At 40.4% G+C, this 71,544-nt stretch overlaps 4 protein-coding genes across 6 annotated transcripts; 1 reads left to right on the top strand and 3 right to left on the bottom strand.

Annotated features, from left to right (window-relative positions):
* The first annotated feature begins 196 nt into the window (after nt 1-196).
* cetn2 (centrin, EF-hand protein, 2) lies at nt 197-3,444 on the top strand. The gene is made up of 5 exons (XM_034181346.1): nt 197-354; nt 527-691; nt 776-904; nt 2,421-2,558; nt 2,834-3,444. Exons 1-5 carry the CDS (start codon nt 352-354, stop codon nt 2,921-2,923), a joined length of 525 nt encoding a protein of 174 aa, XP_034037237.1. The 5' UTR covers nt 197-351; the 3' UTR covers nt 2,924-3,444.
* Nucleotides 3,445-6,308: 2,864 nt separating this feature from the next.
* Nucleotides 6,309-9,174, bottom strand: LOC117520045 (olfactory receptor 10G4-like). The gene is made up of 3 exons (XM_034181349.1): nt 8,907-9,174; nt 8,391-8,492; nt 6,309-7,312 (listed from the first exon to the last, which is right to left on the bottom strand). The coding sequence occupies exons 1-3, from the start codon at nt 9,120-9,122 to the stop codon at nt 6,713-6,715; spliced, it is 918 nt and encodes a 305-aa protein (XP_034037240.1). The 5' UTR covers nt 9,123-9,174; the 3' UTR covers nt 6,309-6,712.
* Nucleotides 9,175-13,190: 4,016 nt separating this feature from the next.
* On the bottom strand, nt 13,191-21,047 carry gcna (germ cell nuclear acidic peptidase). Its single transcript, XM_034181323.1, has 13 exons — nt 20,873-21,047; nt 20,605-20,705; nt 19,360-19,519; nt 19,201-19,273; nt 19,043-19,086; nt 18,886-18,952; nt 18,720-18,790; nt 16,609-17,025; nt 16,354-16,522; nt 14,786-14,924; nt 14,498-14,633; nt 13,543-13,747; nt 13,191-13,460 (listed from the first exon to the last, which is right to left on the bottom strand). Exons 2-13 carry the CDS (start codon nt 20,692-20,694, stop codon nt 13,229-13,231), a joined length of 1,803 nt encoding a protein of 600 aa, XP_034037214.1. The 5' UTR covers nt 20,695-20,705; nt 20,873-21,047; the 3' UTR covers nt 13,191-13,228.
* An 11,117-nt stretch (nt 21,048-32,164) lies between these two features.
* Nucleotides 32,165-66,401, bottom strand: ogt.1 (O-linked N-acetylglucosamine (GlcNAc) transferase, tandem duplicate 1). Of its 3 annotated transcripts, none has more exons than XM_034181336.1 (22): nt 65,933-66,401; nt 51,524-51,704; nt 50,325-50,568; nt 49,465-49,533; nt 45,983-46,099; nt 45,807-45,886; nt 44,515-44,710; nt 44,023-44,163; nt 43,799-43,899; nt 43,269-43,422; nt 42,259-42,360; nt 41,959-42,156; nt 39,024-39,182; nt 35,876-35,965; nt 35,573-35,698; nt 35,249-35,419; nt 34,996-35,112; nt 34,510-34,677; nt 34,132-34,284; nt 33,539-33,791; nt 33,320-33,443; nt 32,165-33,245 (listed from the first exon to the last, which is right to left on the bottom strand). In XM_034181336.1, the coding sequence occupies exons 1-22, from the start codon at nt 65,967-65,969 to the stop codon at nt 33,065-33,067; spliced, it is 3,162 nt and encodes a 1,053-aa protein (XP_034037227.1). In that variant the 5' UTR covers nt 65,970-66,401; the 3' UTR covers nt 32,165-33,064. The 3 variants fall into 3 exon arrangements, with proteins under 3 accessions (XP_034037227.1, XP_034037229.1, XP_034037228.1); XM_034181338.1 differs by having other exon boundaries at nt 33,065-33,245; nt 51,524-51,674; XM_034181337.1 differs by having other exon boundaries at nt 33,065-33,245; nt 41,977-42,156; nt 65,933-66,400.
* Between the last annotated feature and the right edge of the window lie 5,143 nt (nt 66,402-71,544).

The following is a 71,544-nucleotide window of genomic DNA, read 5'->3' as shown; positions in this document are numbered from 1 at the left end:
TCCATTTTGTACCGGTTTGAAATTTCCGTCGTAAACATAGATTGCAAGGTCGTAAAACGACGCGCCGATCATTTGGCACACAGTGTGAACAAATCAAACGCAATGACTCCATGACAACTAGCTGCGGTGCTAGCGCTAGCAGTTAGCTTCATTGTTTTGTCCTCTTTTTAGCTGACGTACTCGTGAAATTAAAAAGAGGGTATTTAAGGAACGCAGTCAATGATTATACCGCGTGCTTAAACTTTTACAGTGTGCGACGCTTTTCCAGTAAAAACCGTTAAATGGTAGGGAAGCCGTTTTTTGGAGATCTGTAGCCGCCTAACAATAGAGCTTCAGTTAAATCCATAGCCGATGGTAAGTGATCTTGTCTGTGTCACATTATTTTACAGTATGTTGTATTTGAGCCACAGGTGATCCGACCAGAATTGTTCCAGCATTTTACCCAGAAACCTTTCAGTGTCTTGTTGGTTTTTGTCTCACACTGGCCTTTGTGTTGATTGTGTCTTCTGTCCTGTGTCTTCACCAGGCAACCACTGCAAAGAGACCGTCCCTGCAGGGACCAGTGCCTCCTCCTCGCAAGAAGACAAATCCCAAACCAGAGCTGACTGAGGAGCAGAAGCAGGAGATCAGGGAGGCCTTTGAGCTGTTTGACACCGATGGCTCTGGATACATTGATGTCAAGGAGCTGAAGGTTAAACAGCTGCATCTCTGACAGATTTACTCACTTTGTGCCTATGCTGAGATTTCTTTCTGTTTTTATTTTCCACTGTGACAGGTGGCAATGAGAGCTCTGGGGTTTGAACCAAAGAAAGAGGAGATCAAGAAGATGATTGGTGAGGTGGACAAAGATGGAACTGGGAAGCTCTCCTTTGCTGACTTCCTCACCGTCATGACACAAAAAATGGTAGATATCCTTTTTGTAACACCTGTTTGATTAGTGGATTGTATGTCACATGACATTGATATTTGTCCAACTGTATAGAAAAGTAGTCCATTGTATAATTTATGTATATTGTTTGTGCAGTTTGGTTCCATTTCCCATTCATTTTGGTTCCATATGCTTTGGCCCATTAAATGAGGACCTTCCCAGCAAGAAGGACCTAGCATCACTTCCCGCCTGGGCCTTCCTGTGTGGAGTTTGCATGTTCTCCCTGTGTCTGCTTTGGTTTCCTTTGGGCACTCTGATTTTCTCCCACAATAAAAAAAAAAAACGCTTATTTATGGTTTCCTCCTTTCTCTGCCCCTGACCAAGCAACATATACGATATGTTACGATATACAATATATAACTCGTGTGTGTATATATATATATATATATTTCGAGTTGGTCCCTGGTCCATGGCTGCCCACCGCTCCTAGTGGTTGTATTGTGCCTAACTGTAACTAGGATGGGTTAAATGCAGAGCACCAGTTTCATTGTATGAATGTACAATGACAATAAAGGCCATTATCGTTATTATTAAATACTTTTTCACCTTTCTTATGTAAAATGTCAAATGACAAGGATCTATTTAGGTGTGATATAAAATAAATAGAGAATGTTTGTCATTTGTGCAGTGGAAAGGATATTTTCATTCATTGAAAGATGGAATGTTCCATTGTTCAACTAATGAAAATATTCTTACCATTACACTAATAAACTTTCGTTATTTGTCCATTTTGTGCATTCTCCTTGCTTGTAGGTTCATTATTCATAGCAAATCCAAAGTAATTGTGCTTTTTCTCCACTTTTAACAACTGGAACTAAAGCTTTCATTCCTCTGTGTCTGCACTTATTTTAGACACTTGAAGCTTTTTTATGTAATGTTTGGTGCTTTTCCCACTCACCTCTTCATTGGGCAACAGAAAAACAAATATTAAACGGCTAAACACAGTAAATCAACAAAAATCAAATGGTTTTTTGTAATTTATCCATATAAATGAATGAATTATGAAAATCCAAACCTTATTTTCCATCCATCCATTTTCTATAACCCCTTACTGCAATTAAGGGGCATTGGCGGGCTGGAGACTATCCAAGCAGTCATAGGGCATGAGGTGTAACACACCCTGGATAGGATGCCAATCCATTTGCTGTCATCCATTCAGAGAAAGTCTTCTGTTTCAACATCCTGAATATGATTTTTTTCTTTTTATTTCTTTTTTATGTGACTGTGTGTGCGTGCATGTGTTGCTCATTGGTGGGGCTAGTAATGCTGGTGAGGGGAAAGATAAGTCATAGATCTGCCATTCAACTCAACTTGCATCCCTACTCATTGTTTTAATATGTATTGTCAATCATAGCCACAACCAAATTCTAGAACCGTTTGGTTTTTTGTTTCCGATGCATTTTATCTGTCACCTATATCTCTGACTACACACCTCCTGCAGTGCATCAACCCGGGGTGACGCTACTGTCTGTTTGCTTTGTTTTCAATTTAGGCTGAGAAAGATTCAAAAGAGGAGATCCTGAAAGCATTCCGTCTGTTTGACGATGATGAGACGGGCAAGATCTCATTCAAGAATCTAAAAAGAGTGGCCAAAGAGCTCGGGGAAAACTTAACAGATGAAGAGCTGCAGGTAAAAAATTGATGTTGTAAATGCTCACAATCAGTACATACTTTAAAAGAGCTCCTGTCCAATAAAGTCAAATGCAGATCATAGTAAACTGTGTCATCCAAGGCCAGGACTATGATTTTGACATTGAAATACAAGTATGTGTATCTCTGTTGTATTCCTGTCCATGTCATTAGCTATGAGATCGTCTCTCTGCAGATGTCAGCTTCTTTTATCTTTTTTTTCTCTATCACTCTATTCTTCTTTTGATCACTTCTTTTTATGGTCTGTTTCTGAAGGAAATGATTGATGAAGCAGACAGGGATGGAGATGGGGAAGTGAACCAGCAGGAGTTTTTGCGTATTATGAAGAAAACGTGCCTGTACTGAAGAAGGTTCATTGGACATACGCTTCGTAAAGAGGACCAGAGATGAGTTTACATTACACCTTGTTCAGATTCAGACCCCCCCACCCCCAAATTTTCTTACTATAGTGTTGTGTTATTGATGATCATCACACAAAAAAGTTTAAAGATACTATGATTTTTGACGAGTAAATTATGTGGCCACATGAAATACAGTTGTGGTCAGAAGTTTACATACACTCATCATATACGTGAATGTCGTAGCAACGGTGGCCTGTCAATGAATTCTCTGAACGGATCGTTTTCTGTGGCAGAATGATTGTGCAACAGAAATCTTTAATAGAAGGAAAACAGAATTTGGGGAAGAGGTTCATTTATTTATTTTATCAGCACAGGGCCAAAATTATACATACAGGATCAAAAATATAGACTTGCATTATTAATTTGGTGATACTGAAACGTCAAGAATTCAATTTGCCAATGCCTCTTCATTTCTTATTAGTGATCATGATTGTCTGTAGCTGGTAGTGTCTGTGTTCCAACATAGAAAGAGTTTGACTGCACTCATTGGATTGACCAACACATCGTGCAGATCTGAAAAATAGTCTTGTTGATTTTACACGTCAGGGATGTGTCTTGGAACCTTTTCTGAACAACTGCAGATTTAAAGTTCATGTGATCAAGCAATTGTACATAAGTACAAGTTATTGGAAAGTGAGGCCACTTTGCTAAGGTCTGGAAGAAGGTCCAAACTGTCACCCTCTGCTGAGAGGAAGTTGATTCAGATGGTTAGGAACAACCCAGGAACCACCAGGGCACATGGCTACCTTGAACTGCAATCTCTTGTAACAGTAGTGTCACTGTCTAGTCAAGCAAGACTTACATGCCATGCCAACCAAGAAAGAAGCCCTTGCTCCAAACGCTACACCTTTAAGCTCAACCTAAGTCTGTAGGTGACCAGCTACTGTTTAGGAACAGTGACCAGAGGTATGTGTGGAGGAGTAAAGGTTACTTATTTAATACCAAGAACAGTGTAACAGCTATTAAGCATGGTGTTACGAGAATCATGATCTGAAATTGTTTTGCTGCCAGCGGAACTGGTGCGTTGCACCAAGTGAATGGAAGAGTGAAGAAAGACAACTATCTCAGACCCCTTCAGCAAAACCTCAAACCATCAACTTAGGTATCCCAACAGGAAACTGACCCCAGACACACATCAGCATTGATTGAGGAACCCATAAAACAGGCTAGCATTAAGTTTTTGGAATGGCTTTTCTGAGGTCCTTGCCTCAACCCCAAACAAAAATATCCGGACTCTTTGCTTAGAAGTTGGGTTTACCCCTAGAAACTAATAAATGAATTCCGCTCTGCCACTTAGTTTTTCAAATATCCAACCAGAATTCTTCCAGATGGTTGTTGATGACTATCCCAAACATCTGGTTAAGGTGAAACTTGCTAAAGCCGTGGTCACAACCCGCCGTACTTGTACTTGCATGCAGTCTACTTGCAAAAACGTGGGCTAAATTTGGAGATCCGTACATCGTAAGTACTGCCTCAGTAAGAATTTAGGAACACGCAGACACGCCGTAGAGGTTTTAGTGCATGCAGAACTTTCGCTGCGGTCAGGCTGTGGATTCACCAGCAGTACAGATGACGCATGTTGTGAGTACTGCCTCAGTACGGATTCAGAGCAGCACATTTTCATTCAATTACTATTGAATTAACCAAATCCGTACAGAGGCAGTAGGCTACTCACCACATACTATGGAATTAAATTGTAGGTATCAGATCTTGAAGATTGTGATACACATATATAAATTAGAATTAAGTTGAAATTTAAAAAGCTGGTAATCAAATGTGTAGTGAATATATTTCTCTATCAGTGTTTCACACCTTGTGTGACTTTTCGCTTACTCTGATGTGTGGAGGCCGACAGACTTGCATGCACGACGCAGCTTCTCAGTTGAACTTGGACTTTATTTCCAAACTTCAGTAACACAGACACTCCACAGCTTCGTTCTGATAACTAGCTGTAACTTTTCAAGGCACTCGTACAACTGACCGCTGCAGGCTGGACATGCTCATGCATCGCAGACGCCGAAAAACCCTGCCGCTCCAGTCCCGCTCATAACACACACAACAAAAGAAAAAACGACCCCACACACACTGCTTTATTGTCAACTCTCTTTATCGTTACACTCCTAGAGACATGCGTTGAACGTAGTCCCTCCTCTTGCTACTGCCTCCATACGTTTTCACAAAAATGTAGTGGCTGTGGCATCCGCAGAAAACGTACGGCGAAAAAAAAAATGCACGGTGGGTTGTGACCGGTGCTTAAGGGTTATACAGCCAAGTATTAGGCATGATGTTTGCTTTTGACCCTATGTTCATAAAACCCAAAATAATGAAATGATTAAACCCCCAATACTGCCATGATGTGTATGTAAACATCTGACCATAACTGGATTTAATACATTCAGTTATAAACATCACTCAGTGGAAGATACATTTTTTATCTTGTTTGGATTGTTGCGTTCCTTTGACATGTTGATCAGTGATAAAGTTTACTGTCAGGTACAGAATGTCTGAGTACCTAATGCCCTGTTGGAGTGTGTTGTTTTAATAATGGCATGTTTTTGTTTTGTTTTTTTGGCCAGTCCATATTGTGCCCGTATGTTGTTTTGTTTTTTTTCAGGGATGTTTGTACTCTTGCCGCGCTTTGTCATATGAACAGTTGGTGACAGTATATTATTATTTAGATGCCTGTGGTGTAATTTTAACTTTCAGAGAAGAAGCCCAACCTCATTGTTCAGAACATTTAAACCACTGTTTTATCTTTAAATTATTATTATTAGGGTATTTTTCTCTAGAATTGAATGTTGCACCTTCTGTATTTGCACCTCAGTATTCTTGAATGTTTTGTACAGTACATTGTGATTTAAGAAAATATATACATATATAGTACATTAATGTTCAGATATACAGCAATTGGACTTATTGTTGGTGGTCAAGACATTGAATGTCTTGACGACTATCCAGACGTCTCATTTCTGTAAACTTTAAAATACAGTATCTCCTACTTGGATGACAGAGAACTTTAATTAATAGTGATATTTAAAGTATGAATTAAATATATTCACAGCAGTTTATCTTGTTTTATTTATTTTGAAATAGAAGAATGTCATTGGTCCAGCAGTTATGTTTCAGTAACAACAAAAAATTTAATTTAGCTGTTTTTACCTTTATCACTAACTGCAGAGCAGGTCTAGGCTTGACTCCATCTGTCCTTCTGGCCAATTTGTATGTCTTATCCCGGCAAAGACTTCATAATATCAAGTTTTAAAGTTGGTACATATGGTCACTTCGCTAAGATCTTGGCCACCTTCGATCTTGGGCGCGTTTTAATTTCAAGTATGGCCACCAGAAGGGGGGATCTCTGAAACCTTGTGTATGTGATATCTGGGCAAAGATTTAGTGTATCAAGGTGAAACTTGAAGACCGCATACACGTTTGACATTGAGCATGTTTCACTTCTAATTATGCCCACCAGGTGGCGAGTCTCTGAAACTTAGTGGACACAATAATGCCCCAAGGACTTTATGAAACTTGTGACTATAGGTTGTACCTTGCTAAGAGCTTGTACAAGTTGAAGGCTGGGTTCAGCAACATAGGTTAGGGATTTTCAAATCAATTTAAGCTTATTTATACAAGTACTAACATATTTAAAAGTACTGCTCATTTTAGATAAATAAGTATGATGCAGGAAAAGTACACAATGAATCTCTTATTGCAACAGTACAAGTTGAATCATCAGCTACAGTTCGTTTTGATTGTTGGCTGTATTTCTGTGGGCAGCCTGCCGTATCCTTCGCTGCAGCTCCCGTGAGCGGTAACCGTAGGCCAACGGGATGAGAGTGATCCCCAGATCGTAAGTGATGGTGGTTGCTATATCTAAGGCATCACTGTGCAGGTAACCAGGGAGCAGGTAGGTGTCCATGAGCAGAGGAACAGAGAACAGAAGGGTCTGAGCTGCCTGGAGGCTCAGGGTCACACACGCTCTGCTCGCGCAGCTCAGACCTGCGCGCATATCCCAACAAAGGAAGCAGAAACATCCCAGGATGGTCAGGTAGCAGAGTGGGATCACCACAGCTGTCCCCACAGTAAGAACCACAGCCAACGTCCAGGACAGGCAGGGTGTAAAGATGAGCGGTCGACAGCGAAGAATGGAAAAGTCGACCTGGACGGTGCTCAGGTTCATACCCAGAGCCGCAGTGCTGAACACAGCTGGTAACATCCAGATGCCAGCAACAGCTGCTTTTCTTCTCTGAGGACACACTAAGAACTCATAGCGTAAGGGCCACCTGACGGCAACAAAGCGGTCCACAGACAGAGCAGTGCTCAGGAAAAGGTCCACCTGCAGGAAAAAAAGGTGTGTTCTCAGTGTCTGCTGCCGCCAGCGACAGCTAGTTGAAAAACAGCAGTTAAATCTTGTTTCTTTATTCTTAGAATTTGTTCAGAAATGGCAGCCAAAGTTTATTGTGCGACAGACTCCTTGTGGCTGAAATGTTACTATATCAGAAAAATAAAAGTAAGTCCATTTGGCTGCTTTCTTGGTTTTGCACTAGGGGTCACCACAGCAAATCAGAGGTGGATCTGCATGTTGAATTGGCACAGGTTTTACGCCGGATGCCCTTCCTGATACAACTCCACATTACATGGAGAAATGTGGCAGGGGTGGGGTTTGAACCCAGAACCTTCCACACTGAAACCAAGTGTACTAACTACTTGACCACCACCCACGATATATTACAAAAAATCTTAATTTTTTTTTAAAATAACAACCGCACATAGCAGGCTCATCCTTCCAGCTGTCCCTGTCTGAACAAAAAGCTTTGAGTTTAGATTCAAGTTGGTGGAATTATTAAGGTTCATGAAAAATCAGTTAAAAGTTCAGGTCACATTCCAAAGATCAAAGTTTGGCCCAGTGGTTATACATCAGATATTTAGAGGAACTGGAACTATGGTTACTAAAAAACATTAATATGAAGTCATCAGCCAAAGACAAAAAATGGTCAAACAGCAGGATGTAGCAGCTGGAATGTGAATGAATCACTGTCTCTTCTGGAATTTAAGTTTTTTTGTGTGTGTGGTTTGTTTGTTGTGGGTTTTTTGTTGTTGTTGGTTTTCTTTTTTTTTTTTTTGCTAATTTGGGAGGTCCTGTGACTTGAACTCTGGTACCCCTTATATACCAAAAACATGCATTCATTAATAGTAATAATAATTAATGATATAGGGATTTCCCAGGAATTAAAGCACTAAACACCAATTAAAAAAAAAAAAAAATTGAAAAAAAAATGGCAATAATAAGAGCCCATAGTAACAATGCACATAAATCCCAAATTAAAGTGCTGAAAATGCAGAAAAAAGGTGAAACTTATACATGTTTTATTCCTCTTCAAGAGACATTTTTTTGATGAGTGCAACATACTCACCATGGAGCACATCTGGATAGCAGTGAGGAAGATTAGACACTGAGCTGCAGGCATGGACTCATTGGAGTTTAAAAGAATTGCTTTGATCATCCACAGGAGCTGCTGAAATGGTAAAAATGGTCATTAAGTTTAATGGCCAAACAGTAAAGTCATACACTTTAAGCTGAGTGCATATACTTTGTGTCAAACGAGCGGCTATATAGGGAGAGTCTGATGAGGAGTATTACTTGCATCATGCAGGAACATCAGCTACAGCATTCTGACCTGAGATGCCCACGTTTTACCTGACTATGGCAGATAAATGGTTACTTTCGAGAGATTCCCCAGTTTCCATCAAGAACCTTAAGGCGATTCTGCAGTGTGGTGGATGCGGCGATGCGGCATACATGTCGCAAACGTCCAAAACATGTACATCCTACGTTTTGCTTCCAGCAGTGGAGCTTCTACGTGAACTTTGAGGCTGTATAAAACATGAAATATCAACCATATTTGAAAGCTGGATTAAAACCAACCTACCTGAAGGTTGATGCACAAGAGGAGGTTTGTGAGAAGCAGAAAGCGTGTGTGTCTGAGGAGGGATGGGGAGCGGCTGATGACCAGGAGTAAAGGAGCACTGAGTAAAGTGTTCAGGCTGCAGCTCACACATGTGCTGACCAGTTTAATCAGGTGGTAGATGGTGTCGTTCATCTGTGACTGAGCCTCCAGCATACTCAGGTTGCAAGAGCTGTTCATGATGTCAAGCTCTTCCTGAAAGTAGTGTTCCCATGTTAAAGGTATGGTAGGAGATCATTTGAAAAACCAGCAAGACTTTGAAAGTACACAGTCAATAAAGTCCAAGCCCCTTCATTCAGATGTCCCTCAAACGCTCAAGAACGCACATTGCCTAAAGCAAATATACCAACATAATTAACTGATCTGTTCAGCAGAAATAGGGCTGCCCCTGTATCACTAAACAGGTCTTTTTGGTGCATGGTCCCAGGACACGATGACATCAGGGTGATGTCATAGAGCTGGTACCTGGAGACATCTGCCACCTTTGCCCCCAAGACCTTCCCAGCTGACAGCCTCAGCAGCTCGCAGCACACTGCTGCAGAGGAAATATGTCGTTGCCACTGTTTTAAAGTAACACTGATGTTTACTCTGGTTATAGACCTTTTTTTCTGATGGTAGCTTTCTCAAAAACTGTTTTTGTGTGACTACAGAATAGACCCAGCGCATATGTTTCAGCGTTCCACAAGCACCACACAGCTAAGATTAGCAGAAAAATTAACTGTAGACAGTCATTTTGACATCATACTGGCAACATTAATTAACACCTTACAGAGAACTTTCTATGGTAACAAACACACACACACACAAGCGAAAAATATTAATAAAATTTATCCATATGCATGGGTACACTCTAAGAAATAAAATGTAGAATTTAATTGATAAAGTTAAGGTAACTTTTTCCACATAACTTTGTCAATTAAGTGCAAAACACTATTGGGATTTAAGTAATAATGTTTCATTTGATTTAATTAATTTCAACTACAATATTGTTTTGCACTTAATTGACAATGTTATGTGGAAAAAATTACCTTAACTGTTTCAATTAAATTCAAAGTTTTATGCCTATGAGTGTAGCACGGTGGCCTAGTGGTTAGTACTGTTGCCTCACAGCAAGAAGTCGTGGGTTCACATCCCCATCTGGGGTCATTCTGTGTGGAGTTGGTATGTTCTCGTGTTTGCGTGGGTTCCCTCCGGGGGCTCCGGCTTCCTCCCACATCCAAAGACGTGCAGGTTAGGTGGGTTGGAAACTTGAAATTGACCACAGGTGTGAATGTGTTTGCTTGTCGACATGTGGCCCTGCAATAGACTGGTGTCCTGTACATTGTGTACCCCACCTCACACCCTGTGACTGCTGGGATAGGCTCCAGCCCCTCGTGACCCTTAACTGGAGTAAGCAGGTATAGAAAACAAGATGGATGGATCCAGTTTTCAGGCAGGAGCTGTCGGGTGAGGGGATAAATCTGCTATAAACGAGTCAGTAAAAAAAACAAAACAAAAAAAACACACACATGCACACACACACAAGAAAGTCCAAACCTTTATATACTAGCATAGTGCCACCTTAGAATTGGAATATAATATATAAGATATACCTTACAGAATTTTTGTGTAACAAGCTCACTGGATTTTGCAAACATGCAACCTTTTTGTTTCCTTTTTGACAAATTTATTTAACTCCTACAGAATTGTCCACTATGCGCAGCGCAAGAAGAGATTTTGACAAACAGTCCAACAGCCCAATGATTCAATGCAGCCCATACAAGATGAATGAATGAGCCTTGTACAGCCCTGTGGCTTAATTACTTTATTTTGGTGTCAAAGCATTTAATTAATTGGTTAATATTGTAGTGTAAATAAGATTTAAAGCAATATAGCAAAAATGCTTCAGAAATAATATTCTACTATACATTTAATATTAGATAATATTGATAATTTAATAATCCTGTATCTCTTTAACTCTATACATATATCTTGACCTTATCTCCAATAAAACAAGTGGGAAAATAAATCCATTTACACTTACCTGTGATCTATTTTATGTTTGTCCTCTTCTTCCAAAACACGTCTTTGTCAGCACATGCATGACCACAGCGGTTAAACGATGATTGATTTCTATTAAACCTCATTATGATCCACCTTTATGTGCACTACATCTGCGCAGCTTCACCGTGGCAACTAGACCCAGCTCAAGTCTAAAAACCTCATTGGTGTTGACAGCAACGCGTCAGTAGCTCGTGGTTGTTATCAGGATTCTATTTCCTTATTTATACAATAGCCAGGTGCACATTAATATATTTGCCTTGAACTGTACTCCAGCCATCAATAGTTGCCTGAGAGACACACAGTGGTGGAAAACAGAATGCTGCTGTGCCCACACGCATCTTAAAACATTTGAAAATTTTCATAAAGACACATTAAATGCAGTACAAGATAAAAGCTGAGATACCTGTGACAATGTGTTGGTTATGCAGTCTACCTCAAAATATATGAATTAGGTGTTACCATGCATAAAAAAAATACAGGAGATCAAGTGTGGATTTGGTTATTTACAAGTAAATTCAATCAGGATGTTCAGTTATCCAAGATGGCGTCCAAGATGGCTGCCAAAATAGAGTTTTTCACTAAAACACCTCTAAACAGCATATACACAACTTAAATATCATAGAGATTCAATGATAAGGGTCTACTGGCGACCATTTTGAATCTTAAACCCATGAAATGAATTTAGTTTAAGCACAAATGAGTTTGCTGTGACCTGCAATGGTCTTCCCATTGAATCTAACTTCAAAACTTTTAAACAGATTAGCTCCCTCCTACTAAGTGGATGTAGTTTTACCTTATGTGCCAGCTCACGCTCTGCACTCAGAGTGCAGGACTGTTGTACGTGCCAAGAACATGGGTCACATAGGCCATGGAACAAGGTCAGAAAAAGTTGACTCACCAAACAAATTTCTGTCAATTACATCTTAAGGATCACATATATGATGGCATTAAAACTTTGTTTTAGAAAAATGAGGTGCGCCTTTCATTACAACACTATATTACTGTTTTGCTGGAACACTTAAGTTGTAAACATTACCACTGCATGAAACTTGAGATCTTTACCTATGTAAAACATAAACTGACAGTGCAGGTAATAAGTGAGTAAGTGGAAAAACAACAGTGTGAGAAATACATCTACATGGGGTTTCTGTTCAAAAATATCAAATTTTAACATGGGTAATACTTCCAAAGTGCAATAGTCAGTGTAAATCTTTATTTATAGTTTCAAAATTTTGTCCATGAAGGGTTGGTAAAAACTTAAATAATGTTGCTCTGTAAAGTTCATTAGCAAACTGATTGGGGTTTAATTCACATGCAAAAACAAACTCACGTACAGGTGTCTCTAGATCGACATCTAAATGTTGATATTCAGTCCAGCAGTCGACCATGAGATGATGTCCTTCACCAGAGGGACTGCCACAGTGGAGAAGATTCTAAAGTGAAATTTCAGTCAGGGACTGGATCAGAACATGCAACACTCTGAGATAGAGTTCTTTTGATGGCTCACATATGATTATGTTAATAATTATGTAATGTAAAAGGATTTCATATTCACAAAATGTGACATGTAATGCCATGAGTCAACACAGACTTTTCTCTGAGGCGCTGAACACCATGTAACATAATCTAAATGTAGCACCAGTCACACAATGTGAATTTATAAATTTTACCGAGAATTGCTTTAAAAAGGAGACCAAGACTGAAATGGAGTACTACAGTACAACGGTACCTTAACACATAATTTTGGATTTGTGCATTTGATTGGCGCAGTTCACATAGTGTGCAGTACTTTTTTATGTACATATATTAAGTTTGTTACAATGGGTTTTATAATTTTTTACTGTTTAATTTACTCATGTATTGCTTTTAATTATGTTATTGTAAATGTTAAAGCACAGTCAATGGTACAATTTGTTACAACCAAAAAAGCTATATAAATATTACAATGTGACAAAATTACGCTGCATTTTGAGTAATTTATTATGCAACATAAAAATGTTCAAATAGTGGGAAAATCTTCACAGTGACTTTCATTAAAATACTCACAAACATTTAAACTTTATTCACAGCATTCAGAACAAGAATAACGAAATGAGGCAAATAAAAAAAATGGTAATTCATTATAACAAAAAAGGCTCCTGAGGTACAAGTTGAAACTGGTACAGTGGTTCAGTTTGGCGTGTTAGTTTGTCAGACGTGCTCGCCCACTGAGGACCTTCCAAAGTGGAAAAGTGTCCAGCACCTCAGCTCTGACTGACTCTGGTCTTGGTGGCAAAGTCTACGCTAAGCTTACGCATGACTTCCGCATGGCTCTGTCCTGCTAGCTCCTGTCGTACGCTCCCATAATTTTCTTTGACAAAGTTGGCAAAAGGTGTCGGTGTACGCGGCTTAGAAGGTGTGAGTAAGACGAGCTGTCCCTTGCAGCAGGCGCACACAAACCTCTGTGTGTCCAGTGACTTGGAGTGCCGCCCGATCCTGTGGAGAATCGGAAAAATATTAGGAATACTGCTCGGCCGTGAACTAACAATTTTCATGGAACTATGTCACGCAGACATACGTGTTCTGGCAGCGGGTGCACTGGTACTGGTATTTGTATTTGATGTCGTAGCTGTGACAGCGAGTGACCAGGGGCAGCTCGGGATGCATCAACGTGGCCTTCTTAGCATACAGCTTCCAGAGGTTTCCATGTCCGTCCCTCACGCCGTTTATTAGCCAGGTAGCAGCGTGACACATCTCATGAATCAGAGTGTCCCTCAGACGCTCTAAAATCAAAGAACAATCATTTTATTTATGTAGCGCTGCCAAAACAACAGCCACAAACACAGTTGTGCTCAAAAGTTTACCCTGTGGCAGAAATTTAGTTTTTTGACCATTTTCAGAGAATATGAATGACAACACAAAAACTTTGTTTCACTCATGGTTAGTGGTTGGGTGAAGCCATTTATTGTCAAACAACTGTTTACACTCTTTTGAAATCATAATGACAACACAAATGAACCGGATCAAAAGTTTACATACCCCTGTTCTTAATACAGTGCATTGCCCCTTTAACATCAAGGACAGCTTGGAGTCTTTTGTCGTCATTTTGGACGAGGCTCTCTGATGGTAAAGCTGCCACTGAATATGTCTTGGACTTTATTTACATTAATTACAAATAAATACAAACAGTATGACACTTTATGGTAAATCGCATGGAGTAGACAGTTCTCAAAAACTGAGTGACTGTGCAAGAAGGAAAAGAGTGAGGAAAGCCAACAAGACACCCCGACAACCCAGGAGAAGTTATGGGCTTATATGGCTGTGGTTGGAGAAATTGTGTGTGTATATATATATATATGTAGTTTTGAGCCTGATTCAGAAAAACTAGGGCATGCATCAAAACTTCACACATTCTTGAGAAATGGTGGTTTCTCAGAATGCAAAACGTGGAGAATCCCACCCTATTTTTTTCTGGGCCAGGCTCAAAACTTCTCAATCACCCCTCATATATCTCTGGCTTAGCAACGTGTTACCTGCAGAATCACAGACTTTCTCTGACAACTCAATCTTGGCGTAGCGACTTCCTCCTCCTCGCTCCTGCCCAGTGACACAGTAGCCAGCAGTTTTCCGCATCTTTTTATTCCAAGTCAGTGACATGTTGATGGGAAGCTAATAATGTCACACAGACACACAAACACGTACCATTTATGTTAACTATACATTTCAATAATACTAGAATTTTAAGTAATGAATGGATCACATTTCTAAAGATTGAAAAATTAAATATAAAAGGGAGAAAAAGTATAACTCTTGCTGCTGACCTTGTTGTCAAAGACGGTGTTGTTGTACAGCCGGTAGAGTTTGTTAGTAAGCTCTTCTTTGTTCTGCTTAAAGCTGCGGCTGTAGTCTGGGTTTAAGAGGCACTGTAAGAAGCACCCTGGTGTTTTACACTGTGCTATTCTAGGGAGGGGAGAGAGTAGACACACTGAGTCTTACTTTACTTATAAATATTAAGGAATAATGTGTAATACTAACTCACTTCATGTAATAAACAAAAGGTTTCCGACATGATCATGATGCTCAACATGGAGGAAACAAAAAAATTATTTTCATAATATGGTAAGGATTACTTTTAAAAGGATTTAGTCCCAGTTATTTCCCCATTCAGTGACTGGAACAGTCTGGCTTCATACTTACAACACAGACTGCATTTTAGCTCTGCAAGTATTCAAGCACAAATAGCTGCAGTGCTTCTTTGTAGACTATGTTGACATTCAGCCTTTCATTTGGTTTCATTGGTTGGCCAGCTGTTCTTTGGGACATCCTGCAAATTTCAGGAATCCCCAACAAATTTTGGGGGATCATAGTTGGCTTATAGATGGGTACTGTGAGTTCCATGTGAACAGGAGCAGACCTCTGAGTTAGCTCTGGTGCTTGTCAGTGATGTGTTCTGGCTCCTGTTCCATTCAAAGGTTGTGTGGACTGGGTGTTTGGTAGTTTGGAAACCAGTGGCTAAAGTGCTTTTGCCATTGTTGGAAAGGTTTAGTGACCGTGACTTTGCAGATGATGTCTGTGACCTTTGCTGAATCAGTGGATGCCCTGATTGCAGCACTTGAGAAGGGGAGTGAAGATTCAGAGTGTCTGGGTTTGTGATTGCCCTGGATCAAGTCTAAGAGCAAGGCTTTCAAGGACTCTGGAGAAAGTGTTGAAATTGTTGAAACATTCACTTGCACTGACAGTGACAGTCATGTCTCTGGATCATCTGTGTTTGCGATCAGGAGATGCCTGGGAAGAGCTTATGGAGTCATGAGGTGACACAGTAGTCAACTTGCACACGAACCAGTGATCAAAGGCAACAACTGGATGTCTTTGGTACTAGGTCTCTTCGGAGGATCCTTGGGTACCGCTGGAATGACTCTTTGTCAAAGGAGCGGTTACTTAGGGAGACTCAGATGAGGAGTACCACTTGCATGCCTTGGTTTTTAATCTTTTAATTAATTTTATTTTGTTTTCTTAATTGTTTTGTTTGAAGCGCCTTGAGGTGACTCTGTTGTGATTTGGCGCTATATAAAATTAATAAAATGAACTGAATTGAAATTGAGTACCACACTTGCACTGTGAGAGAATGTCAGCTATAAGATTTTGGCCATGTGGCACGTTTCTCTGGGTGATCCAGCATGCAGGTGGGTCAGTATTGACAACTCCAGCTACTGAAAAATGGGCCAGGTTTCACCTGGCTTCAGCAGAGAGATAGTTATTTTTGAGTGTCTGCCTGGGTGGTTGATATCCAGGACTCAAGGCGGTAAATGTGGAGACGCCCAGCACACGTTCCCAGACCTGAAGTGTATCATATTTCTGTTAACATCCTGGCTGTGGTGGACTGATGTACCTGCTGCTGGGGCCGTGTCTCGGCTCCGTCTGACTGACTGTCGGCTTGAATGTGGCACATTTCCCTGGAGATTTAAAATCCAGCGGCATTTCACCTAATGAACTTGAGCCTGGTGCTTTACGTCTCTCAAAAGTTGGCAAATTTTTTAGGGCAGGTTCCACAAATCCTTCTATATTCAAGCACAAGCAAAAACACAGTTTCACAACTCAACAAGAACAAATTACAGGTGATAAAGGGCAACAATTCTCATATTACCTTCTTTTTTCTTAGGCAAGAGCGGAGTGTCAATAAGCTTGTTTTTCTGTTTCAGTCTCTCCAACAGGGATGTGAACTCCTCTTCAGAACTGGTTGATTCTTCCAGGTTAGAAGGTGCAGACACAGTGCGCTTAGATGTGGTAGAACTTGTGGTTGATGCCAGTGATGCTGGAGTTTGGCAGAAAAGGAGAGAAACAGGAGGCAAGTATGGTGACGGAAAATCTCCCGCTTGATCACACAGAGGAGCGTTTTCACTGGTAACCTTTGGCGGGGGATGACATGTTCTCCAACTGCTCTTGATTACAATATTGTCATCATCTTCACCATCACTGTCACTAACAAAGATGGGGGAAACCCACTGAGAGAGCGGTGTCCTGAGGCGATGCTGAGATGCTGGAGGATTACTGTTTTTCACAACTGTGGAACAGGAAGCAGAAACAACACATAAGGATTAAAAAAAAACCTGATGTGTGACTATAAATTCAAATTACTTTTTATTTAAAGCAGTTATATTATATAACACCTTTTGTGCAAGCTGATGCGACATTACCAAGTGTCTCAAAAACATTAGTTACAGTTTGTACAAACTCATTTTCAGGTATCCCATACAGACCAACATGGTGTTGGTGATGCTGATTAAATCCATGCCTTCAGTTAAATTGAAAGTCTGAACATGGATCATGCAACCTGTATTAACAACCAATCTCTCAAACCTGGATTACAACCAGGTCTGTAAAAATCTGGACAGTGATAATTATGTTTCTTAAAAGGGAGACAGACAATTTCAGCACATGCACCAGATGACACATGGGAGACTTGACCCTCGATTTATGTTCCCTGTTGTGTGCACTGAAAGATGCCAAATAAAAGTGTGTGCATATAAAAAGCTGCTTGGGGAAAGAAATTACTTTGGGAGCGCTCCAAAATTTGAACCACCTGATTAAACATCACAGGGTTCTCACCAGGATTTTTTTCACAGCATAGGGGAGACCGTGGCGTGGCATAGCATTAGCTGTGAGGCAAGTGCTGCAGGCATATGCTAATTACAATGCCGGGGCTATGGACACTACCGTGAAAATGTAATACATAAAATTACCAAATCACAGTATTTTGTGTTGAAGTTATGGTTCAAAATGCACTGGATAAGTATTTTGAAGACTTTCATGTGTTTACAATTCATATTACAGCCACGTTTTTAGCACATATGTTTGTTTGGAACAGAAATAGTTACCTGATTTGTACAGTGCTACTGTTCGCTACATGTGCCCTTGGAGTTTCTATGGCAGAACCATGTTTTATATTTTGCAACTGTACTATTACGGACTAGCAGCAGCATGTTTGTGTTTATATATTACTTAAAGTAAGCGAAGCATAAAAATGGCAATAATGAGGGTGTATGATATGTCTGTTATTGAAATTTGCACAATTGTACCATGGGAAAACGGTAGTGTCCGTAGCCCCATTTAGTATGTTGAATCAGAACTGGTGTACTTATACTGTGGGGTGCCAATTTCATATGTATTCAAAGAAGTTACCTGTTTGGATTAAAATACCACGATTAATTGCATTTCACATTTTTGTGAATGTTCCAAAGCCGCGCAGAAATTTTGAAGTTTTAGTTACCTGAATATTGAGCTTATTATACTACAATTAAATGGTGTCAATGAATTTTGTCGTTGCAGTTTATTTTTGATACTTTTGTCACTTTGTCACTGGCGTACTCATCTGTAGTGTCCGTAGGACCCTGGGGGTCAGGTTACAAGCACTGCTGTAAAATTTGCTAACAGCAAGATTAAAAAAAAAATTAAAAAACAAAAAAAAAAAACAGGTGTTTGCTTATGATGATGCACCACATAATAAAGTACATAAATCATTAATTGAAGATAGATTGTTTACCTTTGAGTGCAACACCTAGTTACAGAATAGTGACTTTTAGCCGTTTGTTGTGATTTGGCACCATATAAATAAATTGAATCCAACATAAGCCAACATAACACAGATACAATGTGAAATTCAATGCAAGGCTATCTGCTAAGATAGGCCATAAAATGATACTCTTTCACTATTTGCTGAACACGATAAACGCTAAACAGTTGTACATTAGAGTTTACCTTTAGAAGATGACTTTGGCACAATAAAGTCATCATCAGATGACGAGTCAGCCACTATGAAGTTTTTGAGGCTTTAGGATGAACACAGAAAAAAAAAAAAAAAAAAAAAAAAAACATTAAAAGACATTTTTCAGACAGCAACAATCCACTAGATGGAAAAGCTCACCTGTCTTCACTGATCCTGTTTGATGCTTTCAAAGGCTTGGCTTTAGGGGTTTTCATTTGTGTCAGAACTTTTAGCATGGACAGGAGAGAAAACATCTCATTTTGCAGCTTGACTAAATCATTGCCAGCACTTGTAAACAGACAAAATGCCCACTTACATTTCTCAAAGCTGTCATCACTATCCGAGCTTACCACTTGAACACTGGTGGGAAGTTTAAAACAAACAAACAAACAGGTCCTAATGTTTCACAGCCAATACCAAGAAGTGGGGTTGAAAGGACACACAAAATGCTGACTCTTGCTGGAACTTTCATACCTGTCCTTCTTTGAGTCTCCACGTGGTTTCTGAGAGGTAGTCTTCAATCTGGGTGTAGCCTTGCCAAAAAGGACTGAAGAGCAAGGTGTAAATTAAATAAGACAACAGCCATAATATTGCAGTTACACTGCCAAAGCAGGACTAACCAAGTTAACTTACAGTTGTCAGAGTCATCATCACTAGATACGATCAAAGCCTTGCATGTGAAGCCCTGGTTCTCCTTCTCTGGATCTTCCTCACTTCCAAATGCAGAGGTTGGATCCATGGCTTCACGATCACTGGTGCCAGCATGGCGAGTCTTACCAATTGCATTAATTAACTGGAATCAATGACAACTTGCGTAAATATGCTGAATGTTGAAATAAGTACCCAAACACCTTTGGAAATAACGTTTTTGACAAGTGTATTATGAGATATTTCGATTATTCAATTCACTCTGGAAAATGAAAAATGAACAAACAAGTCAATATTTAATTTTTCTGTTTTCTGTATTGATGAAAAATAAGTCAGATTTACATCCCATCCACTTTCCCATGGAGTCTAGTCATACTTTCCCACATCCAGTGAGCACTGTATGCAGAGGCTCCTAAAAGTCTTCTGGTCCAGTAAAGCAAAAATAACACCCTCAGCCAAGCAATACAGGTGCTTGATTCACATCCACCACAGAACCACCCTGGGTCCTGGACAGTAACCATTCATATCAGACAACTAGTCCATCTCCACCTCTGGAAGGTAGCAATCAATCTGCTTCAGCCAGGAGAAATATGTGTGTCCCCTTGGACGTTCCCTGTTGCTTGATCATGTCTACAAATGTGCTACATAGCCAAAATGTCTTAGCTTGTAACCTCAGGCCACAACTGGAAATGTCAACATCATGCGATACAGCCTTACTGAGGTGAAGTGGACATGGGGGTCCAAGTAAATAAACTTTGAGATCAGTATCCGGGCTTGCTAAACATAATATGAGGAGAAAAGGACACTTCAGATCTTGAAATTGCAGTTTCTCAAAGGGTAAACAAAGTGTATAAAGGATGCATCCATTTCCTTGTTTGCAATATAGACACCAAAAGGGAGTAGTTGGTATAGAACATTTTGGCCTCTATACAATATGCAAAATGTGAACACTTGGGAGAGAGAAATTATAATAAACAAAATGTAAATTAGGCTTATTATTGTGTTTTAGCTTTATTGCTTGTGGGCTGAACAGAAAAAAACAGCAGTTTTGGATGACAAAAACATTTAACATTTTGTTTTTCTTCTTCCAGATGATGCATTAATTGAACGATCAGATAATATATTGCTATTTCATATATATATATATATATATATATATATATATATATATATATATATAATGTGTGTGTGTGTGTATACATAAATACACACATAAATAAACAAACAAACCTTTTCTTCTGCCCTGTCCATTGCTCCTTTTTGCGTCCAACCCATCTTTTTTGCAACTCTGTCCAACAGTTTGTTGGTGTCATCGTTCATTGTTTGTTCCTCTAAACCAAAAACACATTTTAGGACTTAAAACGTCACAAAAATATAGCAGCAGAAAACCACGTTGTCTGGATGTTAAAGTTACATGCAGTTTTACTCCTGTCCTATTTAAATGTCTCACAGCTCCGAGGTTAGCCAAAGTATCGTTAGTGGGGGAAAAACACGTTACCTTAGCAACACTCAAGTCCTTCAGCTTCAGCGTTTCGGGTGATTAAGAGGTAGTTTGTACTTTTTTTGTTACCACGGGAGCTGCAGGATTTAAACTTTTATTTAACCATTTAACTGCTTTATTTATTTACTTATTTATTTAAAGCAAAGCAACAATAGCGGCAGCACGGCTAAAGGAAAATTCAAATTTTGAGACGGCCCTAAAACGGATATTGTACAGGAGATCTAGACCAATCAAGGCTTTCGGGACAGCGTACGTCACTTCCCTGCCGACGGCAAAATATGCTGCGTTCCACAAATGTCGGAAAATTTGTAGTTTCCATACACCTTGGTGAAACTCGGTTTTCTCCAAATGCGCAAAATGCATTTGCAGCGTGATCGACCTGGGGCTGAGAACGATCGTGGGCTGAGTTCCAGTCGATCGCATGAAAAAAAACAAAACTGTCACTGGACTCATCGAGTGCTGCTAAAACGGACTGATGCAGAAGGTGGCAGCAATGTACCAATAATGATTTCGGTATCCCCTGATGACGCGGTTCACGGATTAACACCTCGTTTCTGCTTCAAACTGCACACCAGTCATCATCTATCTCAGCGACAGATATCTGAAGCTTTAGTACAACAATCATTTCCACATAAATTCAGCATTATTTCATCATAAAAGGCGGCGGAAGTGATCAGAGCTAAACGAGCTGCTTTGCTGATGCGTTCACTGCGCGTCGGACATTTCAAAGCGTCACGGAATTTCGCCTCGTTTCTGCTTTAAACTGACTTTAGAATGATTTAAGAGCTTTGACCTTTATCATCTGATGGTTAATAATCCCATTAATCCATTTGATTGCTTTGGGTGAAGAGACTCCATCTCAGATGTGGTGTTGTGGTCAGAAATGACAAATGCGCAGATGCAAAAGGCGACCGAGTTTTAGGGGCGGACCGTTCGGTCTGCCACGGCTGCCATTAAACGCCATAGAATAATAATAATTATAATTATTATTATCATTATCAAATTTTCCCATAATAATAATAATAATAATAGTAATGCTACAATGGCAGGGCTAAAAAATGGAAAACTTCTCATTTTCATCCAAAGTGTGAGGAGGATTATTTTTAATTTATTCGAATGGCCAATCTGTCTTATCTGCAATGTAATGTAGCTTTACAGAAGAGCTCATAGTGAAGTTACCCTACTGCAAACACCCTAGTCCAGGCCACCCCACTCTAATAACACAACAGTTCAATTCTGATATGTTCCTATAATAAATTATTTATACACACCCACCAGTGGCATAATACACTGTTCTTACTCACATTTTATTGTAAGTGAGATGATGTTTTAAGGTAGGGGAAGGTAATTGTCAGGTAAAAAGCCCATTGATGGGAGAAGCAGGGAGCACTGCCCAGTTCTATACATCACACTGGCAGGTCACGAACTGTCAACTAGTCATTCTTAATTATTTAAAAAATAAGCATGGATAGTGCAGTGGGTTGATTTCACCTGGGGCGAGTTCGCAGTGGGGTGACTTCACTCGCTACCTACCGAAAAACGGGAATTTGGAGCGCCATTACAAACCGAGCCACAAAAGCTACGATGTAAGCTTCAAGGCCAAATCACCTCTGCTCGCCAGAAAAGAGCAGTTCAGGTCAGCCAGCAGCACAACAGTCTGTTTTTACCAGGCCCAATACCACAAGTAAGGCTGCAACCATAGCTTCTTATCGGGTCAGTCGTGTTCTCGTAAAAGGAAAGAAATCTTTCAAGGATGGTGAGACTGTGAAATAAGTGTTCATGGAAGCCACACATGTGCACTTTGCTGATGTTAAAAATCGAAGGTAGATTATGTCTGCTGTTCAGAATATGCAGCAATCAAGTAATTCTGTGACACAGCGGTGCAAGGGAATGGCAGATGATGTTGAACTGCAACTGAGGAATGATACTGATACATGTTTTTCTCTCCAGTTCGATGAATCCACTGAAGCTGTGGATGTGGTTTAGCTATGTGTTTTCATTAGAATGGTTTTTGAGGACATGAGTGTAAAAGAAGAGCTGCTGATCATTGACTTTGAAAGGGCACAGATATTTTTCAAGTTTTTATGGAATTTGTTAGTAAGAGCCAGTTGCCCCTCTTCAAACTCATTTCCATTACAACTGATGCGGCTCCAGCAATGGTTGGACATACTGCTGGGTTCACTGGATTGTGCAAACAGTGTGAATCTTTCCTGGATTTCCTGAATTACCATTGTGAAATTCACCAGCAAGGGTTGTGCAGGAAGATTTGAAATATGGAAGATGTGATGGAAGTGGCTAACAAGACTCCACGTTCGGTTCAGGCAAGGAGTCTGCAGATGTGATTATTTCATGCACAGCTGGAGGAGAGGTGCAGACCACACAGATCTACCGCTGCACAGACGTTCGATGGCTCAGCCAAGGTAAATTTCTAGACCAGTTTTCTGAATTGTTGCCCAAAATTAAAGAATTTCTGAAACATTAAAACAATGGTGACTATGCACAGCTAGAAGACAGTCTGTGGGTCTTGGATTTAGCCTTTTTTACTGACGTGACTGACAAGCACAACAACTTGAATCTAGAGCTGCGGGGTAAAGATAAACACATCACCAACATGATCAGCTCCGTGAACACTTTTAAAAGCAAGTTACACCTGTCAGTGTGACCTGTGGAACTTTCCACACATAGATACACTATCAGCTTTAAAAGTAGTTTTGTTCAAAAAATGTTGGGCACCCCTGATTTATTTTGTCAAATTAGTGCCCATAAATTTAAGGATTAAAACTGCCAGATATTTTCATTTTTGTAATTCTGGGGAAGCAGAAGCGGGGGAACATTTTTTTTTTTAGATCAAAGTCAAAGAATGGTGGACTCGGTTAAACGAGTGGGTAAATTTTAAGTGTCTTTCTGATCCTGACATTATTTTCCCTATTAAATTCGTGAAGCACATGTCAAGAGCACTGCCAAATACTGTGATGAATATACAGTACGGTGTGTCTGGAAAGTATTCACAGCACTTCACTTTTTCACATTTTGATATGTTACAGCCTTATTCCACAATGGAGTCATTAAATTTTTTCCCTCAAAATTCTACTCATAATCCCCCCCAAAATATTTTCATTTTCATGCTGTCAGCATGAAATTTTTGTTTTTGGAATTTTTCCAAATTTATTACCTCTGCCAATTAAGGAGGTTATGTTTTCAGTCGTGTCTCTGTACATCTTTCCCTCAATCCTGACTAGTCTCCCAGTTCCTGCCACTGAAAAACACCCCAACGGCATGATGCTGCCACCATGCTTCACTGTAGGGATGGTGCCTAGTTTCCTCCAAACATGAAGCCTGGAAAATGTGGAAAAGTCTCTTTGCCAAAGGTGACCCTATGGCCTTGGCGGACGCTTGCACTCTCCGAGTGCTTCTAGTTAAGTACAAAAAGCTAAGCAATTACACGTATTCACATCCTTTCCTCAATACTTCATTGTTGCACCTTTGGCAGCGATCACAGCATCGACTTCTTGAATATGATGCCACAAGCTTGGTGCACCTCTTTGGGCAGTTTTGTCCATTCATCTTTGCAGCACCTCTCAAGCTCCATCAGGTTGGATGAGGAGCGTTGGTGCACAGCCATTTTCAGATCTCTCCAGACATGTTCAATCGGATTCAGGTCTGGGCTCTGGCTGGGCCACTCAAGGACATTCACAGAGTTGTCCTGAAGCCACTCCTTTGATATCTTGGCTGTGTGCTTAGTCATTGTCCTGCTGAAAGATGAACAGTTACTCCAGTCTGAAGTCGAACGCTCTGAAGCAGGTTTTCATGCAGGATGTGTCTGTACATTGCTGTGTTCATCTTTCCCTCAACCCTGACTAGGGTTGCCAACTCTGAAAAATAAATAAGGGACACCTCACTGGCAGGGCTGACCGGCCCATGGAAATATAGACTGGAATGGACGTGCGCGCCTCTATCTATTAGCGTCACTCAGGATAGGAAGGCACCATTACTAAGGGTGGAAATGTGCAGCTCATCAATAATAAACTGACCGCTTTTTTGCACTAGCGTCACTATTTCTTAATGGATTTTAATAAATGTAGGCTTGTTTCAAAGCCCTTTCCAATGCACCTATGCATGTGTGGGTGAAGAAAAAAAAAAAAACAACTTTTATGTAAAATGCAGAAATTTGGGGAAATTACGACAAACTGTGCTGCTTTTCTCGCTTTATTGTCGCTATTTGTTAACAGATTTTAATAAAAGTAGGCTTGTTTTAAAGCCCTTTAATTGCTCTTTCTAATGGACCCATGCATGTCTAGGTAGAAAAAAATGTTTTATGCAAAGTGTGGAAATTTGTGGAAAATATTCCATTCTGTTCATTTACTGTGATTTTTTTTTCTCCTGTCATCATAATTCTCGATGGATTTTTATAAATGACGCTTGTAAGGTGTATTCATGCTAATTAAAAGGTCTAACGAACCCATACATGTCTGGATAAACAATCCTTATGTATTAAAATATAAATCTGAAGTATGCCTTGCCATTGTGCTCATTTATCTTGCTGCTTTTTCCACTGTAATATTACTGCTAGACTTTTAATGACAACAACATATATATGATTTTTACTAACATTTTATTACAAGTAGATATAAAGCCATTCAGAATTTATGACTTTTGACCCTCAGTCAGGGTAAAAAGTACCTCCTCCATCCCCTCCTTAAATGCCTCCTGTGTCCTGACTAGTCTCCCAGTTCCTGCCACTGAAAAAACCCCCACAGCATGATGCTGCCACCATGCTTCACTGTAGGGATGGTGCCTGGTTTCCTCCAAACATGAAACCTGGCATTCACCAAAGAGTTCAATATTTGTCTTATTAGACCAGAGAATTTTGTTTCTCATGGTCTGAGTCTTTCAGGTGACTTTTGGCAAACTCCAGGTGGGCTGCCATGTGACTTTTACTAAGGAGTGGCTCCTCTCTCAACAGAGGAATCCTGGAGCTCTGAGTGTGACCATCGTGTTCTTGGTCACCTCCCTGACTAAGGCCCTTCTCTCCAATTACTGTTTAGACTGGCGGCCAGCTCTAGGAAGAGTCTTGTTGGATCCAAACTTCTTCCATTTATGGATGATGGAGACCACTGTGCTCATTGGGACCTTCCAAACAGCAATATTGTTTCTGTACCCTTCCCCCGATTTGTGCCTTCAGACAATCTTGTGTCAAAGGTCTCCAGACAATTCTTTTGACTTCATACTTGGTTTGTGCTCTGACATGCACTATCAATTGTGGGACCTTATATGTAGACAGGTGTGTGCCTTTCCAAATCATGGCCAATCAACTGAATTTACCCCAGGTGTTAGAACATCTCAAGGATCATAGTAGAGAAGCTTGAATCTTCAACTGGACTGGGTTGCTTCAATCAATCAATAATCAATCAATTTTATTTATATAGCGCCAAATCACAACAAACAGTTGCCCCAAGGCGCTTTATATTGTAAGGCAAGGCCATACAATAATTACGTAAAAACCCCAATGGTCAAAACGACCCCCTGTGAGCAAGCACTTGGCGACAGTGGAAAGGAAAAACTCCCTTTTAACAGGAAGAAACCTCCAGCAGAACCAGGCTCAGGGAGGGGCAGTCTTCTGCTGGGACTGGTTGGGGCTGAGGGAGAGAACCAGGAAAAAGACATGCTGTGGAGGGGAGCAGAGATCGATCACTAATGATTAAATGCAGAGTGGTGCATACAGAGCAAAAAGAGAAAAAAAACACTCAGTGCATCATGGGAACCCCCCAGCAGTCTAAGTCTATAGCAGCATAACTAAGGGATGGTTCAGGGTCACCTGATCCAGCCCTAACTATAAGCTTTAGCAAAAAGGAAAGTTTTAAGCCTAATCTTAAAAGTAGAGAGGGTGCCTGTCTCCCTGATCCGAATTGGGAGCTGGTTCCACAGGAGAGGAGCCTGAAAGCTGAAGGCTCTGCCTCCCATTCTACTCTTACAAACCCTAGGAACTACAAGTAAGCCTGCAGTCTGAGAGCGAAGCGCTCTATTGGGGTGATATGGTACTATGAGGTCCCTAAGATAAGATGGGACCTGATTATTCAAAACCTTATAAGTAAGAAGAAGAATTTTAAATTCTATTCTAGAATTAACAGGAAGCCAATGAAGAGAGGCCAATATGGGTGAGATATGCTCTCTCCTTCTAGTCCCTGTCAGTACTCTAGCTGCAGCATTTTGAATTAACTGAAGGCTTTTCAGGGAACTTTTAGGACAACCTGATAATAATGAATTACAATAGTCCAGCCTAGAGGAAATAAATGCATGAATTAGTTTTTCAGCATCACTCTGAGACAAGACCTTTCTAATTTTAGAGATATTATGTAAATGCAAAAAAGCAGTCTTACATATTTGTTTAATATGTGCTTTGAATGACATATCCTGATCACAAATGACTCCAAGATTTCTCACAGTATTACTAGAGGTCAGGGTAATGCCATCCAGAGTAAGGATCTGGTTAGACACCATGTTTCTAAGATTTGTGGGGCCAAGTACAATAACTTCAATTTTATCTGAGTTTAAAAGCAGGAAAATAGAGGTCATCCATGTCTTTATGTCTGTAAGACAATCCTGCAGTTTAGCCAATTGGTGTGTGTCCTCTGGCTTCATGGATAGATAAAGCTGGGTATCATCTGCGTAACAATGAAAATTTAAGCAATGCCGTCTAATAATACTGCCTAAGGGAAGCATGTATAAAGTGAATAAAATTGGTCCTAGCACAGAACCTTGTGGAACTCCATAATTAACCTTAGTCTGTGAAGAAGATTCCCCATTTACATGAACAAATTGTAATCTATTAGATAAATATGATTCAAACCACCGCAGCGCAGTGCCTTTAATACCTATGGCATGCTCTAATCTCTGTAATAAAATTTTATGGTCAACAGTATCAAAAGCAGCACTGAGGTCTAACAGAACAAGCACAGAGATGAGTCCAGTCTCAGGCCATAAGAAGATCGTTTGTAACCTTCACTAATGCTGTTTCTGTACTATGATGAATTCTAAAACCTGACTGAAACTCTTCAAATAGACCATTCCTCTGCAGATGATCAGTTAGCTGTTTTACAACTACCCTTTCAAGAATTTTTGAGAGAAAAGGAAGGTTGGAGATTGGCCTATAATTAGCTAAGATAGCTGGGTCAAGTGATGGCTTTTTAAGTAATGGTTTAATTACTGCCACCTTAAAAGCCTGTGGTACATAGCCAACTAATAAAGATAGATTGATCATATTTAAGATCGAAGCATTAAATAATGGTAGGGCTTCCTTGAGCAGCCTGGTAGGAATGGGGTCTAATAGACATGTTGATGGTTTGGATGAAGTAACTAATGAAAATAACTCAGACAGAACAATCTGAGAGAAAGAGTCTAACCAAATACCGGCATCACTGAAAGCAGCCAAAGATAACGATACGTCTTTGGGATGGTTATGAGTAATTTTTTCTCTAATAGTTAAAATTTTATTAGCAAAGAAAGTCATGAAGTCATTACTAGTTAAAGTTAAAGGAATACTCGGCTCAATAGAGCTCTGACTCTTTGTCAGCCTGGCTACAGTGCTGAAAAGAAACCTGGGGTTGTTCTTATTTTCTTCAATTAGTGATGAGTAGTAAGATGTCCTAGCTTTACGGAGGGCTTTTTTATAGAGCAACAGACTCTTTTTCCAGGCTAAGTGAAGATCTTCTAAATTAGTGAGACGCCATTTCCTCTCCAACTTACGGGTTATCTGCTTTAAGATGCGAGTTTGTGAGTTATACCACGGAGTCAGGCACTTCTGATTTAAAGCTCTTTTTCAGAGGAGCTACAGCATCCAAAGTTGTCTTCAATGAGGATGTAAAACTATTGACGAGATACTCTATCTCACTTACAGAGTTTAGGTAGCTACTCTGCACTGTGTTGGTATATGGCATTAGAGAACATAAAGAAGGAATCATATCCTTAAACCTAGTTACAGCGCTTTCTGAAAGACTTCTAGTGTAATGAAACTTATTCCCCACTGCTGGGTAGTCCATCAGAGTAAATGTAAATGTTATTAAGAAATGATCAGACAGAAGGGAGTTTTCAAGGAATACTGTTAAGTCTTCAATTTCCATACCATAAGTCAGAACAAGATCTAAGATATGATTAAAGTGGTGGGTGGACTCATTTACATTTTGAGCAAAGCCAATTGAGTCTAATAATAGATTAAATGCAGTGTTGAGGCTGTCATTCTCAGCATCTGTGTGGATGTTAAAATCGCCCACTATAATTACATTCAACAAAAATATAAACGCAACACTTTTGGTTTTGCTCCCATTTTGTATGAGATGAACTCAAAGATCTAAAACTTTTTCCACATACACAATATCACCATTTCCCTCAAATATTGTTCACAAACCAGTCTAAATCTGTGATAGTGAGCACTTCTCCTTTGCTGAGATAATCCATCCCACCTCACAGGTGTGCCATATCAAGATGCTGATTAGACACCATGATTAGTGCACAGGTGTGCCTTAGACTGTCCACAATAAAAGGCCACTCTGAAAGGTGCAGTTTTGTTTTATTGGGGGGGATACCAGTCAGTATCTGGTGTGACCACCATTTGCCTCATGCAGTGCAACACATCTCCTTCGCATAGAGTTGATCAGGTTGTCAATTGTGGCCTGTGGAATGTTGGTCCACTCCTCTTCAATGGCTGTGTGAAGTTGCTGGATATTGGCAGGAACTGGTACACGCTGTCGTATACGCCGGTCCAGAGCATCCCAGACATGCTCAATGGGTGACATGTCCGGTGAGTATGCCGGCCATGCAAGAACTGGCACATTTTCAGCTTCCAAGAATTGTGTACAGATCCTTGCAACATGGGGCCGTGCATTATAATGCTGCAACATGAGGTGATGTTCTTGGATGTATGGCACACCAATGGGCCTCAGGATCTCGTCATGGTATCTCTGTGCATTCAAAATGCCATCAATAAAATGCACCTGTGTTCTTCGTCCAAAACAGACGCCTGCCCATACCATAACCCCACCGCCACCATGGGCCGCTCGATCCACAACACTGACATCAGAAAACCGCTCACCCACACAACGCCACACGCTGTCTGCCATCTGCCCTGAACAGTGTGAACCAGGATTCATCCATGAAGAGAACACTTCTCCAACGTGCCAAATGCCAGGGAATGTGAGCATTTGCCCACTCGTCGGTTACGACGAAGAACTGAAGTCAGGTCGAGACCCCGATGAGGACGACGAGCATGCAGATGAGCTTCCCTGAGACGGTTTCTGACAGTTATGCAAACCGATTGTTTCAGCAGCTGTCCGAGTGGCTGGTCTCAGATGATCTTGGAGGTGAACATGCTGGATGTGGAGGTCCTGGGCTGGTGTGGTTACACGTGGTCTGCGGTTGTGAGGCTAGTTGGATGTACTGCCAAATTCTCTTAAACGCCTTTGGAGACGGCTTATGGTAGAGAAATGAACATTCAATACACGAGCAACAGCTCTGGTTGACATTCCTGCTGTCAGCATGCCAATTGCACGCTCCCTCAAATCTTGCGACATCTGTGGCATTGTGCTGTGTGATAAAACTGCACCTTTCAGAGTGGCCTTTTATTGTGGGCAGTCTAAGGCACACCTGTGCACTAATCATGGTGTCTAATCAGCATCTTGATATGGCACACCTGTGAGGTGGGATGGATTATCTCAGCAAAGGAGAAGTGCTCACTATCACAGATTTAGCCTGGTTTGTGAACAATATTTGAGGGAAATGGTGATATTGTGTATGTGGAAGTTTTAGATCTTTGAGTTCATCTCATACAAAATGGGAGCAAAACCAAAAGTGTTGCGTTTATATTTTTGTTGAGTATCTTATCTGAGCTAAGCACTAAGTCAGACAAAAGGTCTGAAAATTCACAGAGAAACTCAACAGTAACGACCAGGAGGATGATAGATAACAACAAATAAAACTGGTTTTTGGGACTTCCAATTTGTCCCCTAAGAGTCAAGCTTTCAAATGAATTAAAACTCTGTCTGGGTTTTTGATTAATGAATAAGCTGGAATGGAAGATTGCTGCTAATCCGTTGCTTGACATGAGGACGTTTCGCTTCAAATCACAGAAGCTTCCTCAGCTAAAATTCTTGCTCTGGTAGTCTGAATTCTGTCTTGACTCTTGTAGAGAAGACTAAACCAGAAACCAACAAAAGCTGGAGTTTTTTTTAACCTAACCAGACCCCACCTACTGAGAGGCTGACTGCTATAGGCTAGTGACTAAACAATAGCTCTAATCAGCACCTACTGTGCTCTAGTTAGCACTCTCCTAATGACAGGATGGAAGCCTCCCGACGACTCTCTCTTGATGACATGAATGACTCATTACCACGAACAAAAAACTGAAACTGCTTTGACCTGAGTACCACATTGTAAACAGGGGACAAAGCGTGTCTGAGACCCGCTCCGCGGTTAAGGCTGGGTTTCAACTGTTTTACAACGAATGCTTCCTTGATATCTCTCAAACCATTTCTTCTCTCTGGCTAAGATTTTAACTTCCTTGTCCTCAAACGTGTGGTTAGTGTCTTTCAGGTGGAGATGAACTGCAGACTGAGGTCCACTGGCGACCTCTCTGCGGTGCTGGTCTAGCCTCTTGTGTAAAAGTTGCTTCGTCTCACCTATGTAGTGTTCATTACAGTTTTCCTGACATCTGATATGATACACTACAAGCTACAAGCTTCTCTACTATGGAAACCACCTGGACAAACAGAGCCTACACAGAAACATCTCAAGGATCAGTAGAAACAGGATGCACTTGAGCTTAATAACAAAGACTGTGAATACTTATGTACATGTGATTTATTAAGTTTTTTATTTTCAATAAATTGGCAAAAATCTCAACTTTTCAGAATGTCATTATGGGGTGTTGTGTATAGAATTGGGGTGTGTGTGTGAATTTAATCCATTTTGAAAAAAGGCTGCAACTTGAGATGTGGGAAAAGAAAAGCACTGTGAATACTTTACAGATGGACTCTATTTCTACCAGATTTGGTGCCTGTATCATCAACTGAATGGTTCTTACACTTATAAGCTGCACTATTAGACCTTTTAATCATTTGGCATTGTGTGGTTAATAAACTGTGAACCAAGGTGTTCAAACATATCACCTGGATGCATTTAACTTTTAAACACCACTGCTTAAATCAATGTAATGGGGGTTGGGGAGATCTATAAGCTACAGTATTTACCATTATTAATCATGATACCAGACCATTAAAAAAAATGCTGTGACACTTTATAGCCATCTCTGCTTTTTATTACATTTAGAGTCTTGTAGAACCAGCAGCATACATTTAAACAATACAAAAACAAAAATGTTGAGAAAATACTTACCCAAACCAATCCTGTTGCGTGATTAAGAAATAAAAATTTATTAACAGCTTTGACAACTAAATTGAACTCTTAGGCCCTTCTCCAATAATTTTGCAATTAAAAGCTGTGTTTAATGTCAAACAGGACAAAAGGTACTAAATAAGCTTCATGACTGAAAACAGAACAAACGCTGCCATTTGGTGAAGAAGTCATTAAGACCAAACGCCCCAAAACGTGCACATATATGCACTGTGGTCATATAATATTATTTTAGGACAAACTGAAGAACAGTTGCAAACTATGAATGGCAATTACATGTTAAAGCTGATGAAACAAGAAATTTACTATTTTTTATGGTGCAACACTATACTTTTAAAACACTCTTAACCCATTTATAAATGGATCAACATGTTATGAGTGCTGAGCGTTCTCTCCACAGCCCATTCATTATTCGCGTATGCACACAGAACTGAAGAAAAGGCATCCAGCGATTCCAGGTTATATTATCCTCTTATGCTCATCAAAAACACCTGTGGATTCAGACAGGACTCTCAGGTGAGGAGCCTGAAAAAAAACTCAGGATTCTATCTGGCACAGGAAATGCATGTGTGATCCAACAACAAATGTGACCACAAACAAATACACCTTTAGGCTCCTTTACAAAGAAGAGTCCTGCTAAAAGTAAATGACGCTGATGCATTCACGGAATAGAGTGCAGTAGAATCTGATCATTCAAGCTAGCGTGCTTCTTGTGGTTTAAGAAGAATGTTGAGGACTGGAAACTGCTGGGGTATAAGGAGGGGGAAAGAAATCTGTGTGCTTCAGGGGTCATGCATTCTCACTGGTTTCTACTGGCTGGTGTTTGACCAGGTGTTCTGGCTTGTTGCCAGAGCTGTGGTGCTCCCACATGTGCAGGTAGAGCTTCTCCAGGTCTGCTGTGTACTGCTTGGTGTTGAACAGAGGGCTGCAGATTCGCTGCTTCCAAACACATGCTCTGATCATCTTCAGGCTGCAGGAGGCAGACACCATCATCATAGTAACATGTTCTGCAAAACAGATTTCATTTAATCAAGTTCTACTTACTATTCCATGTCTGAGCCCAGTTTGACTGCCACGTCCTCGTACTCTTGTCGAGTCTGTGCTATCAAGTCGGGACATCCCAGACAGCTGAGCTGTGAGGCGGCCACGCGGGATGCAAGGGTCTCACCTTCACAAAACATTGTTACAATCAATAACAAACCTCACTGTACTTCAGTGGTTTCTATTCCACGAGAGCAGAGTCTGATGGCCTTGTGTCCTCACCTGGCATGGTGACCATGGGTGTGCCGGCCCACAGAACGTCCATGCCTGTCGTGTGGCCGTTGCACAGAGGCGTGTCGAGGCACACGTCAGCCAGCTGGCCCCTTCTCACATGCTCCTCCTTAGGAGCCACAGGTGAAAAGATGATGCGAGAACTTGGGATTCCCATATTCTGAGCATACTGCTGGATGTTGGGCTCGCCCACAGCAGGAAAACGAAGCAGCCACAACACGCTGTTGGGCACACGTTTTAGGATCTGCAGGGAAAGGGGGATTTCAAGATGTCATATTCTGCAACTTTTAGCCGCAAGCCAAAAATCTACTCCTGGGAACACAGAACTGACACAAAATTTATATGTTCAGGAATAATAATAAAAAAATTGTATAGTTAGAACAGGTAATAAGTTACTGAACAACAAAAGATTTCATATTGTAAAATTAAAAACAGCTAAGTTCCTGACACCTTGAGGAATGTACCCAGTCAATTCAATTAGGTCTTTAATTGTCACAGTGCGCTGGATACAAGAAAATTGCAAGCCATTGCTTTTACAGCCAGTTTTCTTTGTGTAACATTGATTAGCTTGAAGTCTAACTTACGTTTGCCCACATCTGGAGTGTAGGGGGATCAATCTTGTAGAGCTGGTTGAAGTTGCAGTAGACGATCGAATCTTCAGGGAGACCATACTGGGAGCGTGTTGTCACAACAACTGTACGCAGCACCTCTTCCCCAGTAGCAGCTTTGTTATTAATCTGAAAAATAAATAAAATTCTACAGTTGATCCACACTGTAACCATTTTTCTCCTCTTTATTTTGATGAACGCACCAGCCTTGTAACAGCAGTGTCAGAGACTACAACCTCATTTGATGAGAAGATCCAAAAAGCAGCACATGGAATTGCACTTGTTCCAATTTCTAATTTGTAGGCACACAGCACAAGATGCTTATAATGATGAGCCTGTATAGTTTAGACACACCTGCGTTGTGGCCAGGCCATTGCTGACAGTGAAATTGTTGATTGTGACCTGAATCTGGCCCTGGTTGATCATGTTGATGATTGCTTCAGCTGCGGTGTTCATGGGGATCACAGGCATTGACAGAGCTGCATTAGTGTCCCCAGAGGTTTCTTGGCTATCGCACTTCATCTAACAACACAACAATTAGAGTTCAAAGGTGTGTACAATATAACTTTCAACATGATGTTATTTTTGATTCAACAGTTCAAGCATTCCTATTCCATGTAATTTAAGCAAAGAAAACATCACAATCAGCTGAGATGCACATTTTCTTTAACATAACCAAACACAAAAATCCGCACATCAAATTTGTTTTACTCTGTTCATTGTGAATTATGAGTCAATAGTTCACCAGTGTAACAGGAACCTCACATACAAGTTAATCATCTAAATGACAATATTCTATTATAAAAAAGCAAAACCAAATTGTTTAATCAAAGAACTCACTTTAATCACTTTGACATCTGGCAGACTGTCCAAAAAGGCCTTCAGATCGATACCATTGAGAACGATACGGTTGTCAAAGATGTGCCCATTAGATTTGAAGTCAATCACTGCCTTTTTCTAGAGGTTTAGAAGCAAACATTTATTACTTTAACATCCAAACAATGTTCTCTTTCAAAGACCCTGTCACGGCACAGAGAAACCAAGAACAGAAAGACAAAACTATTGCACAAATTATTACAAAGGCCAGACCAACCTTTAGGTGAGGGAACATGTTGGCATGATCCCCAATGAAGAACGTATTGGGCAAATAGGCCAATTTCTCAGAATATTGCTCAGCTACCTCCAGAGGTGAGGTTTCCTTATCAGAGATGATGTAATCCATGAAGGGAGCCCCACTAGTTCCTGGGTAGCCAAGCCACATAGCCTGTTGTGTGTGTATAGAACAACAATTATGGGTTAGGTTTGTGATGCCAAAATAAAATTGGACCGATTTCAACGCAGGTTACATTCAGTCATCTCTTCACAGATGACGCACATCTCAAAGCTGCATCAATCTGAAATCATGTGTAGGGAATACCTGAATGGGGGCAGAGCGGAGGGCAAACAGTTCATTGCGAGCTCCTTTTGTGTATCCATTCATGTTCACCAGAATGTGGATTCCATCCTGGTGAATGCGATCAGCCGCTTTCCCATTGCAGGGGATCTAGAAGGGCCACATTGAATAATTAAACAATTGAGTCATTGTCCAAAATGACATCATTAACTACACCCATCCATTCAGTGTTTGAATTTTAAAAATCAAACTACTACTACTACAAAAAAGGTAAAAATGTATATGTCAAATAATCATAACACAGCAAGAATAATTACAGAAATTAACCTGTGAGAGGTCTGTGAAGTGATGAGCCTCTGCTACGACTTTCACACGGAAGTTGGTGCTGTCATCAGGGCTGAGAGCATAGCAGAACACCTTCAAACAACAATTACTTTCATGTTAGGTGCAAAACATTTCAGTTGACATTCATCAGGCCATTTAATGTAGTGACCACATACTGTATATACAGGGATTAAAGCAAATACTTTTAAGCTAATAAAAAAAATAAAAACACAAAACATAAAATTTCTCAGTTTTCTCTTATTCCAGACATGTACAGTAGAGTTCAGAATAATAGTAGTGCTATGTGACTAAAAAGATTAATCCATGTTTTGAGTATATTTCTTATTGTTACATGGGAAAGAAGGTACCAGTAGATTCAGTAGATTCTCACAAATCCAACAAGACCAAGCATTCATGATATGCACACTCTTAAGGCTATGAAACTGGGCTATTAGTAAAAAAAAAAAAGTAGAAAAGGGGGTGTTCACAATAATAGCAGTGTGGCATTCAGTCAGTGAGTTCGTCAATTTTGTGGAACAAACAGGTGTGAATCAGGTGTCCCGTATTTAAGGATGAAGCCAGCACCTGTCGAACATGCTTTTCTCTTTGAAAGCCTGAAGAAAATGGGACGTTCAAGACATTGTTCAGAAGAACAGTGTAGTTTGATTAAAAAGTTGATTGGAGAGGGGAAAACTTATACGCAGGTGCAAAAAAATTATAAGCTGTTCATCTACAATGCTTTAAAATGGACAAAAAAAAACAAGAGACGCATGGAAGAAAACGGAAAACAACTATCAAAATGGATAGAAGAATAACCAGAATGGCAAAGGCTCACCCATTGATCAGCTCCAGAATGATCAAAGACAGTCTGGAGTTACCTGTAAGTGCTGTGACAGTTAGAAGACGCCTGTGTGAAGCTAATTTATTTGCAAGAATCCCCCGCAAAGTCCATCCATCCATTTTCTTCCGCTTTATGCGGAGTCGGATCGCGGGGGCAGCAGCTCAAGCAAAGCCACCCAGACCTCCCGATCCACACACACCTCCCCTAGCTCCTCCGGGGGAACCCCAAGGCATTCCCAAGCCAGCTGAGAGATGTAGTCCCTCCAGCGTGTCCTGGGTCTTCCCCGGGGCCTCCTTCCAATGGGACGTGCCCGGTACACCTCTCCAGCGAGGCGTCCAGAGGGCATCCGAAAAAGATGCCCGAGCCACCTCAACTGACTCCTTTCGATGTGGAGGAGCAGCGGCTCGACTCCGAGCTCCTCCCGAGTGACCGAGCTCCTCACCCTATCTCTAAGGGAGCGCCCAGCCACCCTGCGGTGGAAACTCATCTCGGCTGCTTGTACTCGCAATCTCGTTCTTTCGGTCATGAGCCAAATCTCATGACCATAGGTGAGGATCGGAACGTAGCTCAATCGGTAAATTGAGAGCTTTGCCCCCCTACTCAGCTCTCTCTTCACCATGACGGTCCGATACAGCGACCGCATCACTGCAGATGCTGCACCGATCCGTCTATCAATCTCACGCTCCATCTGTCCCTCACTCGTGAACAAGACCCCAAGATACTTAAACTCCTCCACTTGAGGCAAGGACACTCCACCGACCTGAAGAGGGCAAAGCACCGGTCGAGAACCATGGCCTCGGATTTGGAAGTGCTGATTTTCATCCCGGACGCTTCACACTCGGCTGCAAACCGCCCCAGTGCACGCTGAAGGTCCTGATTTGACGAAGCCAACAGAACCACATCGTCCACAAACAGCAGAGACGAGATTCTGTGGTTCCTAAACCAGACCCCCTCTACACCCTGGCTGCGCCTAGAAATTCTGTCCATAAAAATAATGAACAGAACCGGTGACAAAGGGCAACTCCCATGAACCCTTGAGCACCCGATGGAGCGTGTAGAGCTGGTCCAGTGTGCCGCGACCAGGACGAAAACCACACTGCTTCTCCTGAATCCGAGGTTCGACCATCGGTCGAATTCTCCTCTCCAGTACTCTGGAATAGACCTTACTGGGGAGGCTGAGGAGTGTGATCCCCCTATAGTTGGAACACACCCTCCGGTCCCCCTTCTTAAGCAGAGAGCCCACCACCCCGGTCTGCCAATCCAGAGGCACCGTACCCGATCGCCACACGATGTTGCAGAGGTGTGTCAGCCAAGACAGTCCCACAACATCCAGAGACTTAAGGTACTCAGGACGGATTTCATCCACTCCAGGAGCCTTGCCACCGATGGCTCGGTAACTTTGGCCTGGATGAGTCCGCCTCTGAGTCCCCAGTCTCTGCTTCCTCTTCGGAAGACGTGACGATGGGATTGATGGCCGCAAAGTCCCTCTGTTAAATAAAAGACTTGCAGAAGAGGTTACAATTTGCCAAAAAAGACATCAACTGGCCTAAAGAGAAATGGAGGAATATTTTGTGGACTGATGAGAGTAAAATTGTTCTTTTTGGGTCCAAGGGCCGCAGACAGTTTGTGAGATGACCCACAAACTCTGAATTCAAGCCACAGTTCACAGTGAAGACAGTGAAGCATGGTGGTGCAAACATCATGATATGGGCATGTTTCTCCTACTATGGTGTTGGGCCTATATATCGCATGCCAGGTATCATGGATCAGTTTGGATATGTCAAAATACTTGAAGAGGTCATGTTGCCTTATGCTGAAGAGGACATGCCCTTGAAATGGGTGTTTCAACAAGACAATGACCCCAAGCACACTAGTATACAAGCAAAATCTTGGTTCCAAACCAACAAAACTAATGCCTCGCAGATGTGAAGAAATCATGAAAAACTGTGGTTATACAACTAAATACTAGTTTAGTGATTCACAGGATTGCTAAAAAAGCAGTTTGAACATAATAGTTTTGAGTTTGTAGCGTCAACAGCAGATGCTACTATTATTATGAACACCCCCTTTTCTACTTTTTTTTTTTTTTTTTTTTATTAAGCCAATTTCATAGCCTTGAGAGTGTGCATATCATGAATGCTTGGTCTTGTTGGATTTGTGAGAATCTACTGGTACCTTGTTTCCCATGTAACAATAAGAAATATACTCAAAACCTGGATTAATCTTTTTAGTCACATAGCACTACTATTATTCTGAACACTACTGTATATAGTTGGCAGGTGTATAATGATAGTAGTGGAGTAAAGTCACCTCAAATTTCTCGGGATTGTGCATTCCAGGAATGGACTGCATCAGGTGGGAAGTCGGATGATTGCCAAAGTCTGAGCTAACGTAACCAATTCTCAGACGTCCCCCACTGGCCTTCAGATCTTTTGGATGCTCATATGGAGGTTTGTGCAGTGCATTTATCTGTAGAAAAACAGTTTAATTATAGCAAAACAGGAAGTAAGTACGTACATTTATGCATCAATCACAGAATGTGAGTTTGATCTCAAATTATGTCTGAATTTTATACCATATTTTCATCCACGCAAGCAACCCAGCCACCATCAGCTTATGGGGCTATTCCACAGAGCGCCGTTCCTTCCCGTTTCATCCCAAATAGCAAACTATGGCACAGTTTAAAGCATCATACTAACTTCTTGGTGCATCTTGAACAAACTTGGTATACGTAGTAGTTACGGCCATCATCAGCACCAGTTTTGAAATAGAGGTGAAATTTTCGAGCTATTCAAAAAAGTTCATCACAATTTGCCAAATTGTCACTAGTGCGTAGTAACTTCAGGGTGTTGATAGTCTTAACACAGGTATGCGAGAGGTAAATAAAGAAATATTACTAAAGTGGTTGGGGGTCCTGGTTGAGGGTCTGGGGGGGCGAAGCACTCTGAAGCTGAAGGGTTTTGGCTATGCCAATGCTCCCCACAACCATTTTCAGCAGTGAACTTGCTAAATATCTGGATTCTAATTATAACAGAAAAGTATTAACTGTGGATCATACATGAGACACTACCATACTGCATGCAACTGTAACTAGATGGGTTCTTTCCATTCTCATGATTTTAATATGAGAGTGTTTACCTTGTACATGATATAAAATGCATGTACTCATGCACAGGATTCCATGCTAATGTTCTGAAATGATATAAACAGATATGTGGGAAAAGTTGACTAAGTTCCATGAAAATATTTCTCACACAATCTAACCTATTTTCAATATTCAACAAAATGGTCAGTTCTATTTTGCATTTTGTGCTACTTATATGGTATGATTAATATCATCCCAGGTCCATTTTTTTTAATTTGCCTTCTGTGCTTTTTTGTGCATTGATTTAATTAGAATCCCTTTATACACAACAGTGACCTGACAAAGCGCGCGGGGTTGGGGGGGAATACAATGCTAAAGTACTCTCAGCAGTATGAGCATTGTGTTCTTTATAATTTGCAGTTGCTTTAGGTTCCAAAAACAGCATTTTCAGTTTCAGAAGTGTTTATTTCTCGCTAGCTTTTACATATGTGAACATGAACTTTCGAAAAGACTGGAAGTTAGCTTTGAGTTAGCATGCATGCTAACATCTGCTAAATGTCTTTTAATCACTTCAGAGGTATTATTAGGTTCTAAAAACAGCATTTCCAGTTTTAGAAGTGTTTATTTCTTGCTTGCTTTTACAGCAGCTAGCAACCAGACTGTGACATCACGGTGCAGCTCTACTCTGACCGGCTGTCACCCCCACCGTTCAAAAACTAAACTGAACAGATTTCAACAGAATGTGACTTTTTACCCTCTTAAAATGCCTGTTAAACTAGGTCAAGGTTAGCCATGTTTGAAATTATCCAAGGTCTGTATCCCAAGAATGTTCCCTGTGAATTTGAAGACTGTGGCAGCAAAAGGACTGGACTTATGCTGAACACAGACAGACGGACACCAGGTCTTTGCAATACACGATAGCCATATGTTGGCCTCAGGTAAAAACGGTCACTTGACTCATGGTGCCATCTTGGGGCCAAAATAGCATTCGCTGTTAAGCTATCTGCATATAAATCCAACTTATTTATTTATTCACTGAAAATGTCAGGTTGTTGCGCACCTGGATGCAGAAATAGACACAAGTTCAAGATGTACAGATTCGCTTCAGATCTGAACAGATGAAAAATCTGGGAAAATAAAGTCAGCTGTGTGGTATGGAAGCCGACATCATCTTCAAATTTTTGCGAGGCAGGTAAATTTAGTGTTCATGTAACACTGTATATAACACATTTCCACTCACACTGGCCAAAAGTCCTGTCTGACTGCATTGCATTTCCATTAAAAACCCCTCTTATGTACCGGACAAAGCAGTCTGGACATGCCCAGTAACAAAGGTATGAAATTAAAGTTCAGCGCTGAGACTCAGATTCGAGGAAAGTGAGTACCCATGCCATTCCCATGATTAAAAAGCCCGACCCGGGCTTTCAGTGTCTGATTTGGTGCCTGACGTGCACCAAATCAGACACTGAAAAGGACTGCGATTTTACACTTTTCTGGTTTCACTCCTCCTGTCATATTTTAATAGTTTTTGCAGCGCACACGCTGATTAGATTCTGACAATGGATCAAATACGTTTGCCAGAAAAATCAGCAAATACGAACAATTTTGCAACACAGGGTTTGAAAAAGAGGAAATTGCACACCTTAACTTTGATTTGGAGGTTGATTATTGTAGAAAGAAAAGCTAGTTGAGGGACACATCCAGAAAAAGCATAATGACAACCGAGTGCTTTAAGACTGCCACACACGTCACTTGTTACTTGTAACTTTTAAACACCAACTTACTGAAGAAAGAAGCAGACAGCAACTTACCTGGATTTCACACCACCTCCAATCCCATGGGTATCTGATGCCTGCTTCTCTGTCAATGTTCCTGGCATCCAAATAACCAGTTTTGTCTGTTTCTATTATGTCTTTCTGCAGATTGACTAATTTTGTTTGGCTGTAGTTTGGCACCATTACAAAGCAAGTTCTAGAAGAAAGTTTGACCTTTTCTTGGATTGTGGGCAATCGTAATAGAATGGCGCCCTGTGGAATAGGGGTGTTATTTTATTTGTCTCCCAGTTCTTACCTACCCAAGGTCCCCTCAGATAGCCACAGCCATCACCAGCCACCTTCAACCCCCTCCCACAAAGAAAAATAGAAATTAAAGGTTACTTGCTTTAATATCTTTGTGTACCTTGTCCAGGCAAAGGTTTCCGTGTCTTTCAGCAATAGCCTTGCGAAAATTGTGAGACAGCGGATACAGCATGCTGTGGTGAGGGTGCACTGAAGGCAAGCGATTTTTATCCAGCTGATCAGCCACAATGCTGACGAGCTTTTTCATCCGCTCATCATAGTCTGTCCAGTCACATACAATCTGACAGAGATAATAGTAATTACACAAAACCAAAACAAACTAAATCAACAAGTAATTACATACAAGCAAAATTCACATTTGAACAAAATGAGTCTTAAGAACCTGCAGACAATGTGCCAAGTTGCAGTATGCATCAGGAAAGTCCGGCTTCAGTTTCAAGGCTGTGCGATAAGAAGCGATGGCCTCTGGGATGTTACCTGAATCCTAGTAGCAAAAATCAAGATTGAAATACATTAATTACTGTGCCCAAAGTTGCAACATGCAATGCTAGCTGCCATTTCATTTATTAACATTTGTAATTTAAAAAACATTTATTTACATGCCATTTCACAAAGTGAACTTGACTCTTTGGTTACATTACTGCAATGAACTGAAATCCTTTATGAAGAAGGGCCTTTATAGTCATTGTACATTTGTCCTCTGCATCTAACTGCACCATCCTAATTACAGTTATACATAATTTGATCAACAGGTGCAGTGGTCAGCTACAGTCAGTCTGACGCCCGGGGACCAACTCCAGGTTAAGAGCAGTGAAAGGAGTAAACCCTAATGTGCAGGTTTGTGATGCACACAATGAATTTGTCAAGGAGTATAAATTAATCACGCCCACTAAGACTCGAGCTCATGATGTTTTGAATTAATGATCTACATATCAGTTGTACTGGTATTTAGGAAACAGTTTCCTAAAGGGAATTTATTTTGGGGGAGCATAAATAAATTAAATAAAATATGTGCAACTAGTTCTTCCAAAGCTTTTTCTTATACTCAAATCAGAGACGAGTCAACATTTGAGTGAACACAGATAAATAAACTAACTTGTTTGGTTCATATTTTTTTTAAATACTGCTCTATTCTATCAAGTGATTTTCTACTGCAATCATAGCTTTCAAAAGTACCGTTGTCAAAAGCTAATTATTCCATCTAGGCGTCTGTTAGCTACAACAAGCTGGCCAAGCACACCCGACTCAAATAACCAGCTTGTGGCAGAGCAGGGAGGGATAGAAAATGTGCACATCAAGGAGTTGGCAAAAACCAGGGTGGAGAACCACTGCTTTAAGCAGACATGACCAGAGAAAACATCACATTTCAGTTGCCTCCATGATTCTCCCTACCTTGTGAATAGAGGCTAAATTGCTATGAGCATCTGCAAACGCCGGGTTGATCTGAATGGCACGAGTGTAGCACTGCAACGCTCCTTGTACGTCTTGCATTTCCTTCAGTGTATTACCCATATTTGAGTAAGCGTCAGCAAATGTGGGACTGATTCTGTAATGGTAGAAAAGCATTTCAACAACTATATCACAATGGCCTAATTAACTAAATATGGATATACAAAATATGCACATCTTTCTACACATAAGATTCTGATTTATACAGTTCACCAGAAGTGGTGTGTGGGGAAAAAATTAACAAGGTTTTACAATACATAACACCCTAGATTTTTAGATGTTCATCTCTTATACTGAACAGTATTTGAACCATAAGCAATAAGCTACTACATATACTCATCAGCCAAAAATTCACATTGAAAACCAAGCACTGGAGCTTCTCAGCAGAGAAGCACAACGTCATGCCAACAATGCATAAAAAATAAATAAGTAAATTTTGTTTCAGCAGTTATCTGCATCATATATTTACAAACCTTATGGCCTCTTTGTAGTGCATCAGGGCTTCCTGGAGTTTTCCTTGCTGCTGCAGAACACTGGCCAGATTGGAATGAGCTGCTGCAAATTCTGGAAAGACCTAATGAAAATGTAAGACTGAAATTAAAGTCAACAGCAAACAACTACAATGCTATCACTGAAAGCAAACATGACAGTTATGTTAAACTTTATCAGAGTGAAAACAAAGCAAACAATTTCTTGCCTCTAAGGCTTTCCTGTAGAGCTGAACGGCCTCCTCAATGTTACCCTGCTCACGCTTTATGTTAGCCAAGTTGTTAAGTGAGTCAGCGTGGGTTGGACACAGACGTAAGGCTGTGTTGTAGCACTCTTCTGCTTCAGAGACCTGAGAAGTACAGATGAAAACCTGAAAGGTCATTTCTAATAAATGGACACATGCGCACACGCACACACACAAAAATCTAAACTAGAACTAACAAAATATCCAAGGGCAATGACATTATTAAATGCACACAGGGTAAAGATCCAGTTAAAAAAAAGAAAAACAAAACATATTTTACTTTTAACAATAATAAGCTGGTATTTGAATTTTTAAGTTGATCACTGGTAAGATGAGCCATCCAGCAACTATAAAGATGTAGGGGCATAATGACGTAGTGTGTTGTGTTTGGAATAGAGTCCACATACAAAACAGCCACAATAAGGGACATCAACAGAAATAAAAGTAATGCCTTACATTTCCCTTCTCCTTTAGGGCATTTGCCAAATTGCAGTAAGCATCTGGGAAGTGGGGCTGCAATTCTATAGCACGGCGGTAAGTGTCAATAGCCAGATCAATAAGGCCCTGTTCATAGTACACACAGGCAAGGTTTCCGTGGACAACTGCATGGTTGGGGCTCAGACTCAGGGCTCTCAGATAGCCAGCTACAGCTCTGTAAAATAAAATAAACATGTCAGGGTTAATCCTTTTGGTCAAATCTGAAACCACACTACTGAATTACAGGAAAATCCACGGACAGTTAATAATATCCTAACAATAAAAAAATGTATTTGGTCAGTCCACAGGACCTTACAATACACTGTCTGAAGTATGTCAAAGTTTGAACTGTTTACAAACAGAATATTCAATCAATCAATTTTATTTATATAGCGCCAAATCACAACAAACAGTTGCCCCAAGGCGCTTTATATTGTAAGGCAAGGCCATACAATAATTACGTAAAAACCCCAACGGTCAAAACGACCCCCTGTGAGCAAGCACTTGGCGACAGTGGGAAGGAAAAACTCCCTTTTAACAGGAAGAAACCTCCAGCAGAACCAGGCTCAGGGAGGGGCAGTCTTCTGCTGGGACTGGTTGGGGCTGAGGGAGAGAACCAGGAAAAAGACATGCTGTGGAGGGGAGCAGAGATCAATCACTAATGATTAAATGCAGAGTGGTGCATACAGAGCAAAAAGAGAAAGAAACACTCAGTGCATCATGGGAACCCCCCAGCAGTCTAAGTCTATAGCAGCATAACTAAGGGATGGTTCAGGGTCACCTGATCCAGCCCTAACTATAAGCTTTAGCAAAAAGGAACGTTTTAAGCCTAATCTTAAAAGTAGAGAGGGTGTCTGTCTCCTTGATCTGAATTGGGAGCTGGTTCCACAGGAGAGGAGCCTGAAATATTATTTTCATAATATATTATGATTATTTTTCATTGATGATTTTCATTATATTATAATATTAAAATGTATACAGCTACTTCTGTTGTTGTGACCGACCACAATTGTCTTTGCAAAAAATGTTTTCCAAAAATAATTAAATTTTTGTCAAAAACAAGTTATATGCAAGTCTTTAACATCTACAAAATAAGTGAAAATTTGTTGGAGAAGCAGGTTATCAAAATGCAGCTGCATAGGAAAGCCCAGACCAATTAAGACTTCTGATTCAGCAATGACACACAAAACGGAGACAGAAAGTGACAACCCTCATCCGATGACTCATTCTGAACTCTGATAACAGGAAGAGGACTTATGAGTTGCGCTCACCTGTCAAAGATACGAGCTTCCTTCAACACATTGCCTAAATTGATATATGCGTCAAGAAAGTTAGGGTCCAGAGTCACTGCCTTAAAAAAAAACAGAAAAAGAAAAACAAGAGTAACAGTGCAAACAAGACCACTGTAAGATAGAATGTAGTAGTCTTCAAAGCTGACGTAACTCACCTTTTCAAAATGATGTATGGCTAGCCATATCTCTCCTTGGGCATTGAATACACAGCCTAGGTTACTCCAAGCCACTGCGAAGTTGGGCTGTGTCTCAATAGCTTTCAGGTAACAAGCCTTGAAATGGGCAACAATGAAACAAACCCACAGCAAAGGAGAAAAGGAAGTAGAATGGGAGAGGTATGGTGTGTAGGGTAGGGAAAAAAGGATTGTAAAACAAAACAAGAGGTTTGAGGAAAAGTAAGAAACAAAAGGGCAGAGAAAACAGAATTAGTAACCATTCTCCTTGATGGCAAAAAGTGAGTCTGCAGCATGGGCTCGCATGCGCACGTTTCTGCCGCGCTAAGCTGCAATGCTTTTTCCTACGCTGCGCAGATCCAACCAACACCGACACACACGCCCTCATCCTGCAGTTATGACCACATTCACGAATTGTTGTGGTGTCCATGCCCAGTGTACCGCCATGGGATACTACAAACATTTACTCTTAGCTCAAAGTCATAAAAATAATCACATCTGGGATTTATCAACTATCCAAGTAACATTTTTTGCAGGCATGGTATCTCACAACCTGGGATGCTGGACAGTTCGTGTAGGTAATGGTCCCTGCAAGGCATGCGCAACAAATCCACGCGAGCGCACAGGTGTCTACTGCCACCACCACCGACACAATGCGTCACATAACGCTGCTTGCGTGACCTCCAAGGTCGTTACTTGGCCGCTGCGCTCGCCAAATGGCCAGGTCAGACAGCTGCAGACCCACATCCCCTAGCAGAATTCCTGCAACACCAGACTGGCACACACACTGCACCCAAAGAGGATCTCAGAATAAAGGAGGATTATGGAAGATTTGGAAATCAAAGAAACCAGGAGCTTAATGATTACATTAAAACTCTCAATATTTAGAGATAACTGACAAGAGTATATCTGTCATTATTAATAAAACTGCAGATTTTATTTATTTATTTTTTACTGGAGAGAAATCAAAATTTTATAGAATGAATCTAAAGCTTCTCTGAGATTTTGGGGTGTTTGGGAGCGAGGCTGGTACTAAGTGGGGAGAGGTCCACAACCAACAGGCCAAAGGGAATGAGGGGTGTAAGGGGTCACATGCTTGCGCTTTCCGCCCCTTTGGTTGCATGGGGGGTATCGCTGCGCAGCCCCTGCGCTACTGCAGACTCACAGCGCACTATCTGCATCATCATCAGAACGCTGCAAGTCCAAATAAAGAAGGAAAAACAAAACAAAACAGGAAAAAAATAAACAATATGTAAGAGTTAGAGGGTTCTTTCTTGATTATTTCTTCCAAATCCAAGTCTCTTTTTACTTAACTCAGAGTTGGGAAATTAGTATAGCATGTTTTAAAGAATGCTTACTGTACTTTCCATTTAGTTACTTTTTTGTTTGCTCTTCAAAGGAAGCCACAAGACAGAGGAGCTCAAGCATGAAGTGAGGTGGTTTTTCTCTTGTTGGCAGTTACAAACCCGTTACCATATTTTTGGACTTTGTCAGAGTGGTGGTCGCAGCTGGCTGGAAGAAGAGGAGAGGACTGAGGCTGCCCTAGTGTTCCTTTCCGCCAGGCACCTACGCAGGAATAGTGTCACCCACCTGAAACCTTCTAAATAACAATATCAGTTGTGGAAAAACCAAAAGAGACAAAATAAGAAAACAAGATCGTTAGTAAAAGTTTTCAAACAATACATTTTTTAAAATTAATATGGAAAACAAACACGTTGTTCCAAATCACAACAAACTATTTTCATTCATGCAATAAGTATTTCATTTCAAAGAAAATAAAAAAAATGGCTTAGGGTAACTAGGAGGAAGAAAGGCTTTGACATATACAGTTTATCATCTTAATATAGTTAGGCATGCAACTGCCCATCAATTCTATGTTCAGACTACATTACTGGAAGGCAGTTACTGGCTTGACCTTTCCCAAATGAACTGATCCCATTTCTTTGAAAAGATTATATATTTGAAGGAAAAGAGTTGTAGTAATAGTCGATGGTTTTCTTTAACTCTACTGTAATAACCAGGAAATGTTTAATAGTTTGATTTTCTTTATCCTGTCTTGCTTTCTTGAATCCTGGCCAATGGGATAGGAAGGAAAGACTGTGGTTTCATTAATTGTATCTAGAAGCCTCCACAGCTCTGGAATAAAGAAGTCATCACGGTTGCTGCGCATTTCTCTCTTTCTAACCCAGCATCTGACGCAGGTGGTGGAGTACAGATTGTGAGCTGTCTGCTTGACGCCACATGAAGCACTTGATAATTAGCTCTCAAGCCCACTCAGTTGAGTGGGCTTATTCCATAGCAGTGAATATCACACAAAAGTGCATTAATTTCATTATACATTGTATTGAAAGGGTCCATGAAACTGTGTCTGCTAGAAAAGCAGGGTGTGTGAGCTTTAGCATTATATGTACATAACTAAAGGGTCAGGAAGACAGCTCTGAGCGCGCACTCTCCACCAAACCTTAGCAAGCGCGCGGGGGGGTGGAGCGACACAGCAGGAGAGCTGCTAACTCTCCAATGCTTCTCCCCACTCCTTAACCTCCCTCTACAATAAATAAGATGGCCTGTAACCAGAGGGAAAACTCCACATCTCCAGATTTAACCCAAATCAGGGGTCATTATCTGCAAACAATACAGAAAAGATTAAAAAGTAACAAAACAAAGTGTGGCATTTGAAGAAAAAAGATAACAAAAACAGACAATGGCAGCAACTATGCTGAATGAGCCAGAGCAAATGCTCATCATTAAAACACTTGATAAATAACACCGGAGTATAGTGGTTTGGTTCGAAACCATCTTATTTTTTTGCACTGCAAATATAAACTAACTTGTCACCAGTTCATATACTGTTCAAAGACCGAGCCAGCATTTTCCCTCCAAAACCAACTACATTTAAGGCCAAGGAAAAAAAAAAGAAAAAGAAAAAGAAAAGAAAGATGTACTCCAAAAGTTCAAGTTTTCAGACTCCAGCCTTTCTTCCTTAAAGGGCAGGGGTGCAGACCTGTGGTAAAAGGTCAGGGTATAACAAAAGAAACTGGGACTAAACGCAAGTGATTCATTTTGGGGAGGGGGGTATACTAAAACTTTAAGGCAACAAGCTGTTTGACAAGTAATGAAAGGTTTGTCTTCTATGATTAAAATCATTTAAAGAATTTTACCAGTACTTCATATAGTTGATGGCTCATTCTACCACCATACATGAGGTTTTTGGTTATGTTAGGGGTGCGAGGCTCACTGCAACTAAGAAAAGCTACCGTTTCTGTCCTCCATTGTACAAAGGACTGAAAGCAAAGGGACCTAATGCAGTTTTCAAATGTCAAAATGGCGAAAACAAAATTAATCTATGGCCAGAATAAGGGACAATAAAACAAAAATTTGAGGTGCACAAAAACAAAAAACAAAAAAAAAAACTAATCCACAACAAAAACAAGGCTCCCATTTAAATACAACCCACTATGACATACCTTGGCCTCCTCCAGCCGTCCAAGAGCCTTCAACAAGTTTCCCAAATCACTACGGACACAATAGAGATCCTGGAAAACATTAAATATATATATATTTTTTTTTTCATTTCCAAAATAGTGTAACATAAAGTGATTAAAGCATGGGGGAGGGAGGGGGGGCGTGGTCAAGTGGAACAAGAGAGCTTTATGCAAGGGTTGAAACAACCCTTTTCAAGACCTGAGACCCTAAATCACAATAGGCTGTCTGGGAATATATATATATTATACAAATAATGGATGGTAAGGAGTTCAACTTACAGAAATATTGGATGAAGAAAACTTATATTGGCGTAGCTGAGTCCAATATAACTTTTCTGAATGTGAACTCAGCAAACCTCACTGGCAGACGATTTTCTGTTGCTGCCATGTTTGTTGCCATTTTTTCAACCAGCGTCTGTCAGTTAGTTCCTGACCTTCGTATGCCACGCTCTGATTGGCTAGCTGTTGGCAGTAAGCTCTAACGCTATTGGTCAGTGGGAACCGATCCAATATAACTTTTGGTCCTAGCCTTTTTGGATCCTTTTGGATCCAACATAACTTTCTGATGCCAAGCATGCCAAAATACAGGTAAATGATGGACAGAAGCTGGTCTGGACTATCTCCATCTACTACTGCAGATTGTTGTTCCTGGTATTGTTTTATCATTGTAAGCTTTGCTGTTAGCTGTGTGTTGTCAGTAGAACCCACATGCATTTATTATTATTATTATTTTTTTTTTTTTTTTCATGAAAACACCAGGATGAACCCCTCCCTGGTACTTTTCTGCTGGGAAGTTTTTTTTTGCGGGGTGTGTGTGTGTGTGCACAGAACCTATAACTTACAGGGTTATACTGTAATGCAGACACATATGCCTGCACAGCTCCTTCCATGTCTCCTGCAGCCACCAGAGCTGCCGCCAAGTTAATGTATCCATCGATAAAATCTGGTTTCAGTCTCAAGGCATGTCTGTAATGTTCTATGGCCTCCTGCAGTTGTCCGCGCTCCTTGTACACATTCCCCAGGTTGGAGTAGGCTTCCGCCAGCATTGGGTTCTGTTTGATGGCCAGGGTGCTGAAGTGAGCAGACCTGTAAGACCAGAATTAAAATATATGACTCCTTTAGGGAGGGGCTCACAATGTTTGCTGGAAATGTTTGACAGCTAAATCAAAGCTAAATACTAAGGACAGACTCATCTGTTCAACAAAAGAATCTACTGTGCACATTTAATTAAATGGGTAGCAGGTGTTCTCACTTTCACAAAGGTTTATGAATAAGCACTAAAAATTAACTGACTCCCACATTTTCCCACCATGTGGTAAATCCTGTTAATTCAGTGAGGCACAAAAAGACTACAACTAGTGTGTGTGTGTGTGTATATATATATATATATATATATATAAATAAAAGAAGCGATCACTTCATAAAACAAAAAATTTAGCTGGTTTTGGTTCTCCAGCGCTAGGACAGAACAGCAACAAATTTGCAGGTATAAACGTTTTAACAAGCCATTATATTTGAATTACAACATGCAAATCTTGCTAGTTTCCATTTTTGATCAGTCTGGGAATGCACAACCAGTATTGCAGTCAAGTCCATAATTATTTGGACAGTGATGGTTTTTGTAATTCTGCCTTTGCAAACCATCACAACAGTGTTAAAATGAAACAAGATGTGTACTGCAGACTTGTAGCGCTATTTTTAGCTTAAGATCCACAATTACAGAAATTGTCACTGAAAATATTTATGGACTATTTGATAGCAGTGTGCCGACACCATACTACATTCAATATAAGCGAGCACTAAAAACCTACACCTTCACAGTGAGGCATTTAAAATAAGAGCATGACTATCCCCAAAAGTGTGCAAGAGCCATGAGGGGACAGAGTAACAAATCTGAAAGAGTGACGGGACTTCCAAAGAGATCAGCTGTTCAAACTAAACCAGAGAGCTCATTGGGCTTTCAGGGTCACAGTAGGCCCTTTATTCTCTTCAAGTCCACATCCCATGTTCAGTGTGCTTTGGATAAGCTCCCACACCTCACCTGTCGAGTCTACGGCACTGGAAGTGGATGGAAGAGAGAAGCAGCAGCACGCCTGTGTTATCAGGCTCCTGCCTCCAGAGCTGCATGCAGTGGCGTTCTGCTGCCTCAAAGTCCCCTGACTGATACTCCCGGTGCGCCAGCTCAGCCAACCCTTGGAAGGAAAGCATACGTTTTGTCGGTTCTGGAGCACCAACACAGGCCAGAGTGGGGGGGAAAAAACATGTTAGAGGTGATGGCAAAACAAAAGGCAGACAAATGAAAATGACAACAAAAATTAAAAAGATGAAAGTAATGCTTTCAAAGGTAAATGATGGCAAATGACTCATGCAGAAGAGTAAACAAAGTACAAGCAATGGGAAAAACAAAACATATTAAGAGCTGCAGGGATGAAAAATGCCAGAAAAGCTTAACTGTGCCATTTAGATTTTGATTTTCAGGATAGTCAATCCACAATAGATCTATTCAGCTCGATACTATCCAGGCCCGCCCACCCCAACAGGGGACTCGCAAGTCCCTTGTTGGCGTGCTGCCCACCTTACCAAGCAAACTCAGCTCAAAGACAAAAGTGTCACTCTGTCACTCACACAACCAGCAATCAGCCAATCAGAGCTATCCAGGGTCCAATGAATCTGGACCCTGGATAGCTGTCCAGATTGATAGGACAGCTATCAATCTGTCAATCCTTTCCGTGTCCTGGCCGGGTGAGGTTTGTTGGGGTGGACTCACAAGTTATATCTGGAGAGCACGGTCCATGTTATGAAGGGCATCATCTGACGACACTCCACGTGAGGTGCGTGCGTGTGCATGCTGTCCTCACATGGAAATACATAAAAACACATCGTTTTTGCAACGGGCAGGAGCGACTGTGTCAGCGCACACATTGGCAGTCCGTACCACGTGAAAAGAACAGTCTGATCATGTGTACACTCAGCTCACGATCTGAATGTCACGTCAGCTATTGTCACTGGACACACAGGGCCAGCTGGCCTGTGAAAATAATCTACATTATTATATGGCTACAATGCTACATGCGCTCTGACTGGCCGATTTCCGGTCTGACATTTTCCCACATCAGACTGGTCCGGATCGCGTATCATATTTACAACTTTGTTTACAATTTTCACTGCGCGAAAAAAAAAAAAAAAAAAACACGAACAAAGAAATTTATGAGCAAAGAAGAGGACCATTCTCCGAGCGAATTTTATTACACCACCGAGTTTGATTGGAGTAATTAACAGCAAACAAGCTTGAAGTGCACATGCAAAATGAAGACCAACAAGATGAAAACACAGCTCCGAACAGCCAAATAATAAACAAATTAGTAACCTCGCTTGCTTGGTTAATAATGTTTATTATATATATATATATATATATTGCCTTCATTTAACCAAGTTAATCCCACTGAGATCAAGACCTCTTTTCCAAGGGATACCTGGACAATTATAAAGTTTCCAATTCACCTAACTTGCATGTCTTTAAAAGGGGGAGGAAACTGGTGCACCCAAACACGCAAAGTTACAGTATCACCGAATATGCTGCTGACGGTGTTGGACTCGTTCGCTTTCGTCTCCTCCACTAGCTTAACAGATGGTGCAGTTGTTAGCTGGTAAGCTTTCAATCTGTGTGCTTCCGTTTTATGCCGTTTACATATTTATGGAGTACGTTCATGTCCAACTTGGTTTTTCTAATAACGTTTTTAAGCTTCCTGGTTTGTAACGAAAATACGCGTTGCAGACCGACTGCCATGATAACTGGTACAATATGAGAAAATATCCAACCAGCAATCAGAGCGTGAGTGTAGCGCTGCAGTCATATAATAATCTTTTTTATATATCACACACTTCTGATGTTTCACAGATTTCATTCATAACTCTCTGAAGATTATACTGGATGAATTTCAAATTCTCCAAAGTATCACATTACGGAACTTGGGCTGGGTAATAAATAATCATAATATTGTATCATGAGAAAATGTAGGATGGATAGCGACAATAGGTTTTGAATATTTATACTCAATATGGACAGATCTAACAGCCAAAACACACCAGAAATAAAAGCGAGAAAACAGTTGCAATTTTAGCTTGCCTATTAAAGTGCATTACCATTTCTTACTACAGGTGGCAAATGGAAAAATAAATAAATAAAAGACATCTTTGGGCATCTCCAATGCAGGGGCACCCCTGAAAGGTGAATTTTTAATTTTTTTTTTTTTTTTTTTTTTTAAGCCTTGGTTGACTGGTCCACATCACCAAATAGAAGACGTCAACAATGCCAAGCACCATTTCTAAGACCAAGCAGAAGGAAGTGACAGAATAAAAGAACCAACATATGGACAGATGAGGGGATACAGACAATGAATGAGGTCCAGCGAGGATTCAAATCATTAAGGAGGAATGAGAAAATCTACATCGGCACACCAGGATTCCCATGGAATTAAACACATCCCAGAAATGGTGCCCAGAGAACAGATAAGCATTTAGTTGGAACACAAGCATCTGAATGATTACAACAACAAAAGTGTCTTCTACTGCAGAAACCAACAGAACAGTGTGTCATAGACTTTCATGCAGCAGCAATGCAGAGACAAGATGCACTGCTTTTTTGTTCAAGGACTAAAATTGCATTGGAAAGAACATCACAATCAGTAAGTCTCATGTCAGGTAAACAATTAATAAAATAGATATTTTAAGACTGTATTACCTAGCACTATGTTAGCAATCTACTGGAAAGAAGCATTAATTGTTCCTGCTTCTGCCTTTTGACAAGCACACCACTGTTGTATGTTTGTGATCACTAACAAGAAAACTTTATGCACAGCTTTGCATCTAACAATAAGGTTCAAGTTTGCTTCCTAGAGATCACAAGCATTAGATGCTTGCTGTCAATGAGAGGCTGGCAGGTCTTCACCGCAGTGGAGACAACAGCTAAGGTCAATTAGTAGACCACTCCTGTACATGTTCATGAGATCTGAGGAGTAAGTCGAGTTACTGTGATAAAAAAAATTGTTTAAAGTAATGGACATCTCTTTATGGATGTCTGGAATAACTAACAGATATAAAGTCAAGCCACTGAAGCTCAGTTGTGTGAACATAAATTAGTATTTCGCTAAACTCGTTCCAGACATTACTTTGATGAGATGGAACCAGTTCATCAGTGAAATCACCTGGTGGAGTCGGTAGTTGCAAATAAAACCTGCACCCTCTCCGCCCTTTCTGGAACGAGTTCAATAACCCTGGTCTAGTGCCTAGCTTAGACATGTATGCACATCATTTAGGAGAGGATAACTCAACTATTCTAGACTACTATGACCCCAATGAACAACTTGGGATGTGTGCCAAAATCTCCATTTTGATATTTTAAAAGAAAACATAAACCCAGGGCTGTGAAATGAAAATTGTGAAATTCGAGGAAAATTTTCAGGGGCCCCCAGGAGCATCCCAGAAACCAAATTAATTTTTTTTATCTAATGATACATTTTCAGCATCTCCTGGAACAAAAAGTCTCAAAATTAGTGCATATTTAAATGACCCTGTATTCAACCTTTCATTTGAACCATCAGTGATCATGTTGAAATAACAGAATATGATGTGGAAGTAGGACCTGGAATGATTTTCCTTTTAATTTACAATTAAAACAGAATAATGCATTAACTCAGAACAATTAAACTACATGAAATTCATGAAGACTGATAAAGCATTTCAAAAACCACAGCTAAAGCTAATATTTTGAAAATCATGGTAAAATATCGATAACATACTTATAGTAAAAAAGTCATATTGTTGTGTAAATTCCTGTAAATCCACTCAAAGCCAGTGTGTTTTTCCCATGAAAAAGTCTATATTAATAAAAACTCACTTACATTCTTACGTAAATTCATGTAAAGCCATTCAAAGCCACAGTCTTTTCCAATGAAAGAAAGTAAAGATTAATGAAAAAAGTCACAATCTTTTCTAAAATCCTGTTTGAACAGCACAATGTTTATTTTCCAGAGAGAAAAATTCTTACCGTGTTTCCTGAGGGCACAGTTCGCTTTTCCCGTTTCTTTTATCTTTCAGGTGTGTTGATGAAGCCAGTGACAATTCCACGGATTCTTGTCTTTATCAGACTTTTCCAAACAGTCTTTCTCACCATCTTCTCTCTGTCCGACGTCGGGCCGTGACAGAGACGTGCTGCACAATTCTTCTTTTAAAAACTTTAGAGCTCTAAAGGTTTGCAATGACCACATGCTACATTTAGCTTAAGCTTCATGCAGGAGCCACACAGCGTGGCCACAGCTGTGTGCGACACTTTAGGACAAGTGTCGCAACAGCCAGGCTTTGAGAGAGGGATTTTTCTCCTCAAAACTGCGGATCTGAGGACACTGATTTGTATCTGTAACACACAGATCAGTGCCTGCGGACCACCGCAAACTTATAAAACTTCGTAAAAAAAGAACACTTTGCGATAGACAGTTTAAAAACTCAGTCATGATCACAATTACAGAGGAAAACACTAACACCCCCCCTCCCATGATGAAATCTGCGGAATTTCATGGATTTGTTGAGTTTTCACAGCCCTGTAAAACAAGACTAACCATTGTGCAGGTTTCTAAAGCAACCATCACTGTAGAAAGCCGTTGGCCTACATTTTATTTAAAAACTCGAGACCAGGAAAAGCGGGTCAAATGCAACACTGTACCCTAGACATGGTGAATTTCCACTGTTAAGCTGTAGTTGCACAGCAGGCAATTGATTTCTCTGCTATTTTTGCAGTAGCTTTGTGCTAGTTTGGGCCACTAGAAAAAGTTGGACCCCCAGGACCCCCTGTGCAAGACATGTTCTGGGTCTGAGGACATTACGTCAATGACACGTGAATTTTGTTTTAAAAATGAGCACTGTCCCAGTTTCCAGATCTCTGTAACCAAAACAGCCCAATACCAGAAATCAAAGGAAAAAGATGGAAGTGCTCACCAATTCCGCTCTGACTGAATTATTTTGAGTCATTTGTCAGCCTTCACAGCCCCTCACATGCTGAGCATAATAATTATGCAATACAGGATTCACCAATCAGCATATCAGGTCTGTATTTTAAATATGTGACTTTTATTCAACAAATTCATGTATCCACATTTTTTAAATTAAATTTTGACAACTTCTCTTGCCTGTGACCATACTTAATGTATAAATTGACTTCAATATTGTCTCAAAAATTCGGAATAACTGACGCTGGCAGGTGCTGCTTGTGACACATAATATGCATTTTGGACATGCGTACATGCTGTGAATGGGTTGTTACTGCCCCAGTAGTGAAAGTGGAGCGAAAGATAAGGTGGTTCTACACTTTCTTTCCCAAACATGTCACTCTAAACTCTGTCCAAAACCAAAGTTGTCACCTTCATGAAGATACTCTGTGATTGGTTGCCTACAAAGGTGCTGCAGTTACGTCACAGTGTCACTTTGTCTGAAAACCTTAAAAGATGCTGTCGTTCAGGGGGAAGGAAAGATTCAGGGACACCAATCCTTGACAAAACTATAGGAAGCTGCCACAGAGGGGGTAAAGAGCCATGATTTGCCAACCCTCATTACAGACCAAAGCAACATGTTTTTTGTTGTTGTTTTTCTCCCCCTTTGTGAAGCATTTTTGGATAGATGCGACAAAATACTCTAGTGTGACATGTAGTTCGAAAAATAAAGAAACTTAAAATTAAAGCCTCATTTTTCAACAAATCCTCTTTTGTTACTTGTACACATGTATGGTAAATGTATTAACCTTTGGCTAGTCTACAACAATGGCAGACTAGAAGTCAGTCACACACACTTACACATACCATGTTTGCACAAACTTGAGGCTCCAAAAGAAAGGGCCTTCTCCACATAGAAGCTCATGTTAAATTCTACCACTGTACAGCACAAATAATGTTTACAGCTTGGTACAAAATTAATCAAAATAAGTTTTGGTTTGGTTGCAGCTTCTGCCTTCATACCAACTATAAACAGGTAATTTTTAAAAACCCAGTTTAAGCTATTTCATGCTATAAAGTTGTGAATAATGAGGGGTAGGGGTGTTTGGGGAAAAAAAAAAAAAAGATTCACGTCCGAATCACGATTCTTATTTATTACGATTCTGAATCAATCCAAAATGTTCAAGAATCGATTTTTAAAAAGCATTTTTTAAAACATTTTCTTGCTTACTTGCTGCGTGTACTGTTTGTCAGGCAATGGCTTCCGTACTATAGCGTCCCCGCGAGGGGGGGTGGGTGGTCTGGCGTGCTTCAACACTTGTGAGCTGCAGAGTTCAGTGACTGTAGCTTAGCATGGCAGACGAAGAGCTAATTCAGCCAGCACCGTCTTTGCTGAAGGCAAATGTTTGGGCGCATTTTGGATTTTATTATTTGCTGCGTACGAAGGAGCTTGACATGACTTATGCAGTGTGCAAAATCTGCAAAATGAAAGTCAAGTACTTCGGAAACACTTCAAATCTGCAAGCCCACATGCTATGCCATCACCCGGAGCTAAAAGAGGGGAGCAGCGGTATCTGCCGACTACTGACCAGTGCTGCACTAAACTGCCAGCCAACGCTGAACGAGCAAAGCAGATAAATAAATTTACATCTAGGATCACTTGATTAACCTTGTAAAGCTGCATTTTCTTAAACATAAACATTTTTTTAAGTAATATAACTATTTCTCAGAGCTCTTTGAATCGAAAATCGATTCTGAATCGAATCGTCACCCCAAGAATCGGAATCGAATTGAATCGTGAGTTGCTGAACGATTCACATCCCTAATGAGGGGCATTATTAGTTTGAGTGATGCGATATCTGAGATAATATGGTTTGCTGTACAGTTAAATGTGCTAACAGAACATCAAAGAAGACAGTGCTCCAGTACGTGTGGAGTGACTTTGCACTTCAAACCCATTCGAACACTATTCAATGAATTAAGTTTACATTTTTTTTTTTTACACTTTCACAGAGAGCATGCCAAGTTAAAATTTGCCATCAGTGCAGGTTCTTACAGGCACTCAATTCTAGGGCTGGGTGATATGACTTAAAATTCATATCATGATATAAATTGAATCCCTTCACGGTAAAGGTATATATCTTGACATAAATTTAAGTGTAAAAGTTATAATGGAAGTGTTTCTGAATGCGTCATATAATCCCTTTGCAAAGCTAATTTGATTAAAATAAACGAAAAAAAAAAAAAAAAGATATATCTAATTTTGAGCACTTGTTAGACGTATTTTTGCGCAGTGGAATAATCTCATTTCACCATTCCTGCTCCTGTTAAGCAGGAGGCAGTGTTAGTTTGTCTGCTTTTGGTGGCATTTTGTCCAGAAAGACCTCAGAGACGCCCCCACATGGGTTGATGATCCTGATTGGCTTATGTCGTGGGGTTCCACCAATGATAGAGCAGAAGGCATTTTTTTTTACTGCCCTCCTGCCCAGAGAAGGAGCTGTCAGCACAGTTAAATGAGGAAATGTGAATTGCTTACGGCAGCTTTCTGCAAATACGCGCACCAAATATGACCATAAAATTCACAAAAAACATTGCGGAAATTATTAATCATATTTCAGGTTATAGTAGGCCTATTAAGCTTGAAGTGTGTACTTTTAAAATGAAATGAAACAGAGACTGCATGAGTCTGGTGAATTTAATGGCACCGTTGCTTAATTCGGTCCTGTGACTTTTACATGCCTGAATTCAGTCAGGCGACTACAGAAGATTAAACTAGTTTATAATTTTACAACCTCAATTCCAATGAAGTTGGGGCATTGTGTGAAATGTAAATAAAAACAGAATACAATGATTTCCAAATCCTCAACCTATATTCAACTGAATACACCACAAATACAAGATATTTAATGTTCAAATTGATAAACTTTTTTGTTTTTGTGCAAATACTTGCTCATTTTGAAATGGATGCCCGCAACATGTTTAAAAAAAAAAACTGGGACAGTGGTATGTTTATCACTGTGTTACATCACCTTTCCTTCGAACAACACTCAATAAGCGTTTAGGAACTGAGGACACTAATTGTGAGTGTCATGAGTGGATATGAAAGGAGCATCCCCAAAAGGCTCAGCCGCTCACAAGCAAAGATAGGGCAAGGATCACCACTTTGTGAACAACTGCGTGAAAAAAATAGTCTAACATGTTAATAACAATGTTTCTCAATGTTCAATTGCAAGGAATTTAGGGATTCCATAATATAATCAGAAAATTCAGAGAATCTGGAGAACTTTCTACACGTAAACAGCAAGGCCGAAAACCAACATTGAATGCCCGTGACCTTTAATACTTCAGCCGGCACTGCATTAAAAACCAACATCATTGTGTAAAGGATCTTACAGCGTGGGCTCAGGAACACTTCCGAAAAACACCGTCAGTTAACACAGTTCGTCGCTACATCTACAAGTGCAAGTTAAAACTCTACCATGCAAACTGAAAGTCATACGTCACCAACAGTCTGAAACTGAGCCCAAGCTTATTTGAAATGGAAAGACGCAAAGTGGCAAAGTGTGCTGTGGTCTGATAAGTCCACATTTCAAATTGTTTTTGGAAATCATGGATGTCGTGTCCTCTGGACAAAAGAGGAAAAAGACCATCCAGATTGTTACCAGTGCAAAGCTCAAAAGCCATGGGCAGCCAAGGCATGGGCAACTTACACATCTGTGATGGTATGGGGGTGTGTTAGTGCCCATGGCATGGGCAACTTACACATCTGTGATGGCACCATCAATGCTGAAAGGTACATCCAGGTTTTAGAGCAACACATGCTGCCATCCAAGCAATGTCTTTTTCAGGGATGTCCTTGCTTATTTCAGCAAGACAATGCCAAGCCACCTTTTGCACGTGTTACAACAGCGTGACTTCGTAGTAAAGTTCAGGAGTGCGGGCACTAGAATGGCCTGCCTGCAGTCCAAACCTGTCGCCCATTGAAAATGTGTGGCGCATTATGAAGCGCAAAATACGACAACGGAGACCCCTAACTGTTGAACAACTGAAGTCATACATCAAGCAAGAATGGGAAAGAATTCCACCTACAAAGCTTCAACAATTAGTGTCCTCAGTTCCCAAATGCTTATTGACTGTTGTTAGAAGGCAAGATGATGTAACACAGTGGTAAACATACCACTGCCCCAGCTTTTTTGAAATGTGTTGCAGGCACCCATTGGGCAATTCTCTCAAAATAGAGCCTGCATGGCCAAATTTCAAAACTACTTGTATATTTGTTGATTTTATTTAAAGCTTTATATATTATATTTTATTAGTATGTCTACCAAATTTCATGAAATGTTGATTTTCAGGGGGAAACAGCTATTAAAGAGGGCATGTTGTTTGAGTATGTTTGTTGTTAACAGAAATTGCTTTCAATTTTAAGGGTCATTTCTGCAAAAAATGAAAGTTTTGTTACACATAATTGAATTTAGCATATACGTTAGAATCAATTTATATATTTAAGCCTTTTATTTCTTGTATTTTTTCATTTTCCTTTATATTAAGGGGTCGAACTAAACATTATAAGCCTAATATGTCACACACGTGACACTAGATATTAATTTATTTTTTAATCAAACATTTGTATGCTTTCTCATTAACTTTATACTTCAAATTATAAATCAACAGAGCAGTCTTAAAGTATAAAATGAAAACTGTGTGGAAGGATGCATTAAATCAGCCTTTAAGGCAAACAGAATAATTGTCACACACGTGACAAATTGTCACGTGTGACCATCACGTGCGTGACCACTGCAAATTATATGCTAAAAACACACAAAAATTATATAAATATTCATAATTTTTGCTTGAGTCTACAATATTTGCACTCAGTTGCAATTCGCTTCGCACATGAGCAGAAATGTGCCATGAAAAACTACATGTGGCATAAACAAAGTGATTGAGCAATGGAGGAAAGTGAACAAAACGTTGCAAATGAAACGTCGAATTTACAGCCAAGGTTAGTGTTTTTATATACTTGATTGTTTATTATTTAAGGTAGAAACTGTTAGGAAAGCTGGAAATGTTTTTATTCTAGCTAAAAACTAGTGGTTGTTGAAGAAAATATCAGAATAGAAGTGCTATATTCTCTGGATCCTAAACAGTTTGTTCGCCATTATAACATGGCTGCTGTTGCACGTGTGTGAATTTGCTGTGTTGTTTTGGGACTAAAGATGGAAAGAAGAAACGTATTAATTAAATTCTGTATGACTTGTCTCAGAAAATTCAGAAGGATTACTCATGGAAGCACTTTGCCACTTCACATGGTAAAGGTGTCGTGGACGGAATTGGTGGTCGAGCAAAATCTGTAGTTCGCCAGAAGTCAATGAGCAAAGATGGGAGTCATGCTGTACAAAGTTCAAAGGATTTTGCAAAGTTAGCAAGTGATGTGATGTCATCAACAACAGTGCTACATATTGATCAGCAGGAGATTGATGAGGCTGTGGTATTAGCAGACCCATGGGAGGACACACTAGCAGTTGTTGGAATCCGCAGCATGCATGATGCCCAGTGCATTTTCAGGGATGGCAAGATCGAGTTTCGACATGTGATTGGCCAGACAGAACCTGACATAATCATCCGTTATGATGCTGCTCAAATGCAACTTCAAGGTATGCTTATAATTGTTCTAGACAGTACAAACTGTTCATGTATATGTCTGTACACAGAATCCGAATTATATGACAGGTTTGCTCTGTGTATGTTAGATGTCTCAATTCTTGTTCCATTTCTATTTCAGATGATATAGCCTCTGCGCATGTGCCAGTTGATGTTGTAGCAGGGGAATGGGTTGCTGTCATTTATGATGATCATTGGTGGCCAGGAACTGTCGATTCAGTTTCAACCGATGACAAAATTTCAGTTTCGTTTATGAAACCTGTTGCCAAGAACAAATTCATCTGGCATCAAGATTCAAATGGCAAATGCATTGACACAGATGATGTGCCAACAATGGAGGTTTTTGCAAAGCTTGAAGAGATCCCAGTTCCAGTATCTAATCGCCACTTCTCCTTCTCGGCATATTATGCGAGTAGATTAGATGAGTTCATGAAGGCTGTTTAAAGTAACTTCCAAGCAAAACAGTGGAACACATTACTGTATACTTTTTAGTTCTGTTAACTGTTGTTGTTTATATATATTCTATGTTTAATAATATCTGGTGCTATTTATACCAGATTTTTTACTTGTTATTGTTTATATTTCGCTCTCGGTCACACACGTGACAGAGTTGTTACATGTGACAGACACATAATCCTCTCGGACACTGTTAAAGTTTTTCACAGAAATTTGTATATATGTTTTTAAGAGTGTCAATTGCTGCAATATTTCATGTGCTCTTCTTTATGCTATCTTTTCCAAGTTCACAGACTTTTGAACTTGTTTTGAGAACATAATTAAAATTCATTTTTGTGAGTCACACGTGACATGTCACATTCGCCTTGGTATCTGAAAAAAGGGTAATGAAAAAGTTGTGCTAATTATGTGTGCTAATAGAGTTGACCCAAGACTCAATAAATGTCTAATAATTTTCAAGGCCTCACATATTGCTAAAGCTTAAGGCGCTGAACTAAAACAAAATGGTTGTCTAAATGTCACACATGTGACGGGAGAATCCCCCCATTTCAAAATGAGCCAATATTTGCACAAAAACAATAAAGTTTATCAGTTTGAACATTAAATATCTTGTCTTTGTCTTGTATTCAATTGAATATAGGTTGAAGAGGATTTGCAAATCATTGTATTCTGTTTTTATTTACATTTTACACAACATCTCAATTTAATTGGAATTGGGGTTGTATACTCTTACAAGGAGAAGTTTTAATCTACTGATGTGGAGTTGGAGCCTGTGACCAAAGCACTGACTGCAGCCTTTTCCAGTTGTTCAGAGTCACTGAGGAAGATACAATAACCTCATCAACAAGCATTACTGGGATTAGTTGGTGGAGTCTAAATCTCTACCTCTTGCCAAATTTATACTGTGAAATGGCTATATCGTATATATGGGGGTGCATGATATATACTACTCCTACTCCCTACTCCATTCTAATGTTGAAATAAATGAATTACAGTGAAAACGATCAACTATGGCTAGCTAAAACAATGCCACATCAACCAAACGCGCATTTATCGTAATTTAGTGTCTGAAGCACAGATGGTGGTACTATAGTATTTTAAGTCAGATGCCTCGTGCCATAAGATGTGGGTAGAGGTGCAAATATTAATAGATTATTAAATTCCAACTATTTTGTCATTCAGTAGTTTTGAGTCTTTTATGCCCGAATTCTCTCATTACAGCCTATTAAATATGAATATTTAGTTGTTTCTGTACTACTCTCTGATCTCACCATCTTTGGGTTGTGGGACCAAGTATCTAATGGATAAATCCTGAAAATAATCAACAGATTACAGGACAGTGAAATGTTTATTGCAATACTTCATATAAAGGTATCACTGCATACAAGTGAAAATGGGTTGCCGCGGAGCCACATCACATCCGGCGACGTGGCCAATCCTAAGGCGAGAATTTGTACCTCCGCGACTGGCCGCCCGATGAAAACAAGCTCAGGCTGCATTGTCTATTGAAATCAGCTGGTTTTGTTTTGTCTCTAGCTTGCATCTAACTGCCAGCTAACAGCTATCACTGCCTGGAATGACAAGATTATACCAAGCTCACCTGAAATAAACCATTGGTACGATAAACTGACTTAAAGTTAACAGAGTGACTATTTTCACCGTACGGTGTAAATAGTCTCGTAAACTATTTTCAGAGCTATTTTTCATAAGATCCACTGAACCAACTGCTACACATCTATCACGATAAATAGCTTTATCTCGAGGATTTAAAGCATCGTAATAACCGTACATTCTCTCCATTTTTCTATCACGCGCCAGCCTCCTTGTAATCCAGAATGGAGACGGCACCTGTCCTGCAGCCAATCGGTCACGTGATTGAAAACCCTCTATACAAGTACAAATGAAATTGTGGGCTTGTAAATCACTGTACTGCAAAAGTGGCCTATTATTATCATAGTCTGAATGAATAATACTGAGCTAATCATATGGTGAAAATAGCCTCCCACGCTGTTTTCACCGTATGGTGAATATAGCATCATCCTAAAGTTAAAGTGACCAAATTACATGTAGACGGTTGCCCAGTTCCGGATCACCTTTTTTAAAATCCCGCTATACGGAGCCATAATGCTACTGAATGTCCTTTAATTGTGTATTGTTGTATTGGGTATTTGGATGTTATTTAGCTGAAGAAGTCTGGGTGGAGTAGCGCTTCTACTTAAAGTGTGAAGCCACATTATGTGTGGTGCAAACATTTTCCAGAAATGGATCACTTTTGCCGGTTCCGGATCACGACACTGTGTCACTTTGGGGGCATTCCTGGCATCTGGCTGGAGCCCTTCTAATGCAGAATGATACACACTGCGCCCGAGAATTTGTTTTGAACACAAAATGATAGAAATTATACGCATTAAATGAGAATTTACTTAGTTTCGAAAGGTGACGTTATATGTTTTTACGAGCAAAAAAATCAAGTGTGGAGGTGAGATTTCTCCCGAATTAAAAAGTAAAAGCCCCCACATTCATGCCCATTCGTGATGTAGAGATGACCCCCAAAGTACACATGACTCAACTACAGACATGAGGCTGCTGCTTCAGTGATCCGCAACCGTCAAATTTTCGCGTCGGAGATAAATGCGCGCAGCAATTTAACAGCAAGACATAACACACTGACATTTTCTACCCAAGTAAGTAAGTATTTTCCCACTCTAGAACCAAAAACACCGAATGGCTAACTCACCTTTGCTACATTTTAGCGATCGTTACTTTAAAACTTGCAGGAATGAGTTAGTGAGAAAAAGCGCGCACACCGCAAACACCGGGATGTTTTGATTCCACTGCTGGATCCGGTCGAGCTTGTGGTCGTTTGTAGACAAAACACCAATCTTTCCTTTGGTACCAAGTATTCGCTTATTCGTGCTGATTACGAGAAACGGCGGCGCAAAAATTACAGCAGTGATCCGGAACTGGCAATGCTCCAGAACTGGGCAAGTGACTGTATTTGTCTTGAGGTCGGCGATGTTTTCATCGGCCAAAAATGGCCACCAGAGGGCGCTCGGTGTAAAGTCCGCGGCAACCCATATGAAGCAGTAAACTTGAAACATGATTAAAATGGTTTCTTACTACCATTTGAAACGTAAGCATTTTGTCTGTGTCAAGAGGCAAAAACGTGTAAGATTTATTGGCACTTCACATCGTTTTAAAATTTGTATAAGAATACACTTCAATGTCAATATTTGAATGCAAAGTTACTGGAGTTATTTGCAGCACTTGTGCAATGCTAATTTCACTAGCCATTAGGCTACTAGCGCAGTTAGCTTTTGTGACGTGAACTCAAGTCACTTCGAAAAACCAACCTGTGCTGTCAGCCACGTTTCCCACGGAGCTCGCCATCTCCTCCGGCTTCGAATCCTGTACGGTGGACGTCAATGTGTCTTCTTTAAAATTTCACTTTTAGAGAAATTATGAGACGGACAACCGTCTTTTGTCGACTCCGGTTAACACACACGTTGCCCAACAGGCGAACTTCTGCCAATCTTTGATTAATTTACTTAAAGCAGTCGTTTAGCGGCACGTTTCAAAGAATCACGACAATTGGAGAAATGCTATCTTAAAATCCAATCTAAAAAAAAAATTAATAATAATAATAATTTAACAGCACTATAGATTACATAACAACTGTGTGCGAGCGATTTTCCACAACCAACAACAAAGACGTTCTGGAACACAAAATGGCGAAATGGGTGGATCTTCTTCGGGGAGGAATAGATCCGCACGATTAAACCGCGCGAATACATATAATAGCCGCTCGTCTGTAGCGTGATGGTGTATTTTCTTTTTTCTTTTTTTTTTTAATAATCAGTGTGTTGTAACCTTCGCTTCGGGGTAAAGAAAACAAAAAACACGTATGGTGCTGCGCGGAAGGACACCCGGATGCAGTGAGTGATACAGACGAATGCAGCGTAGTGATATTAAAATGGTCGAGGCAACAGTGCTTCTTAATGCGTCACACAGACTGTGTATATGATGCTGTAACTGGAACGGTGACTGCAGTGCATGCAACGATATTGAATTTTTTTTTTCCAGATATTTAACACTTCAAGAGATTTGGAAATTAGGTTATTTTACATTTGAAATTAACATCAAATGAATGTTTTTATTCACGATATCCTGACTAGCAACAGTACCCAGACACAGGGAATGGACACAGTCTGTTTAAATGGACTGCATTTGTTTTGCGCTTTTTCATCTGAATCCGAAGCTCAAAGCGCTTTACAGTGATGCCTTGCATTCACCCATGTCAGGGCACTGCCCTTGGAAGACACTCACCACACACTAAGGATTAAGAACCTTGCTTTTGGTAACTGTCAGATCTGGCGGAGGTTTGAACCAAGGATCCCCTGTTCTCAAGCCCAGCGCTTAACCACTATACCATCACAACCCCACGGTGATGATCCCACACATATGAAGACCCACAGCAGGGTCCTCATATCTTTTACACTCAATGAAGCTTCACATTCCTTCACATAGCCATATTGTTATTTTAAATACTGGTTTGTTCTCTGCTTTTTGTGGATGATGTGGCTCTGTTGGCTTCACCAGACTTTGACCTATGATGTCCACTGGGCAGGTTTGTTGATGGGTGTGAAGCAGCTGGGATGAGGATCAATACCTCCAAATGAGACCAGGGTCCTGTAATGGAAAAGGGTGAACTGGGTGTTGGGTATTTTCTCCTCCAAACATTCTTAAAACCTTTGATAAGACAAACAGAGTCAAGAACCACCAGTGAGACAGAAAGTCAAATTTTACGCGCGGAGTGCAGTCAGGCTATACACCAAAGCTACACTAAAGTCTGGCCTGCGCTTCGCTCTTTTTATTAGTGAATCCCTCATCACATAAACAAAAACTTGTCCTAAGGGTGGGGGGAATGACGCAAGACAAGTTTCTTCCCGTAACATAAACACACACGTTAATAAGTGCAGCTGTAAGCAAAACAGTTTCTTTCTTTTTCTCTTATCGTCGAAGGTCAGCACATCTCGTTCGCAGTTATCAGCTGTTCTGCATCTGCCTGGAACACTAAGCATCACATCACAATCAGAATAATAATAAGTACATCCAGCTTCTCATTCCCAGTTCAGATTGACCCCAGCATGCTAAAACAAGGTTGAATAACACGTACATTCTCGGGTTTAAGTGCAAACAGCACAACACCGTTCTCATCAGAAAGAAGACAAAAGGTACAAATGTTTAACAGTGATAACATATATATATATATATATAAAATCCTTAACATTTCCCACCTGTTTATCACCTGTTAAACATATAGTAGGCATCACCCAGCTTAGTTAGTTAGTTTATTAACTTAGTTTATTCTGTCCACGTTTTTATTAATTGAACACCACCAACAGATGGAAGATTCGAATCCAGCTGCTATTTGATCAACCAGTTTATACTCGTCAGCCACTCCTCTGGGGACTCCTATTGCGTCAATATATGTTGGATTTCCTACTCCTTTCCAATCTCTTTTTACTCTATGTCTGGCTATGCCTTTCTGCCAATCCTCAGGAATAAGAGAGGCTGCATATGTCGTAACGTCTTCAGGGGTCATGGGTAACAATAATGATATTAATGCACAATAACCTGACACATTTTGTGGCAGTCTGTCAAAGATTCTGTTATCACCACACCACCACCATACATCACTCCTACCGACTGGTATAAATGAACTGTTTTTTCTGTATTATTCGACTACACCACTTGTCTTATTACTTTTTCAGCTAAAGCTTCATAGGCTAAGAGTGTGTTAACTCATCACGTCAACAGTTCAAGCTTGAACTGGAGTTGTGAGCTTTTCAATATCATCATAATTCTCAGTACAGTCATTACAGTTTTCTCCACTAAAGTCTCACTGTTTCAATGCTTGATATTTTGGCATAGTTTGTTGGAAGGCCAGATTACACTGTACAAATGTATTTGACACCATTTTGCCAACCATTGTTTTGATATAAGGGATCACACAACACATGCAAAGTCCAATCAGAATTAGGACTATAATAACTGGTGTCACCATTTTCAATAGTAACTGCCAACATGGTCCTGAAGTCAACCAGGACCAGGGATTCCACCGGTTCACGGCTAGGGTGTCTTTATGCATTGCATCACGAAGTTTATTCAGCTCTTCCAATGCGTCCTGCATATCCACTGAATGAATGGAGTCTGGGATGAAAGTACAGCATGTTGTGTTCAGCAGAACACAAACTCCTCCCTGTGAACCAGTAAGCAAGTCTAAAACCATGTGATTTTGCATCACCATGGTACGTAAAGCATCTATTTCAGTGTTTTGAGCTGCTACTATTTTTTTAGTTACATTCATGAACAGACCCAATCAGTAATTCAGAGTTTCAATCATTAATGAATTTTTTCCCCACTCCTATCCAGGGGAACAATGAATGTGCTATTTTATCTCCTACAGACCACAATTTTTTGGTCCTTTAGTACATCCGAGCCCCACATGTGATTATGTGGTAACACATCTGGGTATATCAATCTCCTCCGTCTGGTGCTGCCATTCTTCTCTGTGGAGGTCCTACCACATATGTATGGTCAGTCACCTGGGTAGGTGCACACACACCACCCCAATTTGGTGGGAGACTCATGTACAGTCTGGAACCATAAAGCCAATAGATGTCATCATACACCGGAGTACCATTTACAGGTGGTAGCAAAAACTTACTAACATAAGCACATGATTCATCCGTTCCCCATGGACAGGAGCCTGTATAATTACATCCCCATCCAATGTGATGAAGATAAGTACCATCCACATATTATGTTTTGGTTAGGCTTAAATTATTTGATAAAACATACGTTTGGGTACACAGACGTTTCTTAATTTTACCTACATTTTTATTCCCTGTCCCGTAAAAGCAAATTGGGAATGGCCGTTGTGATGACAATTTAACGTGATGATATTTTTGCGTTTCCCTTCAGTCTAGTCAATGGAGCAGCACTTGGGCACGCTTGTACGTCCTCTGTTGAAATCCCTATCATATAAGTGGTTGCACTGAGGCAAGTGGTGTTACATCTTATCAGATTTGCTGAGAACTGCTGCCCCCGAAATACAGTTTGATTATGCATCCGTATGATAAGACATTCTGTCACCCTAGCAGGGTACGGTTTAGCTGTCAGAGCTGGGTGTGTTGAGGATATAGGTATTTGCGAACAAACATAACAATTAGTAACGTAATTCCATAGCCAATAAATGAACATATCTGTACCACATATTAGTATGGTATATATGAGGGTGTCCATCTGTCTCGTTCACATTATGAATAAACCTCTTCTGACGTTGCTTGCGTTGTTCTCTGGCTCGGTCCACAGTGAGCTGCAATTCTTGGGTCAACCACCAGGCCAGGAATCCGAGGAGCACGAAACACACTAAGATCACAACGCAACCGGCTGCCCTACCAACAGTCTGGCAGCGGCGGCGCTGAGCACGCCGCTCCGGGGTCTGCTGTAGTTCAGTCATGATTGCTAGGATACAGTGTTGTTAACCACCTCACCTAATAGTGCAAGGATCTCCCTGCTTCACTGGCATTGAGACAATCTATTGCTAATTAAATAGACTCCCTTTGTAGCCAGACTTCCCCTTACACTGTGGAGGCCGCCAACACACGCTGTATCTTACAGTGATGTATCCACGTTGATCTCTCCGCTATCTTTACTGCAGTTGGTGTTGTTAACAGCACTCGGTATAGACCTTCCCAACGAGGACTGGACCAGTTCTTCCTCTTAATCACTCTGATGAACACCCAGTCTCCTGGCTAGACTACTGGAAGGCCGTCCTGTGGAAGATCAAAATTATTCGGCAGTAAATGTGTTTAAGTTATCTCTTTCTGTGTTAATGTCTTTTTCATAAAATTTGCTAATGTTTGTTCCTCATCTGCTGTTTTAGTATCCATGTCAAAATTGGTAGACGATATGGTCGTCCATAAAGTATCTCAAATGGTGTTAACCCTGATGGTGTTGGTGTTATTCTCATATACAATTTTACTAGGTCCAACATTCAATCCAGGTTCGTTTTGTCTCTTCTATACATTTCCTTAATCTTATTTTTATTGTGCCCTTTGTCCTTTCCACTAATCCGGCACTGTGTGGATGATAAGCACAATGAGTTTTGAGATTGACCTGTAGCGCTTCTCCTACGTATTGCACTATTGTATTAACAAAATGCGCTCCATTATCTGAATAGACTGTTTCTGGTATTCCAAATCATGGAATGATGTCTTTGCACAATGCCTTAGCCACTGTAAGTGAATCTGCATGTTTTGTAGGGAACAATTCTACCCATTTTGAGAAGGCATCAATTATGACTAAACAAAATTCCTTCCCTTCATGTTTACTCAGCTGTATATAATCCATATGAATCACTTGAAAGGGATATTGTGGTGTTGGAAATTTACCTCTTTGGGGTCTCAAATTGCCTTGTGAGTTGTGTTTTGCACATATCATGCATGCTCTACAATGCTGTTTTGCATATGCATCGAACCCATAAAGACAAAAAATAGATTGCAATTGCGATATCATACCCCCTGATGAGACATGCGTCACGCCATGGCTCATAATAGCTGCCCATTTAAACATATTTTTTGGCAATATGGGTTTCTTTTGTGGTCATATCCGGAGGGGTGTCATATAGGAGAAAAATAGAAAGAGCTGTTGCCGCCTTTGCGGTTTTGTCAGCAACGTCATTTCCTTTGGAAACACTGTCAGAGCCTTTGGTGTGAGCCGCACATTTGCATATAGCAATTTGGTTAGGCAATTTCACAGCGTACTGAAAGCGTACTGGCTGTCTGTATAAATTGATACAGCCGTACCTTTAAACAGATAGCAAGCTGCAGTTAAAGCAACTAATTCAGCTGCTTGTGCTGAAAATGAGGATGGCAATGAAGCAGAATCCAATACTTCT

Source organism: Thalassophryne amazonica, chromosome 11 (genome assembly GCF_902500255.1).
Source record: "Thalassophryne amazonica chromosome 11, fThaAma1.1, whole genome shotgun sequence".
NCBI lineage: Eukaryota > Metazoa > Chordata > Actinopteri > Batrachoidiformes > Batrachoididae > Thalassophryne > Thalassophryne amazonica.
Note: the sequence above shows the minus strand (reverse complement) of the source record. Positions and strands in the feature narration are given on the sequence as shown.

What these genes read in the sequence shown, in the direction of transcription:
- LOC117520045 (XM_034181349.1), bottom strand. Translation starts at nt 9,122, where the DNA reads ATGAACAGCTCTTGCAACCTGAGTATGCTGGAGGCTCAGTCACAGATG. An exon ending in TCTTGTGCATCAACCTTCAG is followed by an intron (nt 8,493 to 8,906) that starts GTAGGTTGGTTT and finishes TTACCATTTCAG; the next exon opens with CAGCTCCTGTGGATGATCAA. An exon ending in CTATCCAGATGTGCTCCATG is followed by an intron (nt 7,313 to 8,390) that starts GTGAGTATGTTG and finishes TTTTTCCTGCAG; the next exon opens with GTGGACCTTTTCCTGAGCAC.
- ogt.1 (XM_034181336.1), bottom strand. Translation starts at nt 65,969, where the DNA reads ATGGCGAGCTCCGTGGGAAACGTGGCTGACAGCACAG. An exon ending in ATGGCCTGGCCACAACGCAG is followed by an intron (nt 34,285 to 34,509) that starts GTGTGTCTAAAC and finishes TTTATTTTTCAG; the next exon opens with ATTAATAACAAAGCTGCTAC. An exon ending in CTGGGCTCAGACATGGAATA is followed by an intron (nt 33,246 to 33,319) that starts GTAAGTAGAACT and finishes TGCCTCCTGCAG; the next exon opens with CCTGAAGATGATCAGAGCAT.
- cetn2 (XM_034181346.1), top strand. An exon ending in TTGATGTCAAGGAGCTGAAG is followed by an intron (nt 692 to 775) that starts GTTAAACAGCTG and finishes CCACTGTGACAG; the next exon opens with GTGGCAATGAGAGCTCTGGG. An exon ending in TAACAGATGAAGAGCTGCAG is followed by an intron (nt 2,559 to 2,833) that starts GTAAAAAATTGA and finishes CTGTTTCTGAAG; the next exon opens with GAAATGATTGATGAAGCAGA.
- gcna (XM_034181323.1), bottom strand. Translation starts at nt 20,694, where the DNA reads ATGAACGATGACACCAACAAACTGTTGGACAGAGTTGCAAAAAAGATG. An exon ending in TGATGATGACTCTGACAACT is followed by an intron (nt 19,274 to 19,359) that starts GTAAGTTAACTT and finishes CTTGCTCTTCAG; the next exon opens with TCCTTTTTGGCAAGGCTACA. An exon ending in TGATGACAGCTTTGAGAAAT is followed by an intron (nt 18,953 to 19,042) that starts GTAAGTGGGCAT and finishes CCATGCTAAAAG; the next exon opens with TTCTGACACAAATGAAAACC.